This window comes from Panthera pardus, unplaced genomic scaffold, assembly GCF_024362965.1.
Source record: "Panthera pardus isolate Hobbes unplaced genomic scaffold, ASM2436296v1 HiC_scaffold_24, whole genome shotgun sequence".
In the NCBI taxonomy this organism is placed as follows: domain Eukaryota; kingdom Metazoa; phylum Chordata; class Mammalia; order Carnivora; family Felidae; genus Panthera; species Panthera pardus.
In genome coordinates, this window is record NW_026526810.1 from 63,737,872 (window position 1) to 63,798,819 (window position 60,948).

General features: G+C 39.0%; 2 protein-coding genes, 2 long non-coding RNA genes and 2 other non-coding genes across 8 annotated transcripts; 1 reads left to right on the plus strand and 5 right to left on the minus strand.

The window, feature by feature from the left end:
• Window positions 1-2,500: 2,500 nt before the first annotated feature.
• On the minus strand, window positions 2,501-22,844 carry TTC5 (tetratricopeptide repeat domain 5). Its single transcript, XM_019430609.2, has 10 exons — window positions 22,761-22,844; window positions 18,788-18,920; window positions 17,377-17,588; window positions 16,842-16,992; window positions 14,989-15,080; window positions 11,907-11,963; window positions 10,925-11,071; window positions 9,850-10,064; window positions 6,223-6,367; window positions 2,501-3,217 (listed from the first exon to the last, which is right to left on the minus strand). Exons 1-10 carry the CDS (start codon window positions 22,809-22,811, stop codon window positions 3,098-3,100), a joined length of 1,323 nt encoding a protein of 440 aa, XP_019286154.2. The 5' UTR covers window positions 22,812-22,844; the 3' UTR covers window positions 2,501-3,097.
• A 4,684-nt stretch (window positions 22,845-27,528) lies between these two features.
• Window positions 27,529-43,854, minus strand: CCNB1IP1 (cyclin B1 interacting protein 1). 3 transcript variants are annotated; one of them, XM_019430612.2, is made up of 5 exons: window positions 41,975-43,853; window positions 41,676-41,824; window positions 38,407-38,739; window positions 31,010-31,343; window positions 27,529-28,517 (listed from the first exon to the last, which is right to left on the minus strand). In XM_019430612.2, exons 3-5 carry the CDS (start codon window positions 38,701-38,703, stop codon window positions 28,315-28,317), a joined length of 834 nt encoding a protein of 277 aa, XP_019286157.2. In that variant the 5' UTR covers window positions 38,704-38,739; window positions 41,676-41,824; window positions 41,975-43,853; the 3' UTR covers window positions 27,529-28,314. The 3 variants fall into 3 exon arrangements, with proteins under 3 accessions (XP_019286157.2, XP_053745193.1, XP_019286159.2); XM_053889218.1 differs by lacking the exon at window positions 41,676-41,824 and having other exon boundaries at window positions 41,975-43,854; XM_019430614.2 differs by lacking the exons at window positions 41,676-41,824; window positions 41,975-43,853 and adding an exon at window positions 40,276-41,659.
• On the plus strand, window positions 40,395-45,778 carry LOC128772975 (uncharacterized). Its single transcript, XR_008417131.1, has 2 exons — window positions 40,395-40,479; window positions 45,499-45,778. It is a non-coding gene; the product is annotated as an uncharacterized LOC128772975 (long non-coding RNA).
• On the minus strand, window positions 45,536-45,682 carry LOC128773352 (small nucleolar RNA SNORA79). The gene has a single exon (XR_008417618.1). It is a non-coding gene; the product is annotated as a small nucleolar RNA SNORA79 (small nucleolar RNA).
• LOC128772974 (uncharacterized) lies at window positions 45,747-55,213 on the minus strand. The gene is made up of 4 exons (XR_008417130.1): window positions 55,148-55,213; window positions 51,937-52,061; window positions 47,875-47,968; window positions 45,747-46,836 (listed from the first exon to the last, which is right to left on the minus strand). It is a non-coding gene; the product is annotated as an uncharacterized LOC128772974 (long non-coding RNA).
• On the minus strand, window positions 47,613-47,689 carry LOC128773359 (small nucleolar RNA SNORD126). The gene has a single exon (XR_008417623.1). It is a non-coding gene; the product is annotated as a small nucleolar RNA SNORD126 (small nucleolar RNA).
• Window positions 55,214-60,948: the final 5,735 nt, after the last annotated feature.

A 60,948-nucleotide genomic window follows, 5' to 3' on the forward strand; every position in this document is an offset into this window, starting at 1 on the left:
CTTCAGGACAGGAAAGGACTTCTTAAAACACAAACAGCACTGACCATAAAAGACTGCTAAATTCAGTAACACTGAAATTAAGATCTGTTAAACAAAAGATCCAGTGCAGAGATTACAAAACAAAAGCAACCATTAGATGATGTTTGCAGCACATAAAATGACAAAAGATTAGTATGAAGATAAGTCCTACAAATCAATTTGAAACCCAGTAAAGAAGCGGTCAAAGACACAATAGTCCTTTCACTGTGAGAAATATTAGTAGCTCATAAATACACGAAAATATGCTCAAACCCATTTGTAGTGAGAGAAACGCAAGTTAAGGCCACGAGGGATATCTTTCAAACCTCCCAAATCTGTGGTCCCTAAAAAATAAGACAAATACCAAATATAGAAGAGAGTAAGGAGCATTAGGAAGACTCATCCACTGACTGTAGAGACATTAATTGGAACGGCCACTTTGGAAATGTTTGGTATTTCTCAAAAAAGTTGAGCATGTGTATATTCTGAGACCCAGCAATTCTGCCCTCATGCTAATACTCTGAACAGTGCTTCTCACACATTAGTGTGCATCAGAATCCCAGAGAGGGTTTGTTAAACACAGATTACTGGACTCTTCCCTGAGTTTCTAATTCATGGATTGGGGCTTAAGACTTTGCATTAAAAGAAGTTCCAGGTGGTCTTGATGCTGTTGGTCTGGGGACCACTCTTCTGAGAATCATTGCTATAAAAGAAACTCTTGGGGTGCCTGGGTGGCTAAGTCAGTTAAACGTCCATCTGACTTTGGCTCAAGTCATGATCTCACAGTTCCTGAGTTGGAGCCCCATGTCAAGCTCTGTGCCGACGCAGAGACTTCCCTTTCTGCCCCTCCCCCACTCGCACTCTGTCTCTCGTTCAAAATAAAATAAAAACATTAAAAAAAATTTTTTTAAAAGAAACTCTTGCACTTACTTATCAGGACACATGCAGGATATTAATAATGTACTTCCTTGATACAAACAAACCCAAACATCCTTTAACAGAATAACTAAATTATGGTGTGATCAGTGAGATTATATAACTGTGAAAACAAATGAGATCATAGAGAGAACACAAGGGCTTCTAAGATACAAATTAATGTTCTAGTTTTGAAGCCAGGTGGACATTTTCAGATATTCTAATCACTCTTTAAACTGTACATACATGTTTTGCATATTCACTTGTCCATGTATTTCATCATAGAATCTTTTCTGCTTCACTCTACCAACTACTGGCCATTTTTCTACTGCCTGGCCCTACACAAAGTATGTCAAACCATACTCAGGACTTGAGTAAAAGGAAAATGGTTACCTGGTCTCATCTGTCTACTGACTCTAATGCACACACATTGCACCAGCCCCACTTTCTCCCCAGTTGCCCTCAACCACTTCTCAAGATATTTTACACCCTTTCAAGTTCCTGATTGCTCTTCCATGACTATAGGTCTCAAAATCAACACCCAGAACTGAACACAAAGCTCCACATGTGGTCTGACAGACACTGTAACAAGACCTCTTCTCCTTGGCTGCTACAGATTCATTGGTACAGCCAAAAAAGTGTTTTTGCAACCGTATCATATTGATTACTCATATTAACTTTATCTACTAAAATTCTCAGCAATTTTGGAGCAGCTGGGTGGTTCAGTCCACTAGGTGTTCGGCTCTTGATTTTGGCTGAGGTCATAATCTCACAGTTCGTGGGTTTGAGACCCATGTTGGGTTTCATGCTGACAGCACAAAACCTGCTTGGGATTCTCCCTCTCTCTCTCTCTGCCCCTCCCCGACTCCCCCTCAGCCCACCCCCACCACTACTCGTACACGCACACACATGCGCTCAAACAAAAATATACTTTAAAAAAATTCTCGATAATTTTTCATACATAATGCTAAAGATACACCTGGAAAGTTGGCCTCTTCAGACCAAAAGAATGGACTTCAAACTTTTATCTTAGATTCAGCCCTTATAACATTCTTAGATAGATAGATGCTGATTTTATTACCCATTCTCTGAGGATTCCTCTATGCTTTAGATTCTTCATAGAATGAATAAGCCACCAATGATATTCAAGTCACTGATGAAGTTCAAAAGGACTGGACAAGTACAAAGACCTGAGCCAGATCACCAGAAGTCTTCCAAATTTATCTGTATCCATTAATGTACTCTCTGGTTACAGCCATCAGTTAGCTATTAATCCTCCTTCACATTTTCCCATTTTCCTCAAGGGTATTAAGAGAAACTATTACAAAATGTATCACTAGAATCTAAAGAAACGGAGTATCTGGCACTCTCTGGTCTTTCAGCCTAATAACACTATTCGAATAATATTGCTGCCATCTTGCACCACGAGGGCCACCCCCAAGGATGACAGAATGGGAAAATGGTTGGAAGCTGCTTCCCAGTGACTTTTTGTGGAGTTGCCATTCCTGCCTTGGGATACCTGTTCCCAGAAATCTTTTAACTGGAAGAGAAATAAACTATTTAGTGTAAAGAAAAAAAAGGTGGAGGGGGGAGGATTACAACAATGGATTGAAGTGATCCTAAAACCAAAATCTAAGCTTGAAGAGAATGAAGCCAAACTATACAGTATTTTTTCTCCAAACAAATTTAATTCTGTTCCAGCCCCAAAGAAGGGGAAGGACCTAATGTTTAAAAATAAAATAAAAGTTGCAAAAAAAACAAGCCATTAAAAAACCAAGCCCCCTCCCTTAGCAATAAATACTGCAATGATATATACACATGAGGCTCAGGAAGGAGGCAAGAACGAAAGCCGTGGGGACTCCGTCCCACGGCAAGATGCCAACACTTCTACCAACTCCATGCTCTTTGCCTAAAACACAGAAGAGCGATGAAAGAGGCAGGACAGATTACACCAGGGAAGTGTGTGGCCACAGAGAACCTGAACATGTGAACAGGAGAGAAAGACGAGACACAAAGTGTCCTACAGGGCAGGGGAAGGGAAAGTCATCATCTACAACATCCCCCCTTCCTGGCTGAGTCACTGGGTGGAGCTGGCCCAGCTGCTGAGGTTCTTGAGCTTATCCTCTCGCCTCCGCTCCTTCTTCAGCATACAAGTCAAGGACGGTCATTCGCACTGTGGCCGTGACGCCACTGTGGCAGCGGCCTGACTGCTGGAGCCCTGGGGCTTCCCATTCACCACCAGCAGGAGGGGTGTCTCCACACGAATACTGCAAAAGGAATAGTCCTAGAAAAGACAGACAGACAGAGGTTCATTACAGATCCTAAGGTGGAAGCACAGGGATACACATCTGTGACTTTCTCCCTCTTCCTATCCCCTCAGTATATACGCTCCTTCCCTTCGTCTCACGTCAAATAAATAAAGCTGAGTTTATTTTTATATATCCCCTAACAAAGGGGATATAATTTTCCCCAAGTTTTCAATCTTCAGAAGGACAGTCTGGGTAGGTAAGATGCCAGTAGTTTCACCACAAGAATGGAGCAAATCTCTGAAAAATGACAGGTGCCACTGCTGCCTAACTAGAGGGTACCACCAGCCTTCACAGAATCTGCCCGTCCCAGTGTCTTTTGACAATGAAAACCAGACACACACGGCCACCGGCGAGAAGCCTGAGAAACTCTTAGTCCCAGTGTTTGTAAGGCCCTAAATTAACTTGCCAAAGATAAATTCAAGTTAATTCTCCCTTCTTCCTCCCTATCAGGGGGAAGAAACAGAATGTGTTGTTTAGACATTCCAATAATAACAGAAAAGACAGCCCACTTTACCAGTTCAAATGTACTTTAGACCATAAAACATGTTGTTAAAACATCTTCATCCAAAAACTATTGTCCCACTGGGAGTTGTGAAGGAGGCGCTTTTAAGTCAAAGTGAAGACGTGAATTAAACAGTTCTCATAAGTCAATTTTTTAAATATCCTAACAGGAATATGGGCAATGACAAAAAAATGGCAATTTATAAAAGGAATATAAACAGCCAATAAACTTGATAAAATGTCCAACCTCACCAATAATCAAGAAACCAAAGCGAAACAATACTGATGCTGTATTTTTTCATGTAAAATCAGCATTTAATTTTTCAAAGGTTTCTACCCAGACTTGAAAAGAAAACTACAAAGAAGCAATTACATCTGCTGTTGGTATTAACTAGTCCAACATTCCAAAAAATAACTTGACAATATGAATCAAAAGTCTTAGAATTCTGCATACCTTCTGGAACCAGAATTCTACCTTAGAAATTCACTTAAGTAAATAATCATGGATATAGGCAGATATGAAATTTTTTTACTACAGTGTCTTTATAATTGGGAAAAATTAAAAATAATCTAGATCTGAGAGAAGTAAATTTTTTCTGTAGAGGGCCAAATAATAATTAATTTAGGCTTTGTGGGTCATATGGTCTCTGTCACAGAAGAAGTATTCAACTCTGACCCCATAGTGCAAAAAGCAACCACAGACAAGAGTAAACAAATAAGTGTGGCTCTGTTCCCAAACAAATTAACTTTTTGGACACTGAAATTTGAATTCCCTATAATTTTCATGTATCACCAGTTATTATTCTTCTTTCAATTTTTTCATTTAAAAATATAGAAACTGGGGAGCCTGGGTGCATCAGTTAGTTAAGCATCTGACTTTGGCTCAGGTCATGATCTTGCAGTTCATGAGTTCAAGACCCACATCGGGCTCTGTGCTGACAGCTCAGAACCTGGAGCCTGCTTCAAATTTCTGTCTCCCTCTCTCTCTGCCCCTCCCCTGCTTGTGCTCTGTCTCTCACTCTCTCAAAAATAAATAAACATAAAAAAAAACAGATAAATAAAAATATAGAAACTATTCTTATATCACAGACTATACAAAACAGTCAGGGAGTCAGATTTGATCAATAGGCCAGTTTGCCAACCCCTGATCTAAATGGTGAAAAAGTGGTAAAACTGCTACTCTTAGAAGATTTCTGTGTTTATTACATGAGCCAGTATAGGCAATAAACCTCTTAACCCAGCACCTAGCAGTCAGTTAAGGTGTTAAGGAAATGTTAACTGTCATCATCATCTTCATCACCACCTTTGTGTGTCAATTCAAAACAATGCTGTTAGAATATGTTAAACTGCAGGAAATGTTCACAAACATTGCATATAATATTCCACTCATTAAAAATATACATATGAATGTATATATATACGCATACATATATGTATATACTATAAATAATATATATAAATATATAATTATAAATATGTTTATAAATGTATATATGTATATATACATATTTATGAAAAAAGACTGTAGGTATATATAAGAAACTAATATCTGAGTGATAATATTTCAGTCCATTTTTAAAAAAATTTTTTATAGGGGCGCCTGGGTGGCGCAGTCGGTTAAGCGTCCGACTTCAGCCAGGTCACGATCTCGCGGTCCGTGAGTTCGAGCCCCGCGTCAGGCTCTGGGCTGATGGCTCGGAGCCTGGAGCCTATTTCCGATTCTGTGTCTCCCTCTCTCTCTGCCCCTCCCCCGTTCATGCTCTGTCTCTCTCTGTCCCAAAAATAAATAAAAAACGTTGAAAAAAAAAAAAAATTTTTTTATAGAAATAATTGACATCTAACATGTATAAGTTTAAGGTGTAAACATGTTTATTTAATACATTTATATATTGGAATATGACCACCATGGTGTTAGGTAACACCCCATCATGTCATACAGTTACCACTGCTTTTTTGTTGTGGGAACAATTAAGATTTGGTCTCTTAGCAACTTTGAAGTATATAATACCATACTGTTGTCTGTAATCACTGTGCTGTGCATTAGCTCTCCAGGATTTATTTACCTACTAGTTCCAAGTCTGTACCCTTAAACAACATCACCCCAATTTGCCCACCACAACCCCAGCCACTGGTAACCACTATTCTATTGTTTTCATGAGTTCAGTTTTTTAAATTCCATATATAAGTGTTATCATACAGTATTTTTCTCTGTCCAGTCCATTTTTTAAATTCTTGTTTACCAATAGGTTCCCTTTTTAGTAAAAAAAGTATATACATCATATATGGAAATATGTGTGTATATCACATACACACACACACACATATATACATATACATATATATACATATATATATATATATATATATATATATATATATATATATATATATGCATTACCTTACGTATTTATTAAAAGAGATAAACTTGGTCCCACTTTCAGAGCCTATAAGCTGGGAAAAAATCCTGGCCATCACTCACTTTTCCTTTGTGCTGAATTCGGTGAAGCCGAAGATTGGGCTCAGGAATGGCTACGGAGTCCCCAATGAGCACTCCCCAACTCTGTACCATATTATACACCATCACTGCACAGCAAGGTCCATCTGAATCTACCAGGCCAAATGTACTGCCAGGTTAAGACAGGTTAAGGGAAGGGTGGGGAGGAAAGCAGGCAGGAAAGAAGAGCAAAAACAGTGGTTTTAGAATACCAGCAAAATTAACAAATGCTTTCTCAGTTAGTTACTTAGAAAACTTAAGACAGGTACCATCATCTACCATCTGAGTCCTCATTTGTCTTACATATGTAATATCTTTAAAGCATATGCACAGGACTCATCAGTCTGTCACTTGACCAAGAACTTGAGACATCTGCACACTGAGACCATTCAACAAATAATAATGAACCAGCTCAAAATGTTGCAGCTGTGACATTATTCCTGGTCTATCAATTTAACCATCACAACCTTCCAACTCTCTAACCACCATCACTGTCAATTTAATTCAGTTCCACAAACTTTCCCTGAATACCTCTTATGCGTCAAGCTTTGTGCTTAGCAATAAGACACTAATCCAGCTATGAGTGAGTTTACAGTCAAGCAGGAGTCAGACAGTTAAACCATCACTTACGGGACAAATGTGACAGGTGCCAGAATAGTTTTTCCCTTGTGATGAGTTCAGTGAGGCCAAAGATTGGACAGTGGGAACCCAGAGGAGAAATGTTCAAAACTAGAAGGCAGGGAAGATTTCCTTGAGGAGGAGACCCTCAAACTGAATTGTAAAGGATGAAAAATTATCTGGGTTAAAAAAGGAAAACTACTCCTCAGTAGAAATAAAGAACCTCTGAGGGAATGAGAACAGGGACTGACTGGGAGGGAACATGAGAAAACTTTCCGAGGTGCTGGTAATTATTGTTCTCTATCTTGACAGGTGTTTGGGTTACAAAGCTGTACGTGTTAGTCAAAACTCAGCAAATGTACACTAAGATTTGTATACTTCACTCTACGTAAATTTTTACATAAAAAGAAGAAAACTGTAAAAAACAAAACAAAACACCAAACTCTAGTTAATGACTATACGCTGGAGTATTCAGAGGAAAGTATATAGATCTCTACAATTTACTCTAAATGTACCAAAATAAGATGGATCAATGGATAAATAAGCAGATAAATAGACATGTGATACACCAAGTATAGTAAAATAGTAGAAGAATACAGGTGGTTGGGTACACAGATACTCACTGTAAAATTCTTTCAATTTTGCTGTGTTTGAAAATTTTTATAATAAATGTTGGGGGGAAAATGTTATCTATATCAAGAAGCAGTAAAAGGATTACCCAGACAGACACAGAAACAGTGTGTAAAGGCACAGAGGCATAAAAATAGCTGTTCTGAAACCCACAAAATAATCCCATGATAGTAACAAAAGGCACAAGTGGGAAAGTGACAGACAAGGAGTAAATTATGAAGGGTTTTTGCATGCTAAGCCAATCTAAGGAGTTCAAACTTTATCCTAAAAGTACCACAGCAGCAGTAAGGGATTTTAGATAAGAAATGGCGATGGTCGGTTTTGCATCTGGGAAATATTTCTCTGCACTGTGGAACACTGGAGGAAAACAAGGAGTCAGAAGATGTGTCTGGAGAAGCAATAAGGAGCTATATTAAGTCAGTATAGATAGAAAGGTAGGGACCAAAAAACCCAAAACAAATGTATGGACGTGGTGAGCACCACAATGCAGGAGAATGGAGAATTCTAGAACAACTTCTAGAAGTCTTAAGAGACTGAGTAGAAGTGGTACCACAGATTGACAAGGAATGCAGGGAGGAGAAACAGTTTAGAGAGAAAGAGGAAGTGAGTAATTTTGAACCTACTGAGTTAGAGATTTCTGATTGGAGCCCAGAGGCAGTTGGATATACGAATCCAAAACTTGGAAATGAGGCCTGGGCTGGAGATCCACCTGTGAGTATGGTGAAGGCAGCCAAAGCCTTGGGCTTATATGACATCACCAAAAGAGATGATCTATAAATGAGATGGTGAAGAACTGGTACACATGCCATCACTTGACACATCTGAATTCACAGCCAACCTGCAATCAAGCCCAACATTCTCCTGGTGAATCCAATCAAAGCCTCAGAATCCTTCTACACAGTAACTTGGGCAGCTGCTGCCAAGTGATAAAAGTTAGCACCTATTTGCCATCCTGGTAAAGAGAGAAAAGAGAGTCCTCCTGGAACTTAACATTTAGAAGTTAAGAAAAAGAGAAACCAAGGAGTGACAAAATATTTGTTCTCAAGGCCCCCTAAAATCCACCTTTGTCTGAATTTCCTTCTCATTCCTCTTAGCTCTAGGGTCTGCTCTAGTTAACAAAACTTTTCTCATCCATCTTCTTGCTCTTCAACCCATATGTCTCTAGAAAACACCATGGAGAAAACTCGGGCATATTATGGGAAGTGTTTCAGTTTGGATGAAGCAGAAGGGATATGAAAGGGAATAAACAGTGAGAGATAAGACAGTGTTGTGGAACCACATAGTGGAAGCCACTGGACCAGACACTGGTGAGGCTAGAAAAAAACAAATCCAGTAGAAAACAGAAAAAGGAAACCAGTCGACAAGGGATTAGGAAGTGAGTGAAGGACCAAGGACTGATGGCACAGACTAAACCCTAATTTTTCAAGGCTTAAAAATCTTCTAAGTAAAATCTTCGGGGCGCCTGGGTGGCGCAGTCGGTTAAGCGTCCGACTTCAGCCAGGTCACGATCTCGCGGTCCGTGAGTTCGAGCCCCGCGTCAGGCTCTGGGCTGATGGCTCGGAGCCTGGAGCCTGTTTCCGATTCTGTGTCTCCCTCTCTCTCTGCCCCTCCCCCGTTCATGCTCTGTCTCTCTCTGTCCCAAAAATAAATAAAAAACGTTGAAAAAAAAAAAAAATTTTTAAATCTTCTAAGTAAGGGGTGCCTGGCTGGCTCAGTCAGTAGAGCATGCAACTCATGATCTCAGGGTTATGAGTTCGAGCCCTGTGCTGTGTGCAGAGAGAACTTAAAAAAATTAAACCTTAAAGAACATTTTTTTTTCTAGGTGAATGTTCTTAACTCATATCCTCTACTAGACTGTAAGCACCTTCACTTGGATCCTTTACATTTCACTCCCTACCACATGTATACCAGATGCTCAATAAATATTTGTTAAATAATATCTGAGACAATATCCCCATCAGGCCTTAAATTCTAACTCAAAGCTAACCTTTCGGAACTGCCTAGTCATACCTAAGTCCAAACAGGACTGAAAATTTTTCCTCCTTTAACTTCTATGATCATGAAAACACAAAGAGGCAAGAGAATTTCAAGGTTTCCTTCTGTCTTCTAAAAAACACAGCAGTTCAATTTCAGCTATGGATGTAGGAATCCACAGAGCACCAAGCTCAGAGAAAAAAATGGGTGATGACAGAATCTACAGAGAGACTGTTAGATACACCTCAACTATACCTGCTCATGAGACAGTCACAGAGGGAAGCAGAACTCACTAATCTGTGACCACAAACAATGTCCTCAAATGTCAAAGAAAGGCCAAGTGAGACCAATTCAAAAGAATGAAAAAGAGGAAAGGGAAAACAAACTCACAAGGGGACTTTCTCCTCTGTGGTGAGGCTGAATACCACCTTTCCTAGGACCACAGCACCACTGTTCACACCGGGTTGTAGTGCACTCAGGGGCTTGAGCTCCAGGGTCAACTTCTGCCCAGAGGCTGACTGGTAGCGCCCATCACCACAAGGGCCTAGATGGGCTGGGCGCAAGCTTCCCAGCATGCTCTGCAACTTTTTGGTCTTCACCTTTCCCTGCAAAAAAAAAAAAAAAAAAAAATCGAAAAGAATGAAATCTTGCCATTTGCAACAACATAGATGGAACTAGAGTATATTACGCTAAGCAGAATTAGTCCATCAGAGAAAGACCATATGATTTCACTGATATATGGATTTTAAGAAACAAAACAGATGAACACAGGGGAAGGGAACCAAGAATAAGAAAAACAGAGAGGGAGACAAACCATAAGAGACTCTTAAATACAGAGAACAAACTGAAGGTTGATGGCAGGGAGGTGGGTGATGGGCTAAGTAGGTGATGGGCATCAAGGAGGGCACTTGTTAGGATGAGCACTGGTTATTATATGTAAGTGATGAAGCACTAAATCCTATTCCTAAAATCATTATTACACTATATGTTAACTAACTTGGGCTTAAATTAAAAAAAAAAAAAAAAAAAGGATGGGGCACCTGGGTGGCTCAGTCAGTTAAGCATCCACTTCGGCTCAGGTCAGGATCCCACAGGTTTGTGGGTTCAAGCCCCAAGTCAGCTGCGCTGACAGCTCAAAGCCTGGAACCTGCTTCGGATTCTGTGTCTCCCTCTCTCTCTCTGCCTCTCCCCTGTTCACACTCTGTCTCTGTCTCTCTCCCTCAAAAATAAATACTTAAAAAAATATTTTTTTAGAAACTTAAAAAAATTTTTTTTTAATTTACAAAAAAGGAAAAATAGATAAGAAGCTGGAAGCTAGTCTGCTCTCTTTGCAAACCTATTCCTACTCCCACCTACCCACTTCTACAGGTAGCGTCACTACTACTGAAGCCTAGTCTTTTCTTATTTTATTTGATCCACAGGGTCAGGAGGATAAAAGTACGATTTGGCCTTTTGACCACTTTACCTTGCTCTCAAGGAGACTGGTTAATCTATTCAGGAATTCCAGAAGTTGTTGCTCTCGTTGCCGGGGCTCTGGCCATGCAGGATCCAGTGCTGCAGCCCGAGAGAAGCCCTCCAGGGCCTCCCCATAATTCTCTTCGTATTTATGTAACTGCACAAGAGGTAACCAAAAACCTCCCAATTATATGTATATTTAACACAAACTACACCGAGGGGAGTAATGGCACAATGCACTAGCAATCTACGGAAATAAACTGTTTCCGGGGCGCCTGGGTGGCTCAGTTGATTAAGCATCCAAATTTGGCTCAGGTCATGATCTCACAGTTCATGGGTTTGAGCCCCACATCGGGCTCTCTGCTGTCAGTGCAGAGCCTGCTTTGGATCCTTTGTCTCCCTCTCTCACTCTCTGCCCCTCCCTGGCTCTCACTCTCTCAAAAATAAATAAGAAAGAAAGAAAGAAAGAAAGAACGAAAGAAAGAAAGAAAGAACGAAAGAAAGAAAGAAAGAAAGAAAGAAAGAAAGAAAGAAAGAAAGAAACTGTTTCCCTTCTGCCAGTTGTTCTCCTGCTCTACAATGAATAATCTGAATAAACAGCAATGCTTTACGTCCTTTATCCTGGCTAAGGTGATCACGAACCCCAAAGATGGCATCCCTTCAAAGAAGCAAACTTCCAAATTCTAAAACAGCTAAGCTGCAGATAGTGAGTCATTCTATTTGTATACTTATAATGAACATTTCAGAAAAGTCTTCTAAACTGTCCTCCCATCCTCTATGTACCCCTCCCACCGCCTTGGACCCTTCTCCTTTCCCACCAGACACTCCATCAGACACTGAGGTCAAACTGAGCCAGCTCTTCCTGGAAACAATTTGGCTCTCTTCTCAAAGTTTGTACTCAACCTGTCCCTGTGAATATCCAGTTATCTTCCCAGGCTAAGACCCAGATGTCACTGTTTTGACTCAGGTGATCACTACCCCACTCGTCTTACCGTTGCCCTGTTCAGATGAAGATCAGGATTGCTGCAAGCCATCCTGTCAACTTTCTCCTACAGTGAGAGAGAAAGACAATCAGTGGATCCTATCTCACTCTTAAGGATGGTCAACATGCCCTAGACCTCTTCCTTGTCAAAATGTTACCTACACCCACCTTTTTATAGAGTAACTGCTTGAGTGGTATATTACTCAGTCCCTGACACCTCAATGAGGTTTTTATGTGTACATGAAATATTAAAATATGATTATAATTTATCCATGCAGTAGTATACAGATAAAATAAATGTGTAAAAGCATTCTGATAAAAAAAATTTTTAATAGTGAGATAATGGTATAAATGAGGAAAGCCTAGAAAAGAAATTTCACTTATTTAAAGCATTTCCTCTGCCCACAAGCCCAGCTCCAAATACTGGCAGAATCATGTTTCTACATTCAAGCCCCCTTAAAGCATCCATTGAAAGTCAAATTCTGGGGGCGCCTGGGTAGCTCAGTCGGTTGGGCATCCAACTTCAGCTCAGGTCTTAATCTCACAATTCATGGGTTCGAGCCCCTGCACTGGGCTATCTGCTGTCACCACAGAGCTGGTTTTGGATCTTCTGACCCCTCTCTTTGCCCCTCCCCTGCTCACACACTCACTCACTCTCTCTCTCTTTCAAAAATAAACATTTTTTTAAAAATTATTAAGAAAAAAAAGAAAGTCAAATTCTGATTCTCTAATTTAAATAGATGGCCAGAAATTATGGAAAGAGCCCAAATGTCCAAATGATTAAGATGTGGTGTATATATACATAATGGGATACTACTCAGTGATCAAAAAGAATGAAATCTTGCCATTTGCAACAATGTGGATAGAACTAGAGTGTATTATGCTAAGTGAAATAAGTCAAAGAAAGATCTCATATGATTTCACTCATATGTGGAATTTAAGAAACAAAACAGATGAACATAGGGGAAGGGAACCAAAAACAAGATAAAAATAGAGAGGGAGGCAAACCATAAGAGACCTTTAAATACAGAGAACAAACTTAGGGTTGCTGTAAGGGAGGTGAGTATAGGGATGGGCTAAATGGGTGATGGGCATTAAGGAGGGCACTTGTTGGGATGAGTACTGGGTGTTATATGTAAGTGAAGAATCATTGGGCTCTATTCCTGAAACCAATACTACACTGTATGTTAACTAACTTGAATTTAAAAAAATTAAAAGAAAAAAAATGATAAAAAAAAAGAATGAATGAAGAAATGAATACATACAAACATACATACGTTGATGGCCAGAAACCACATGCAAGTGTAAACAGATGTGCTGTGAAGAAACTGCTATGTTCCTGGCTATATTCGTTGTATTTTTCTAATTATGTTCATTGCCTAGCACATTACAAAAGTACAAACACATGAATTAAAATTGTTTAAATGGTTGGGTGTGCCTGGGTGGCTCAGTTGGTTAAGTGTCTGACTTCAGCTCAGGTCATGATCTTGCAGTTCGTGAGTTTAAGCCCCACATGGGCTCTGTGCTGACAGCTCGGAGCCTGGAGCCTGCTTCAGATTCTGTGTCTCCCTCTCTCTCTGCCCCTCTCCCACTCATACTCTGTCTCTCTGTCTCTCTCAAAAATAAATAAACACTAAAAAAAATTTTTTTTTTAATTGTTTAAATGGTTGGCTCAAATATGTCTATGGTTGGGTAACAACATTAAGAGTTAAAAGCAACAATTTAGCAGAAGCCAAATATAAAATTTTTTAAAACTATACTATTATTATTTTTTAAAATGTAAACACTCACCAAAGTAAGAAATAAGACTAAAATATAATTCCTCTGCCTTAAAGCTCCCTGATTGAAAAAAGGCCAGTCCCTAAACTACAAACATGAATATAAGGTAGGTGCATTCTTTATTCTGCCACACAGAACAAAGTAAGTAATGGTAAATTAAAAAGCAAAGGTCTATGTCAAGAGAAGCAAGAAAGCAAAAAAAAAAAAAAAGAAAGAAAAGTGTATAGGAGGCCTAAATCAAAAGTGGTCAGAAGGCCAATGTGAAGCATCTAATAATAAGTGGCCAGACTCTCACGCCTGAAGGAAACCCCCATGTAAGTGGCTATTGATATAAAAACAGCCTGAAAGCCTAAGCAAAGCAGGAACTCCAGTGGATTAATCCCAAGGAAATGACTGCAGAATGGGGTATATGCTGTTTTCTATTGTAGCCTGTGGGAAATCCAGAGCCACAGTATCTCATGGTTAATCTAGGGAGAGCACTTAATTTATACGTAAGTATTAGTGCTTTCATTTTTCTTTAAAAATGTACACAAATATTAATAAGCCTTACTTTAAATTTTTTTAATGTTTGTTTATTTTTGAGATAGAAAGAAACAGAGTGCAAGTGGAGGAGGTGCAGAGAGAGGGAGACACAGAATCTGAAGCAGGCTCCAGGCTCTGAGCTGTCGTTAGGTACAGAGCCCGACACAGGGCTCAAACCCACAAGTGGGGAGATAATGACCTGAGTCAAAGTTGGATGTTTAACCAACTGGGCCCCCCAGGCGCCCCAATAAGCATTATTTTAATATAGACTTTTTCCCCACTACAAAAGATGAACATGTTGGGATGGGCTCTGCGATTGGTTATACATGCCTACAGGAAACCTGGATAGTTCAAAGAGCTGTCTAGCAGTGAGGCACCCTTGCAGGCTGTTGCTAATACTCAAGTTATAAGAAGGTATAGGGGTGCCTGGGTGGCTCAGTCAGTTGAGTGTCTGACTCTTGATTTTGGCTCAGGTCATGATCTTCTGGTTCGTGAATTTGAGCCCCACAATGGGGGGCTCTGTGCTGATAGCATGGAGCTTTGCTTGGGATTCTCTCACTCTCCCTCTCTCTCTGCCCCTCCCCTGTTTGCTCTCTATCTCTCTCTCAAAATAAATAAAAACAAACTTAAAAAAAAATTAAGAAGAAATAAGTCACCCCTGCATACACAGCTTTGCAAAACCACACACACTGAACGCCACTAATGACCACCCATGCTGCTTGCTAAAGAGCCACATGGAAACTGCTGTTCCTACCTTTATTCATCTGGCCGGGGTGACCATAAATACTTACTGCTTGGGCATAGGCACTGAGGGCTTGCTGGGAGATCTTAGGGTTCTGGCCAGTATTGAAGTAAAGAGAAAGATATGCATTCCCCAGAATATCTGAAAGAGAAACAAAGGGTTTCCGGCTCCTTGTGTAAGGGGCTTGGAAGTTACCACTCCATCCTGACAGACTGAAAAATCCTCAACTCTTCTTGGATCCAGAAGACAGGGAATGACACAGGGCAAACCACTGCCCCTAAAACTGGAGAGAGTCAGGCGAACACAGGGAGTGACCAGGGCAGACACTCACGAGCTGCAGGACCCGGTGCTGAGGTAGGCACACCTGAACTGTAACTGACAAAGTGCTGGAGGTTCAGCGTGGACAAGTCTGGGAGCAAGAAACTCCAGGGGTCCCTGTGGGGCAATAAACTTAGAAATTCCCCGGGCTTACACCAATGGGTTAACAAGGCTTAACGAATTACAAAGCCATAGGATGTTCACAGCCAAGTTTGGGTAAACAAGATTAGATAAATAAGTATAGAGAGGGCGGGACGAAGGCCCCAATACAGAACACAGGTATATGAAATAACCAAGATTAGATATTCAGGGCAGAAGCGCCCCCCAATTTAGCACTACAGCAGAAAGCTGCTTTCACAGGAGGGAAGGATCAAGTTAGGTAAACAGGTAACTAGGGCTATAGACTGCTGCCTGCCTGTGGGTGAAGCTGCCCAGAGCGGAGCTGATTAGCAAAAGAAAAAGGTGCCTTGTTAACCCTGAGGTTACTTGCTCTATCTGTCTCATCCCCTAGGCTACCTAAGATAAACAGAGGTGGTGCCCCCTGTCTGCTGTATACAACCTTCCACTTGGTGCCGGGATTTTGTTTTGTATTAACCCAAACCCCTAACCCCGAATATCTTCAAGACCCCCTTTCCCTCACGTCCATGAGTTAATGTTCACACACAGACTGTCTCTTTGTGCACGTCCATCACCATGTTTGTAAGCCTTCTGATCCTAATAAAAAAAACGGGGCAAAGACCCTTATACCAGGTTGTCTTTTCCCAGACATTAGCCATCTCTCACTTTTAATCCTGCGTCCCATTTTCTCGCCAGACAAGAAAGAACTTCAGACTTAAGAGTCTATGACAGGTCCAGGTCATAAGGAGGCCCCCACAATACTGTGAGATTTACCTCCAGAAGCTTCAACCAGCCAGATTCCCACAGCAAGTATCAGAGAAAAATCCCCTCATACTTCCAGCAAGGGGAAGGGGAGAAAGAACTGTTCTGAACTACACCAGAGATCCCTGTTCTTAACAAGGTCTGCCCTTGGCAGAAACTATCTAACCAGAGCCTAACTGATCTGAGGAAGGAAAATATCCACCTGGCTCTATCCTTGTACCTAGGAGAGGCGAAACACCCACTTCCAGCCCACTCCAGCCATCCTGCCCCTCCTAAGCAGAGAAAAAACTGAGATACATAGTGATGAATCATCTCAGAGCCCAGGTTCAAGATATAACTTATTCTGGTCACCCTCAAGGGTCTATTTGAAAGGTCCCACATCTGACAAAATCCAGTGATAACACTATATTTAGTATACCCCAAATTCCACTAGGATAAAGAGGCAAACATAGACCCAAAGGAGAAACTTGAACAGACTGCACAAAAGTCCTGCCTTGCTTATGTGCAAGTAAGTGTCTTCTCTTAGATGAAACGATCCAAGAGTTCCTAGAATAGTGGCTCATTAAAATACCTTTCCGGCTTCTTCAAAACAAAGACACTTAGAACCAGACTCAACGGTTGGGCTCCAGATGATTGTGGAGTGTAGCCATACTGAGAACCACTGCTCTAGAAACTTGGAGACCTTTTTCTTTTGAGAGCACTCACACCAGGAACGGCCATCATGGACATCCATCTGCACGGCCAACTTAGCCTGTCGGACACTGTCCATTACATGACGAGAATGTTCATCTCCAGTGTCAGTCCGCAGCTGGCGAAGCACCATGGACAGGTTTTGAAGGGAGACTTTGTTCTTGCACTGCAAATGGAGAAGACACATACTCACCCTTCCTGATTCTATTTCCCCTTTCTTATGCATCTTAATCTTCTAAATCTAATTTTTCATCTTAATTCTTACTGCCATCTATATCTTAGACCCCTATCTACAAGGATCAACTTGGTTGTTAATCTTTCTTCACCTCTCATCTATCCCTGAACCTGATCCCATCATCTTCTTCCTTTCTCAGTCCCCTGGCCCTATTTTCCTCATCCAGGTCTGCTCCGACTCTCCCTCCCCTCTGATTTCATTCTCCTAGTTCCAGTATAGTTCTATTCTGGTATTCATATCCTAGGGAAATTCATAGAACCAAAAGAATCTCATCTTTCCCATCTGTGTTTTCCAAGAGTATAACAGAAGGCTCACATGGGTGAGGGCTCCAGAGAAGCAGGTGTGGGCAGACGCAATATCCCCTTTTTTCCAGTACACCTCACCCAGCTGGTTCCAGGCTTCCACCAGCTTGGGCTCCAGCTTCACAGCCTTGGACAGAAGTTCCTCAGCCTTAGGGCTATAGTCAGGAGTCACATTCAGTGCCTTCCCAGTCAGCATCAGAACCTGGGCCTTGCCCTGGGCAGAACCTAGGTGGAAGGGGAAAAAGATAAAGGCAATTGGAAAAACTGAGGCAATCTTACAGATAAGACGAGGACACTTTCTCTCAAGAAATAACCTCAGGTCAGCCCTAGGAATGAAACAGTTGAAGAAAATCTGTATGAACAAACCACTTATTGAAAGCCTACCATATGCAGAGTACTGTATTAGGTAATGGGGTAACAAAGAAAGCATTATCCCTACCCTGGAGGGGCTTATTGCCCCTCTGGTAGAGAGCCGATAGAGAGAACAAAGCATATACGTGGAAAATTAAAACAACAATGAAAAGGGGCATATGGCATATCCCAATGAATGAGCTTTAAAAAGTGAAAAGGAGAAAACTATGTCAACCAAGACAGAGAGGCAGAAACCCCTGTAGCATGTTCAAGGAAGAATTGATAGTCCAACCCAAAAGAAACAGAAAGTTCCTCTGTAAGTAAGTAGGCAGAGAGAAGAGTAGAAGAAAACAAACAACAGAACTGGTCAGACAATAGAGACTTGAATACCATTTTAATTCATACCAAATTAAGGTGCTGAGACTTTAACCAGTCAGCAGCAGGAATCTTTGAATACACTTGAGCAAAGAGGCAAACAAAAGGATAAGACTAAATGCAGGAAGAAATATTTAGAAAGATAATGGCATGATCATTATATAAAAAATTTGGAAGTAAAAAAAATTAGAAGCAGAAAGGTCAATTAAGAAGAACAGTCTCAGAAAAAAATATGTTCTTTTATTTCATGGCATTCGCTATAATCAAACTTTGGAAAACACTGTCTAGAGGACCGGTAGGCTGCCATCCTACACAGTGGCCCTTAGAAGAAATATTCCGTTGGGGCGCCTGGGTGGCTCAGTCGGTTAAGCATCCAACTTCGGCTCAGGTCATGATCTCATAGTTCATGGGTTTGAGCCCCGCGTTGGGCTCTGTGCTGACAGCTCAGAGCCTGGAGCCTGCTTCAGATTCTGTGTCTCCCCCTCTCTCTGCCCCTCACCTGCTTGCTCGCTTGCTCTTTCTCTCAAAAAAAAAAAAATTTTTGAAAAAAAATTTTTTTTAAAAAAGAAGAAATATTCTGTTGTACCATCCTGCAACAGCCACAAACAATATAGCAGAGTTTACAGAGAGGGAGCAAAACTCTGCCGCACGTTAGTTAGCCTCCCGCCGGGGGCTCCATGCTCTTTTGCAACTCGTACCCACTACTTCCTCCATCTGCTGCAGGGTCTTCTCCATCTCTTCCCGCACATCCTGTTGCTTCCTTCCAGCATCCTCCACACCATGTGTCTCGAAATAGCACTCTCGAAACAAATAGAGCTGATCCACCAGTTCCTAGGAAGTGTAAAAAGGGTACCATTAAGAGGAGAGAACACCATGCTCTGGTTTCTCTTTAGATCGTGTAAATCTTTCACCTTTTACTCAAGATTTCTGTGGAAAAGAAGAGCGAACGGCAGACAAGGAAATTTGAGACTGGCTGGCCATACCAGTTGGGGGCTAGAATTATTGATTCTCTATCTCACTAGGAATGACACAAGAGGCAGGCGGACAGGTCCACCAAAATGCACAGGTCATGAAGAAAAGTAGCCACTGTCCCAGGACCACTCTGGTGAAGTTCCGTGCCAGTCTGTGCACCATGATGACAGCTGTCTCTCTCCCAGCCCCAGCAGGGCTTCCAGTATGGCTAAGCACTTCATATACCATAGTCAAGAGGAGGGAAACACTTTGCAACTTGAGATAAAACAAAAAGTTAATAACATAATCCAATATGGGACTGGCCTCCAGAGTATAAAACTTTGAAATTTCCCCTGAAAACTGGGCTTCCTGACAAAAATAACCTGATCTCTGATTTTTCCTATGCTGGTATCTGAAAATATATGACCTTTGTGAATATGATAAACATGTGAGAGCCACTGTTTTCCACAACAAACAGACCAATTTGAGAACCTTGGTGTTTTTCCAGGATTTTGTTTCTTCAAATACTCCTATTTTTGTTTGTTTGTTTTGTTCTGTTTTGTTTTTGTCAAGTCACCTTCTGGCTCTCTTGTATTCTTCCCAAGTAAATGTTCCCTTTCCTATTTTAAATACCTCTGTCTCTGAGTCTTCCTGGGACACCAAAGCTTTTCCATTACCTGTTCTTTCCTGAAAATGAACAGCAGCAGAAATATATAACACAATTCACAACACATCTGTCACATCGTAACTACCTCCACAACTAAATCCATCTACCTATCTCCATCCCACTAGTAATATCCTGGGCTAAATCAGCACCATTACTTGCCTGAACTATTGCAATAGTTTCTTACCTGGTCATCTTGTTTCTATTATCTCCTATTCTCCTCATTATAGTTGAAATGACTTTACAAATATATACATCATCTCACAAACTCTCAATTTTCCACTGTACAATAAAATCGAACTCCTAACCACAGCTGAGAAGACTGTACGATCTGACCTCAGACTACTCACCCTGCTACAAACTTCACTTCTCACTCTCCCCTCTACAATACTCAAGCCACATTGGCTTTCATGGAGTTCTTCAGATTCAGCAAGCTCAGTCCCACCTTGGGAGCCTTATACATGTTGTTCCCCCTGCCTGGACATTCTTCCACCAGATCTCTGCATGCCTCATTCTTCATCATCATTTAGATCTCAGTTCAATATCAACTTCTCAGAGAGGCTTTCCATGACTCCCCAAACTAAAGTAACCACTTCCACTTTTGCCCACTGTTAAATCACACTCTTATTTTTCCCCATTGTACTTATCAGTTGAAATTAAGTGGCCTATGTCTGTCTCCACCACTAGAATGTAAGCTCCATGATGGGAGGGTCTTAATCTCCTGTCTCCCATGTTCAGAACTATACATAAGCACTACAACAGGATTTGGGACATGATAGGCCCTCATTAAAAATGTTGACTGAGGTGCGCCTGGGTGGCTCAGTTGGTTAAGTGTCTGATTTTGGCTCAGGTCATGATCTCATGGTTCATGAGTTCAAGCCCCATATTGGATTCTCTGCTGTCAGCACAGAGCGTGCTTCGAATCCTCTGTCCCCTTCTGTCTGCCCCTCTCCCACTTGTGCTCTCTCTCAAAAATAAATAAACACTTTAAAAAAAAATGTTGACTTAATGGTTTAATGAATCATCCCTGTCTCTAACCAACAGGTTATGTGCTGTACTTAATTTAAAACCCCACCCAGAGCAAAGAGAATGGACAGTATCCTCTGTAGTAGCGATATTTTTCAAATTTTATTGTGTGCACTATTTTCAGGACACAGCCCACAGATTCTGGTTTTAGAAGTTTTCGCAGAACTCAAATCACCTATTAACAAGCACTTTAGATGGCTGAAATGAAAATGGTCTATAAAACACACTTTGAAAAATATCCTTTTATTACATTCCTTTTTCCCTTTTTAGGCAGAAATCAAAATGTACCACCATTCCCATAAATAGTAACATCACTATCTTTTTCCTCTCCTCTACTCCATTCCCCCCCATTCCATTCCTGCACCACTCCTGCCCACCTACCCCAAGGTACTCCCAGCATACATGCTTAGTCCATCTACGACAAATGAGCCCAGGAAAAGACAGTTCTCAGCAAAACTTACAATACAATTCCTTTTGTCCTGCAATCAGCATGGCTGCCAATTAGGAATTTTAATTAGAGAGGGTCTCATTGTCTCATTCTAGCTGTGAAAGCAAATATGCATGAGATTGTTTAGTTTTGTTTTGCTGCAGTAAACACTTTTTTAATATTTATTTATTCATTTTGAGAGAGAGAGAGAGAGAGAGAGAGAGAGCGAGCACATGCAAGCAGGGGAGGGGCACAGAGAGGGAGACAGAGAGAATCCCAAGCAGGATGTGTGCTGTCAGCCCAGAGCTCAACGCCGGGCTCGATCTCACCAACTGTGAGATCACGACCTGAGCCAAAATCAAGAGTCAGTCACTAAACCAACTAAGCCACTCAGGTGCCCCACTGCAGTGAACATTTTTAATAACTTTTTGTCTCATGGAAAAATCAATATATGTAAGGTGCTAAAATTCAAGTATGTACATGTAAAAAATACAAAGTAAGAAATTCCTCATAATCACCCCGAACAACCTCAGGGATAGCTACTGTTTAGTATACCTCTTCAGACTTTTTTCTATTTGTATGCAAATACATATATACAACGTCTCTAATATGGAGCCAGGATTGATAATCTCTGATTTCAGTGAGTCACGGCAGGGAATGAAAATAAATTAATCCAAGTCAACTGGAAGTAAAATAAAGCTCACACTCTAAAAAATGTTATTTTAATAGGCTCAAGAAACAAATAAATGCCACCAATGTTTAAACTTTTTTTGCATTACAAGACTTTAGTCAGGGTATAACCTGTCACAGGTCTAATGTTTAAATTTCAGGCTGTCTTAGAACACAAAGAACTGAGTTTCTGAGTTTTAAGGAAAATACTGGGTCATGGAAATAAGGTAAAGAGCAAGTAACCAGTTAGCTCATACCTACCAAGTACAAAAGACTAGCCCTCCTCACAACTGCAGTCAACTGTGAACTGGGTGGAGTATGGACCCTCTGCATCAGACCCCAAACTGGAATAGCAAGTGTGCAAAAGAATCAAAACCGTGCAGTCCTGAGAGGAGTAACCAGGATACAAGGGGTGCAAGCTATTACTGTGCTTGTTGCCAATTTCAAAGCAGGTAAGTAGTAAAGAAATGGCCAATTTCAAAGCAGAGAAGTAGTAAAGAAATGGCCTTTGTGGGAATGAAAACAATACATGATAATAGCTCCTGCAGATCTGCTACATACATGTGTATACTATCTGTTATGGGTGAATCGGAAAAACAAAACAAAACAAAACAAAACTCCGTAAGAACGCTGAAGAATAAATTTAGAAGCGCAAGAATAAACTTAGGAGCAACAAATCCTCTTCCAAACAGGAGTGAAGTTGAGTGCACGCAGGTCAGCAGCAGAAGGTCCCAACACCCCGCTGCGCCCCTTCCGTAACAGGGGAGGCTCCCCTCTCCGCCAGCGGGCGAACCCTCAGGAGTTGTTATAGTAACCTCACTAACACATGCAGCGTCCTGCATGCGCCAAGTAATTCGCTGGTAATATATAAACTGGACTCCCCCTTCTTCCCGAGTAACAAAAGCACATATAGATTTTAACCTATGACTCCCACCTGCAATTTCTGCAAGATCTGCTTGACTTCCTCGTCTTCATCAGCCATCATTTCCCAGCCAGCCTCGGCTTCTCCGCCCCCAACTTTGTAACCACAGAGACTCAGGCCCACCCTCATCGTGGAGCCAGAGCGACATCTAGGGCACTGGAGGCTTACCTGCACCTGAGTAGAGGAGCTGGTTGGTTTGGGTTTTACATGTATCCAAACGTTATTTTTAATTTAAAAAAAAATGGACAAATTATAAATTTGGCAAATCACAATGGTAATTTATGATTTCAGGGAAAAAAACAAAAATTCTCCAGTTTTATTATGAGAATCACTATAAAGTTATAATGTAAACACATTTCTCAATGTGAAAAGGCATAAAATTTCCTTTATAGATAACGTGTCACTTATCTATCATGTAATATCAAATGCACCTGTAATGCCTTAAAGTAAATATGATTCTTTTGAGCAAAAAGAGCCAAATCAAAGACATCATTAAGGAAAAACATGCATACGAGACTGAATTCTATGGAGGACAGAGGCCATTATTTTACTTATTTTTAATTTTTTTATGTTTATTTATCTTTGAGAGAGAGGTGGGGGAGGGGCAGAGAGACAGACAGAATCTGAAGCAGGCTCCAGGCTCTGAGCTGTGAGCACAGGGCCCCATGCGGGGCTGGAACTCACAAACCGCAAGATCATGCCCTGAGCCACCCAGGTGCCCCTATTTTACATATTTTTAAACTCAATAGTTCTGACAGAGCTCTCAGAACATAGTTTCTCAGTTAATGGGCAGCAAACTGACTTACTGGTTAAATTAGCAACCATGCAGCTGCCTGACAACAATTGGATAATTTAGGAGTAACTGGCTTCTGGACATTAATTTTAATTACTTTGAAAAACCATAATTTAGTACCAAATGTTTAAACACCCACTATAATTGCTAAGCTGTAAAGTCAGCTTTATAACAGATCAGCTATACAAAAGTCATCAATTTTCTTCAAAAAAAAAAGCTAGTAGAAATCCCAAAGAATAAAGAAAAAATTACTAAAGGTCACATTTACTAATCTAGTACCATAAGTCCAGTCTTAGGCCATCCCAAGTGGCTGCAAGGAGGAATGGCAGAGGTGATGATGTTGGAAAAGGGTACTTCGTTTATTTATTTATTTATTTATTTATTTATTTATTTATTAGCTTTGGGGCGCCTGGGTGGCTTAGTAGGTTAAGGGTCCGACTTCAGCTTAGGGCATGATCTCACCTCTTCTGAGTTCGAGCCCTGCGCAGGGACTCTGTGCTGACACACTGTGTCTCCCTCTCTCTCTGCCCCTCTCCCACTAACTCTCTCTCTGCCTCAAAAGTAAATAAACGTTAAAATTTTTTTTAACGTTTATTTACTTTTGAGGCAGAGAGAGACAGAGCGTGAGTGGGGGAGGGTCCGAGACGAAGGGAGACACAATCCAAACCGAGCTCCAGGCTCCGAGCTGTCAACACAGAACCCAACGCAGGGCTCATACCCACAGGCCAAGAGATCAAGACCTGAGTCGAAGTCCGATGGTTAACAGACTGAGCCACCCAGGTGCCCCACCCAGAAAAGGGTACTTCTTAACCTGTGGGCCCTTTTGTGCTGTAAAGCAACACAGGATCTAGCAGAGAGGAAAATCGATGAGGCGGGAATTTAAAACAAAAGTTTTTGGTTCGGATGGTAAGGAGGCCCTCAAGAACAGCAGAAATCAGTATATCCAGGAGGCAGGGCTGGAGTCTACTTCGTGAACTAGAGGGTTTCTTCTTGGTATCCAAGTCCCTTTTAAATTTCTTCAAGTTTTTTAGCCAGGTTTGATATGTCATAATTCTGAGCCAGATACATTCCAAACACGTTGCCAAAAGTAAATCCAAGCAGGATCTGGAGCATGGGGTCTGCGAGGAGGGGGAGGAGGGTGCAAAGGGTGGCTAAGAGCTGGTTTTCAAGGAAGGGCACCACGGCAAACCAACTTAACCCAATACCTGTAGCTCAAGAGAGGCTCTATAAATCACTTTGAGTTCATAAACTTGTTTCTTTCCCAAATCCTGGAAACATACTAGTCTCAACTTAATTGCATGTATATTTTTGTTCTGTATCTTTTTATTTTGGGGGGACAGGGGGGAGAGCACAAGCAGGGAAAGAGCAGAGAGTGGGAACAGAGGATCTGAAGCAGGCTCTGCGCTGACAGGCTGATAGCAGCAGATGACGTGGGGCTCCAACTCACAAACCACAAAACCATGACCTTAGTTGATGTATGCCATTCAACCAACTGAGCCACCCAGCAACCTCTGCTCCGTATCTTTCTACTTATACCAAGATTGTATTACCACCTCCCCCTGCCAAAAAAGGACAGGTTAAGACAGTGTATGCCTGTGTTGTAAGTTTAAAATTTTGAAGGAAATTGGTTGAATATTTTCCAAACACTCAGGATGGTATCATGAAAGCCATAACTAATACACTGACATATATTGACACACTCTTAATGCCAATATATTGACTACATCTAGAATATACAAGAAACAATGACACTGTCTCTGTAAAGGGAAATGGGGACCAAGAGTTGTCAGTGGGCAAACAAAATTCTTTTGCTGTGTACACTTTTGAATTTATTATGTACATGTACTATTCAAAAACAATTTAAGTTTTTTTTTTTAATGTTTATTTTTGAGGGAGGGGAGGGGCAGCAAGAGAGGGAGAGAGAATCCCAACCTATCAGCGCAGAGCCCAACATGGAGCCCGAACTGATGAACCACGAGATCGTGACCTGAGCCAAAATCAAGGGTCAGATGCTTAATCGACTGAACCACCCAGGCACCCCAGAAATAAATGTAATTTTTAAATAAAATATTAGTTGCTTCTACATAGCCTATCTCGGAGAGAGACACAAGACACAACAGTTGCTTTCAGAAAAGTGAGGTGACTGGGGGACAGGGGTGAAAGGGATTTCACTCTATGCCTTTTTTTGTACCCTTGTGCCATGTGAATATATTAAACTCTTCAATAAGAAACTTTTTTAAAGTGGCATATAATAATCCTAATAAAGGCTCTCTTTACTTTTTTTTTTTAACGTTTATTTATTTTTGAGACAGAGAGAGACAGAGCATGAACGGGGGAGGGTCAGAGAGAGCGGGAGACACAGAATCGGAAGCAGGCTCCAGGCTCTGAGCCATCAGCCCAGAGCCCGACGCGGGGCTCGAACTCACAGACCGCGAGATCGTGACCTGAGCCGAAGTCGGCCGCTTAACCGACTGAGCCACCCAGGCGCCCCTCTCTTTACTTTTTAATTATAGCTTATTTGTATTTCAAACTGATCCTGTGGGGTCTGGGGAAGAAAAAGAAAAAAGAAAGAAAAACTGATCCTGTGAACCTAACAAAAGAAGCAAAGGTCCAAGGCAGATATCATGAATATACATAAAATTATTTCCCCAAACCATTTTCCAGCAAAATTTAAAACTGCTTAAGGAAGAAAAATACTTTGTAACATAACCTATGAAATCTGTGTTAACAGCTATGAAATGGGGAGAGGGGTTTTAAAAGATTTTAACCTTTTTCTCAGACACCATTTTAACTTTGGAATACAGAAAAAAATAATTTTTTTAAGTGAAGTTATATTCTATACTACTAACAAAGAAAACATTACTTCCTTTCTATCCAATTATATAAAGCAAGGGTATTTACTTGCCTTTCTACAACTAAATATAAAACCTCTTCAAATGCTTTCAGTATGACTTTATTACCCAAATGGGATTTGACATTTAGGATAATCCCATTGTATTTCCTCCCAAACCAACAAAAATAATAAAACCCAAGAGGTAGAGAAGGGTTAAGATAATTTAATTCAGTCCTTCATTTTACAGATGTAGAAGCAAATTCCCAGAAAGTTTAAATTCAAACTCACAACCAATAGGAAAAAAACATAATTGGAACCCAGGTGTCCTGCCTCTGCAATCAGTATGCTTTCAAGTCACGCCCCTAAAAGGATGTAAGGTAACTGAAAGTGTCATTCAAATTTCTTTCCTGGCTCCACATTTTTCAAAAATTTTTTTAATGTTTATTTATTTATTTTTAATTTTTTTTAACGTTTTTTATTTATTTTTGAGACAGAGAGAGACAGAGCATGAACGGGGGAGGGGCACAGAGAGAGGGAGACACAGAATTGGAAGCAGGCTCCAGGCTCCGAGCCATCAGCCCAGAGCCCGACGCGGGGCTCGAACTCACGGACCGCGAGATCGTGACCTGAGCTGAAGTCGGACGCTTAACCGACTGAGCCACCCAGGAGCCCCAATGTTTATTTATTTTTGAGAGACAGAGCGTGAGCAGAGGAAGGACAGAGAGAGAGGAAGACACAGAATCCGAAAGAGGCTCCAGGCTGAGCTGTCAGCACAAAGCCCCACGCAGGGCTCCAACCCACGAACCGTGAGATCGTGACCTGAGCCAAATGAAGTCGGATGTTTAACCAACTGAGCCACCCAGGGCACCCCTTAGCTCCACATTTTAATGTTTATTTATTTTGGGGACAGACAGAGACAGAGCGCGAGTAGGGGAGGGGCAGAGAGAGAGGGAGACACAGAATCTGAAGCAAGCTCCAGGTTCTGAGCTGTTAACACAGAGTCCGATGTGGGGCTCCAACCCACGAACCATGAGATCATGACCCAAGCAGAAGTCGGTCACTTAACCGACTGAGCCACCCAGGTGCCCCCACATTTTAAATAAGTAATCTGTGATAGTAGTCAGAAATGCTATTTAATAAAGGAAAACAAGGAATAAATCTTTAAAAGTATTTTAATTAATATAATCTCTTGAGATCAATAATATATTGTTTAAATTTTCTGCGTAAGTAGGCCCAAGGCAACGGCTGGCAAAAGGGTAAAGAAAAAGTAATTTCATTTTAAAATAAATGCCAAAAATCAACTTTACAAAATAACTTTATCAATATGAATCATTTTAAAAAAGAAATATGACTTCATATACATGCATCAAATTGTACTCTCATTCACTGACATGAACACACCTCCACAAACTAACACAAGGGCAAATAAATAAATATATACAAATAGATATACATGGCCAAATAACGAGCTACAGATTCACCTGCCATTTCCAGAGACCAAAATCTTCTTATAAATACACTGGCAAACACAGCAAAATACCAATATAAAGGAACACATATATACATATATGCATAAATACCAGAACCCAAAGTGACATGTAGACATATACCACAGTGCTTATATACACATACATCATAAATAAGCATGTAGTCCAGAAAGAAAACAAATGGTGATCCACAAAACAGTCAAAAATATTATACCCTTTTCATTGCTGGTGAAAACTTAACAGTTCACAATAAAATTGAGTTTAATATAATGCTCATGTCTTAAATAATGGAAACAGAAAAAGAAACTAGACTCTAAAGCCATTCCTACAGACACTGAGTCTCTCATAAAAATATAACAGCACAATGATGGGGACTCCTACCCTAACTAGAATAAAGGTAATTTGCTAAATGAGACCACTGAAAGTGATAAGAGAAACATTGTGTAAAATGAGCTAAATTCTTTTCACTTTAAAGGCCCTGCTAGAGATTTGCTGCTGCTCTACTTCACGACCTGGGGAGGCAAAACTAAAAAAGCTGTTGCTGGGTTCAGGTGCTGTGGGAGAAGCCACAAAAAATGGTCTGAACTGAAAATCTCCATCTCCACCACCCCGATTTCGAACTGGTGTACTGTCCAAAGGAAACTTGGAGTTGTTCCCTAGGAAAAAAATAAGGGGAAAACTTAAGCATCCATTTGCTTACAGATCTTTAGGTACAAAAAAACAAAATTCATTTAATAAATATTTTAACAGAATCAATTCCTATGAGACAGTAAAATATAAACTTAATATTGGATAGAGAAAAGGGTTATGATGGCTCCTACTCCCTCCCCCAACCACAGTATATACTATACCTTCTGCTGTGATGCACTTTCCAGTAGCTATGAACTCATCACCAAAAGTAATTTTACAGTGAAATGTTTTTAGCATAGCCAGAATTTACAATTCATAATTTCATTCATTATCTATGTAATCTACTTCAAAGGAATAGTGTGTGTGTGTGTGTGTGTGTGTGTGTGTGCGCGCGCATGCATGCACGCGTGTGTATAAAGCCTTTTGTCCCAGGTTCTTTAAGAATAATTTTATTTATTTACTTACTTTTATTTTATTTTTGAGAGAGAGAGAGTGCACCTAGCAAGGGGGGTACATACAGAGGGAGTGAGAGAATCTTCAGCATGCTCATCTGGTGAGGAGCCCAATGCAGGGCTCAGTCTCACAACCATAAGATCATGACCTGACCCAAAATCAAGAGTCTGACGCTTAACTGACTGAGCCACCAGGAGCCTCTAGAATAAAATTTTTTTAAAATACTGCCATAAACAGGAAATATATATCAACTATGAAAAACTGGCACATACTCACAGTCCAAGATTAGAGTAACATTAAAAAAAAAAAATCAGGGGCGCCTGGGTGGCGCAGTTGGTTAAGCGTCCGACTTCAGCCAGGTCACGATCTCGCGGTCTGTGAGTTCGAGCCCCGCGTCAGGCTCTGGGCTGATGGCTCGGAGCCTGGAGCCTGTTTCCGATTCTGTGTCTCCCTCTCTCTCTGCCCCTCCCCTGTTCATGCTCTGTCTCTCTCTGTCCCAAAAATAAATAAAAAAAAAAAAAAAAAAAACGTTGAAAAAAAAAAAAAATCAGACAATAGATCTGATTAAATAAACATTTAACAACTTCCACTAAACCATTCTTTGGCTTCTACAAGTTTTAAATGGAGTATGTAACTAAAAGAGAATGCTGACTATAAACATGCTTCAAGCCAACAGCTGTAACAAGAGATAAATGTAGAAAGGTTAAGGGGCACCTGGGTGGCTCAGTCAGTGAAGCGTCCAACTTCGGCTCAGGTCATGATCTCACGGCTTGTGAGTTCAAGCCCCACATCGGGCTCTGTGCTGACAGCTCAGAGCCTGGAGCCTGCTTCAGACTGTGTGTCCCTCTCTCTGCCCCTCCCCTGCTTGCACTCTGTCTCTCACTCTCTCTCTCTCTCTCTCTCAAAAATAAATTAAAAAAAAAAAAGTTAAAAAAAAAAAGGTTAAGTGTGCATATAAAGTGAAACAGGAAAGAACTGATGAATATAAAGAAATCAACATAAATATGGATTGTAACAAGGAAAAAATATCTATAATGTTAATATACAATAACACTGACTAAATTATAATTATGATTAACTGAAATTTAAGCAAAAACTTGTTTTTGCTTCAATTCTTATATCTGATATTCTTCACCTTATTACTTCCTGCCTTTTCTAGGACATCTCTTCCCCTACTAAATGTTTTTCCTCAGGCTGTAATTCAAAAAACATGTATTTAGGAAATTAAGCACATGAAACTTCACTTTTTTACATTCCAAAACTAATTTATACTAATAGCATAGCAAAAATCACTTGGATTCTATTATATCAAGAATAGTATAAAGAGAACTCAGGAAGAGACAGGAGTTTCATTGTATCTGTCAAGGCACCTAACAAGCAGAAAAGAACTGGTAACTTCCTAGATTGTGCACTTCCAGAAAGCAGGAATCCTATCTGCATAATCCTTATATTTTCATTGCCTAGGATTATGTCTAGCAGACTAGTACATGAAGTATGTTTGATAAATACTTGATGAATGAACAAAAGCAAACCAACAATAACTTAAGTACTGTGCAATCAGTATTGCCATGTGAAAGAAAATGAAACATGGACTTCTTGAGGATAGGAAATGGTTGAGTGTGGGCTCTGAAGATAGTTCTGTAACTTAACTAATTTACTGAAACTTTCTGTGCCTCAGTTTTCTCATCTGTAAAATAAGGGTAATAACTACTTCACGAAGTTTTAAAAATAAAATGAATATATGTAATATTATAACAGTATCTAGTCCTTAGTAAGGAATCAAAAACTGGCAACTAATATTACTGCAAGGAAACAGCTTTTCACTTAAAGTATCAATTTGCAAACTATTTTGAAGAGATTTACTGTTTACAATGAAGATGTAACTTAACCACAAGCAAATAAAAATAAATAAAAGCAAAGATGTACATGTTTAGACCTGGATAAGGAATCTGGAACCTATCACCACTCTAGGCCTTTGGAGTCTCCACTGACTTTCTAGAACTGTGCAGAACACAATGTGAAAGATTTAAAGAACAGTTATTGGATATTATATGTCCTTTCTTACCTAATGGAAAGCCAAAAACACCAGATTGTGCAACCATGGATGGTTCCAGCATACTTTCTTGGTTAGCAATCGTGATGTTTCGCAGCCTAAGGCTATCATACAGGCCTTGGAGCTTTTGATACTGACGATTTCGCTCCATAAGTTTCTCAGAGATGTCACTGAACTTTTTCTTATATTCTTCTAGCACTTTCTTCATGGAGGTGACTTCCCCCTTCATAGAGGTCAATTCTACATCCTTACTCTGTATTTGCTGAGTGTATATCTTCTCCATCTGTTTCAGATGGCCCTCAGCCTTGCTGAAATTGTATTCTTGATAGAGACGCTCCTGATGTACCTGCCCCGAGAGAAAAGGAGATTTTTAAGGTAATAAGTACAAAGTTATATATCATAAAACTTTACACAAAAAGATTTACACCAGGACATTACTAATTTAACATTTAGAACCAGATTAAGAAGCAAACTAGATGTACAATTGGATGGTTACTATAGAAAATAATACACCATGTCACTAAACGCATAAGAAAAAACTCTGGAGGAATATTCTCAAACTGCTACCATTATACCAACAAAAGTATCTATCTAACCCTGAAAAGTGACATGTAGTCTTAGTATTTTTAAAAAATATGAATGTCATATTTCAAGTAATCCATAATATGGAGAACAGATAAGATAGTCTCCAATTATCCCTGTCTCCTTGTACTTAGATTGTCTCCTACAATGTGGGCAGAAGCTGTGACAAGAATACAGGTAAAATGAAAAGATGCTGCTTGACATTACATAAGACTATAAAGTCGGCCTTAGCACACTCTCTTGCTGGCTTTGTAAAAGCAAGTAGCCATGTTGCAAAGGCCAAGGCAAGTAATTGAGTACAGCCTTTGAGCAACAGCCAGCACAATACTGAGGTCATAATGAATCTAAACATAAGACTGTACACAACCTTCACAAAAATTAACTCAAAATGGATCACAGAACTAATGTAAACACAAAACTATAAGATTCCTATAAGATAACAGAGGAGAAAATCTAAATGATCTTGGGTTTAATGGTGACTTTTTAGATGCAACACAAAAAGGCACAATCTGTGAAAGAAAGAACTGATGAGCTAGATTTCATTAAAGTTGAAAATTTCTGCTCTGCAAAAGACAATGTCAAGAGAATGAAAAGACAAGCCATAGACTGAGAGAAAATATCTGGGGGCACCTAGGTGGCTTGGTCAGTTAAGCATCCAACTTCGGCTCAGGTCATGATCTCATGGTTTATAAGTTCGAGCCCCCTTCGGATCCTGTCTCCCTCTCTCTCTGCCCCCCCACGCTTTCTCTCTCAAAGAAAAAGAAAAAAAAAAAAAAAGACATGATAAGTCTGTTATCCAAAACATACAAAGAACTCTTAGAACTCAACAATAAATAATCCAACTTAAAAAATCAGTCACAGGGGCGGGCACCTGTGTGGCTCAGTCAGTTGAGCAGCTGACTTAAGTTCATGTCATGATCTTGCAGTTTGTGAGTTCAAGCTCCGCATCAGGCTTTGTGCTGACAGCTCGGAGCCTGGAGCCTGTTTCTGATTCTTGTCTCCCTCTGCCCCTCACCTGCTCACACTCTGTCTCTCTCTGTCTCAAAAATGCATAAACATTAAAAACTTTGGGGCGCCTGGGTGGCGCAGTCGGTTAAGCGTCCGACTTCAGCCAGGTCACGATCTCGCGGTCCGTGAGTTCGAGCCCCGCATCAGGCTCTGGGCTGATGGCTCGGAGCCTGGAGCCTGTTTCCGATTCTGTGTCTCCCTCTCTCTCTGCCCTTCCCCCGTTCATGCTCTGTCTCTCTCTGTCCCAAAAATAAATAAAAAACGTTGAAAAAAAAAAATTTAAAAAAAAAAAAAAAAAAAAAAAACTTAAAAAAAAAAGTCACAAACCTTAATAGACATTTCACCAAAGAAAATAAACAGATGTGAAGTAGGCATATGAAAAGATATCCCGACAAAGCTGTAATCATCAAGACAGTGTGGTACTGGCACAAGAACAGACACTCAGATCAATGTTACAGAACAGAGAACCCAGAAATGGACCCACAAACATATGGCCAACTCATCTTTGACAAAGCAGGAAAGAATATCCAATGGAATAAAGACAGTCTCTTCAGCAAGTGGTGCTGGGAAACTGGACAGTGACGTGCAGAAGAATGAACCTGGATGGACCACTTTCTTACACTATACACAAAAATAAACTCAAAATGGATGAAAGACCTCAATGTAAGACAGGAAGCCATCAAAATCCTTGAGGAGAAAGAAGACACAAACCTCTTTGATCTTGGCCGCAGCAACTTCTTACTCAACACGTCTCCAGAAGCAAGGGAAACAAAAGCAAAAATGAACTACTAGGACCTCATCAAAATAAAAAGCTTCTGCACAGTGAAGGAAACAATCAGCAAAACTAAATGGCAACCGACAGAATGGGAGAAGCTTTTTCCAAATGACATACCAGATAAAGGGTTAATATCCAAAATCTATAAAGAACTGATCAAACTCAACACTCAAAAATCAAATAATCCAGTGAAGAAATAAGCAAAAGACATGAATAGACACTTCTCCAAGGAAGATATCCAGATGGCCAACCGACACATGAAAAAATGCTCAACATCACTCATCATCAGGGAAATACAAATCAAAACCACAATGAGATACCACCTTACACCTGTCAGAATGGCTAACATGAACAACTCAGGCAACAACAGATGTTGGCGAGGATGTGGAGAAAGAGGATCTCTTTTGCATTGTTGGTGGCAATGCAAGCTGGTGCAGCCACTCTGGAAAACAGTATGGAGGTGCCTCAAAAAACTAAAGATAGAAATACCTACAACCCAGCAATTGCACTACTAGTCATGTATCCAAGGGATACAGGTGTGCTGTTTCAAAGGGACACATGCACCCCCATGTTTATAGCAGCACTATCAACAATAGCCAAAGTATGGAAAGAGCCCAAATGTCCATCGATGGATGAATGGATAAAGATGTGGTATACATATATATACAATGGAGTATTACTCAGCAATCAAAAAGAATGAAATCTTACCATTTGCAACTACGTGAATGGAACTGGAGGGTATTATGCTAAGTGAAATTAGTCAGGCAGAGAAAGACAAATATATGACTTCACTCACATGAGGACGTTAAGACACAAAACAGATGAACAGAAGGAAAGGGAAACAAAAATAATATAAAAACAGGGAGGGGGACAAAGCAGAAGAGACTCATAAATATGGAGAACAAACTGAGGGTTACTGGAGGGGTTGTGGGAGGGGGGATGGGCTAAATGGGTAACGGGCATTAAGGAATCTGCTCCTGAAATCATTGTTGCACTATATGCTAATTTGGATGTAAATTTTAAAAAATAAAATTAAAAAAAAGAAAAGATATCCCATATCATGTTATCAGGTAAATGCAAATTAAAACGAGATACTACTACACACCTATTAGAATGGCCCAAATCCAGAACACTGATAACTAGCAAGGATGTGGAGCAAAAGGAACTCTCCTTCATTGATGGTAGGAATGCAAAGTTACAGCCATTTTGGAAGACAGATTTCTTATAAGACAGCAGTTTCTTATAAAACCAAACATACTCTTACTATACAATCCAGAAATCATGCTCTCTGGTATTTATCCAAAGGAACTGAAAACATGTCTTGCACACAAATGTTTATAGCAGCTTTATTCATTATTACCAACACTTGTAAGCAACCAAATTGTCCTTCAGAGGTGAGTGGATAAATAAACTGTGTAAAATCTAACAACAGAATAGTATTAACATTAAAAGGATATGAACTATCAAGACATGAAAAAACAGAGAAAATTTAAATGACTATTACTAAGTTAAAGAAGCCAATGGAGCGCCTGGGTGGCTCAGTCGGTTAAGCGTCAGACTTCAGCTCAGGTCATGATCTCACGGTCTGTGAGTTCGAGCCCTGCGTCGGGCTCTGTGCCAACAGCTCAAAGCCCTGAGCCTGCTTCAGCTTCTGTGTCTCCCTCTCTGCCTCTCCCCGCCTCACACTCTGCCTCTGTCGATCTATGAAAAATGAATAAACCTTAAAAAATTTAAAAAAAAAAAAGAAGCCAATGAAAAAGACTACAAACTGTAGGATTCCAACTGTGTGACAGTCTGAAAAAGGCAAAACTATGGAAATAGTAAAAAGATCAGTGGTTGCCAGGGGTTAGGGGAAAGGAGGGATAAAGTTGGTGCACAGATTTTTAGAGCAGTGAAACTACTTTGGATATTATCATGGTGCATATAAGTCATTATACATTTGTCCAAATTCACAGCATATATATAGCACAGAGAGAACCCTAATGTAAACTATGGACTTTGGATGATAGTGACATGTCAATGTAGGTCCATCATTTAAAACAAATGTACCATCGCGGTGGCAGATGTTGATAATGGAGGACTATACATGTATCGAAGACAACAAATATATGGGAAATCTCTCCATCTTCCTCTTAATTGTGCTATAAACCTAAAACTGCTTTAAAAATAAAGTCCCTTCGGGGCATCTGGAGGATTCAGTCAGGTAAGCGCCCGAGTTCAGCTCAGGTCATGATCTCATGGTCTGTGAGTTCGAGCCCCATATCAGGCTCTGTGCTGACAGCTCAGAGCCTGGGGCCTGCTTTAGATTCTGTGTCTCCCTCTCTTTGCCCCTCCCCGACTCACACCTCTGTCTCTCTTTCTCTCAAAAGCAAATAAACATTAAAAAATTTAAAAAATAAAATAAAGAATAAAATCCTTTTAAAAAACAAAAAATATGGCCCTCAGTTTCACATGCCACTAGGAAGTGAATGCTGCCAGAGCATGAGCTTGGAAGCAGATCTTTCCTCAGTTGGCCATACTGTAGCCCCTGTCAACACCTTGATTATACTTTTGAGAATCTGAGCAGAGTCTATGCTTGAACTCTTGACCTATACAAACTGAGATAATAAACATGTTGTTTTAAGCCACTAAATTTGTTGATTAAGCCATTAAGTTTGTTACACATATACAACTACTATATACAGACACAAATTTTAGCTTATCTTTGGACTCACTATCCTTTATATATTGACAAGAATGAAATATGACCACTCACCTCTAAATTTTTTTTTAATTTGCCCATTCAATATAGCGTGATGTAACTCCACCAAGTCTGGGTTACCAGTCCCTTCTATGTAGTCCCACAGCACTCTGTACTTTCCTTATAATGTACACATTACAATTATAAATGTCTGGGGTTTTTTAATCTTTATCACCACTAAACCGTAGCCTTCTTGAAACTCATACATTTTGTTCATTACTGTATACTCAGTACCTAAGAAGGTGCATGAAATATAAATGTTTCCAGAAAATATTTGTTGAATAACTAAATAGGAAAAAAAAAAATTTATTTCTGACTACCTTACTCATTCACTGCTTTCTACCATATTTGAAAAGATGAAAACAGTAACACATTCATGTTCAATCAGTACTATCCCCCAAATAGGAATCCACTTTAAGATATAGTGTCTATTCATTCAGTCAATAAATATTTACTGAGACTTAAGACCAGTAACTATGATGGTCACTCAGGACCCAGAGATAAAGTATCAAAACTTGACATAAAGAACTCTCCCAACTAGAAGACATGAACAAGTATGCAGATAATTATAATACCATATAAATAATACAATAAAAGTACACATAAGATACAGGAGCATATAAGAGGGATGCCTTACCCAGAAAAATATAATGAAAGGATTAACTTGTTGACAAGCAAAATCTTTAAAAAGCATTATAAATGTATATGCAAGATATACAATATACTCAAGGACACGATTAAAGTTCTCCACAGGAAAGTCTTTCTAAGAAGGTACCAGAAATCATGAGTTAAGGATGTGAACTTGGTAATAAGGATGCTCATCACAGTGGTTTTAATAAACTAGAAAAAAATTATGAGACATTTCTATTATATCAAAAAAAAGACTAATAAAAGATAAATAAAAAAAGAGATAATATCTTGCAATATCTGAATTACATACATATAAAGAATTCTTGTAGTACCTGGGTGGTTCAGTCAGTTGGGCATCTGACTTCAGCTCAGGTCATGATCTCACAGTTTGTGAGTTCAAGCCCCACGTTGGGCTCTGTGCTGACAGCCCAGAGACTGGAGCCTGCTTCAGATTCTATGTCTCCCTCTCTCTGCTCCTCCCCGACTCATGCTATGTCTCTCTTTCAAAAATGCATAAACATTAAAAAAGAGAGAGAGAATTCTTACAAATCAATAGGGAAAAAACCTACAGCAAGTGAAATAAGCAAACTAAAACAGGCAATTGATAAAAATACATGAAAACATACAAGAAAATGTTTTCAGCTAACCATCATCTAAGAAGTGCATATTTAAACAAGATTTTACTCTACTCATTATCTAATTGGTGAGTAGAAATATGAACAATCAGGCACCCTCATACATTTAAGGGACACAAAATGTCCTAACTGGAGGACAATTTTAAAATACTGCAATTTGGGGAGCACTTGGCTGGTTCGGTCGGTAAAGCATGCAACTCTTGATCTCAGGGTTGTGAGTTTAAGCCTCACATTGAGCAGAGAGATTACTTAAAAATAAAATCTTTTAAAAGTTAAATTAATTAACTGCAATTTTTAGAACTTTGAAATATGTATTCATCCACTTTCAGGAATTTAATATTAGCAAATAATTAAATACGTGAATTTGATAAGAATGCTCATCACATTTTTTTATAACTTGGAAGTAATTTATGACACAACTATTAAAATTATGATTATAAAATAACTAATTTAAAAATACTAAAATATTCTAGTAATCATAATATATTGTCAGCTTTAACTGATATTATCCTACTTTGGGACAAAAAATATATATATGTAAAACATATTTATGCACAAAAAAAAGTCCAGTAATACACAAAAATATCAACAATGATCTCCAAGTTATGGAATTATGGGTGATTTTTTAATTTTCTTCCCTTTGGATTTCCAAAAGTAAACATATGACCTTTTTAAATTTTTTTTAGTGTTTATTTATTTTTGGGAGAGAGACAGAGACAGAGCATGAGCAGGGGTGGGGCAGAGAGAGAGGGAGACACAGAAACCCAAGCGGGCTCCAGGCTCCCAGCAGTCAGCACAGAGCTGACGTGAGACTCAAACCAACAAACCACAAAATCATGACCTGTGCCAAAGCTGGATGCTTAACCAACTGAGCCACTCAGGGACCCCTAAACATATTACTTTTGAAAAAAAAAATTATTAAAAAGAAAGTTTTCTATATATTCACAAAAAATAAATACAAACACAGTGAAGGAAAAACATTAGAAGATTTCACATGCCTCCAATCATACTGTCCAGAAAAACTAGCCTAAGCACTAACCTGATACGTCCAGAAGGCCAGTGCACGGGAGCTGATGTCCAACACAATCTCTGGTCGAAGTCCTGCCAATACCATGGCTTTATATTCCTCTGATGGACTGAGTTCTGTGCGGACAATGTCTAGCTTTCCAGAAAGGGTACTGTTGCAGGCAGGGCAGATAGCTGGTGAACGACTAAACTCACCACTGCCATGCTGATCACAGAAGATGTGAGAGCAGGCAGTGACCCACGCATAACCAGAGAGTTTGAGACGACACTTGCGATAATTACAAAGCAGCATGTCTTCACACAAAGACATAATAGAAAGTGAGGTCTCCAGATGCTGAAAAGAATCCTAATAAGGGGTAAATGAAAAGGCCAAATAAGTCAACTTTTAGTGAAAATGAAATAAATAGTAAATAAACAGACCATGTTTTCATTTAATTATGATAAAATAATGTATTTTATTGTTTTTGTAATTATTATCAATGTTACATTGATTTCACTCAATATTAACTGTGTTCTTTTGTGTAAACCGCTAGAAAGTCCATGAAAAAGAATTTTAAAGAAACAAATTAAAGACACTAGTGGTCCAAATCTTACTAAAGCCAAAAATAGTATGTACGTAGAAAATAAAGTTTAGGAACATTTTGCAAAGTACAAACAAATAAAAGTTAATTACGCCCTTCGCCATTCCTCAATACCTAAATAAAAAAGCCAAATTTATGACCGTCCATAGTTTGCTAGCATATTTTAGTATCACTTCTCACACTTGGCAGACTTAAGTCCAGGCACTGATTTCAACCATTCTTTAGTGCAAAGTGTCTTTTAAGTTACATTTTTAGGTTTTTCATAATACATGGACTTCTCAGATTCTTTACCTGCATTGCCTTAACTAAAAAGCCGGTAGTAATCTGCTAGTATTAAAATAATTTAATTCGTCCAAGCAAATGACTATTATGAAACCTGAACAACTGTATAAAAGCTGCTTTAGGGGCGCCTGGGTGGCGCAGTCGGTTAAGCGTCCGACTTCAGCCAGGTCACGATCTCGCGGTCCGTGAGTTCGAGCCCCGCGTCAGGCTCTGGGCTGATGGCTCGGAGCCTGGAGCCTGTTTCCGATTCTGTGTCTCCCTCTCTCTCTGCCCCTCCCCCGTTCATGCTCTGTCTCTCTCTGTCCCAAAAATAAATAAAAAACGTTGAAAAAAAAAAAAAAAAAAGCTGCTTTATCATCAAACAATTCCTTGCAAACAAATTGCAAGGATAGCATTCAATATTAATACAAATACTATTGAATGCTATCCTTGCAATTTTTTTTTAAATGTAAAACTAAATAAATACTTTTAGGTTACTTTTCAATATAGCATCCACTCTCACTGGAGTTTTACTAACCGAGACTGGACAGCAATATTGTGGATATATCAAAATCATATACTGTAAGAAATAATTGTGACACGTCAGTTATACACCAAGGAAAAATGTTCACATTTATCAACCGATAAATTCTGTCAAGAATGTTGCCTCAGTCACAGGGGTCGACGAGGACGCTCTGACACCTTTATCCCCAAAGTACCCGCTGAGGTAGGCTCCAAAGGTAAATGGCACCTTGCAGCCGGAGTTATAAGGCTTATTTTACCTTCAGCAGGGTTAATAGGCATGGGGCGAGCAGAAAAGCTGGGACGTTTGGAACCAGAGCCTTCTCGGGCAAAGCGAGGGGAGCGGCTAATTCCCAATTTTCCCTGACTGAGGGAATAAAGCCAATTTAGTGAGCTGTCCAAGTTACCGAGGGCCAAGTTTTTGAGAATTAGACTCACAGAAACTTCACTCTGGAGTTGTTGGCCTGCTTCCTGCGGTCTACGGAGAAAATAATAATAATACAAATAAAATATCTAACCTGAGGCGCCCAGATAAAGCGCGGGAAAACACCGTTGCCGCCACAATTCCACAACTACTGTAGGGAGAGCTCGCCCTGCGGCTCTTACTACATCTGAGAGCGCACGCGCGGGGTTGCCCCGGAGCCTGCCGGGTACTGGGCACAGGGCTTCGTACGGCTCGGGATCCTGGGACCGGTCAGGCTGTGGCACCCAGACTTGGTTGGGTACGTATTCCCGGCGCAGGCGCATATCAGGCGCTGTGAGGGTGCGAGTCTCACGTAGTGTGGTCTAGGTTTCCCGCTTGGGAGCCCAATGGATACAGCCATTGAGTTCCCTTCACTGCCCTCGAATGGCAGAAGAGTTAACATCCTAGCCCTCCTGGGTGTAACAGCTGAGGTCAGTCTCCCCAGGTAACAGCAGGCAGGGGGGCCAGAGGCAGTTGAGAAGCTAACAGAACCTCTGAGTACACAGGCGTGTTTGTCCTAGAAACACTTGGGGATGACAGGCTGGGCAGCACATACTTCCTAAGTAGGAAAAAGTCCCGGAAATGTGATGCCCGTAATTGGATAGCTATCACCTCCACATTCTAGTTCTGCCATTTTACTTTTTATCCATCTTGGTACAGGGATCTTTATAGCTTTCACATATCTTCTAGATACATTTAAAAATAGAACTTTTCCTTAGTTTATGATGTTACCAACATTTATTACAGGGCCTGAAATGAAGGGAGAGGATCAGGGGTCACAGCTTTTTTGAGGTGATCTACCTGTGTGCTCTCCTGGACCTACTTTTAATTATTTAAATGTTTGTGCCTGTTTTACCCTAATGCTGTCACCTGCCAATTTCTTTTCTGTTCTGTGTAACCTGCGTGGTCTTCTGCTCAATCTATAGAAGCCTATTGGAATTCATATTAGAAACTAAGCTGAAGAGGGCTTGAGGGGTCCTCAGAATACAAGCCTTAATGCTGTCTTTTGCAGCCACCTGTCCGCATAATGTGTAGTAACAGATACTACACAATGGACACCAAAGCCCTGTAAACCCCTTTATGGGTTGTAAATCTCTAATACTAACCCTTTCTTCTTCAAACAAAACCTATCCTAATTACACAACTTTTGGCTAGTTTTCTGTCTACTTCCAACTTGTTCACAGTAATTAGAAAGGGTCCTCTTGGCCTTTATATACATTTCCTAAAATGTCGTCTGAGAGTTTACAGTGGTAACTTAATTCTGGTGTACAAACCGGATTCAAACAAAAGTGGGTGTTCATGTGTAAACCCCTAACATCTCTTTTGCATATCTGAGCAGTTTATGCATTTCCTGATTTTAATTATGCCAAATATACTACAAAAGTGTAGAATCTAAAGTTAGAAAACACAAAGCATTCAAATTCAACCAATACCTAACTTTGTGATCTAACTTACCTTTGTACTGCAACATGATCTCTTCCTGCTTCTTCATCAAGACCATTGATTCCCCAAACCTTAGGGTTTCAAAACTAAGTCAGTTTCAAAGTCAGTCTCAAGTTTCCTCTAGAGTCAGTTTCACATTTCCAACCCATTTGGCTAAAAGCCTGTAAGAATAATATACATATTATGTGGGTGTGTATGTGTGTGTATGTATACTTTTTTTTGCCAAAATTTTGCCGGATAGAATAAAAAGGGGCAGGGGGCTACAAAGACTTAGTATCCCAGTTATCTGGAACACCAGGAACTGAACTAACCTCCTTCTTAGTGGCATTGTGTCCTCTTGTTATGGCAAACCTTTCACTGCCTTCACTGGCTGTTTTCTGGAGGGCTCCTGGGGATGAGATTACTAAAATCAATCAAGGCTGAGATACAGAGACCCATCCACCAAACAGAACTTTTTAAAATACTGGTTTTTGGGGTACCTGGATGGCTCAATTAAGCATCAGACTTCAGCTCAGGTCATCATCTCCCGGTTTGTGAGTTTGAGCCCCAGATCAGGCTCTCTGCTGACCTCTCAGAGCGTGGCGCCTGCTTTGGATTCTGTGTCTGCCTCTCCCCCACTCATACTCTGTCCCTCTCTCTCAAAAATAAACATTAAATTTTTTTTTAAATATTGGTTTTTATTATTAAATATCAAGCATACAAAAAATGTGACAAATGACCATCATGCAGCTTTAATAAACTGAAATCTTTCTCACATTTGATTTTCTTTTAAATGAAGTAACATATTATAAATATAACTGAAGCCTCCCCATTTTCTTCTACCTCTCCAGAGGTAAACAAGCCAGATTTTGGTATTTATCATTCTCATGCATGCTTTTATACTTTTAGTATATATGTATATATCAATCTTGTTTTGCATGTCCTTAAACTACTAAAATCTTATTTTGCATGTCCTAAAACTACTTATCATAGTATGCATCACTTTGCTATTTTATTAACTGTTTTTGACATGTAGTCATGTTAATACACATACCTTTCACTAATTCATTTTAACAGCCAAATTCTAAAAATTTACCACAATTTATCCATTCTTCTAATGGACATTTCTTCCAGGTTTTTAAAATTAAAAACAATACTTCAATAAACTTTCTATACATGTTTTCTTGAATACACATGACAAGAATTCCTATAGAACATAATACCCAGAGACTGGATTTGTGTATAATCAACTTCAAATAAATTTCACTACCACCAGCAAAAACGAGAGCACACTGCTTCAGACTTAGCAACATATGCAAGTGTCATTTTTATGGTTTTGTTTTCATTTTTGCCCTTATGATGGCAGTAAAATGGCATCTCAATGTTTTAACATGCCAATTCTTTGATTATTAGTGAGATTAAGCATCTTTTCAGGTGACTGACTACTCAGAGACCCTCATCTGTGAATTACTCATTCATATCCTTTGATCATTTCTATATTTCTTTGGAGTCCTTTGTTGATTACATGGTATGTAAACCTAAGTTTTAATTTTACTATATACGAATTTATCAATCTTTCCTTTTGGTGCTTAAGTCTATTCCAATGTCATCATATTCCTTGTTTTTCTATAGGTTTAAAGTTTTGCTTTTCATTTATAGATGTTTGATCCATTCTTCCTAATATAAGGATCTGGATAAACTCTATAATTTGTGCTTACGCATTATTTATACCATTTAATTACAGATTATCTTCACGTTTCAAAAATGATTTTTTTATCATAAAGTTTGATATTGATCTTGGGTAGATATTAAGTATCTATCAGCTATACGGAGTATATACCACATTGCTCTAAAAATTTCAAAATAGTAATCTCTCCTGTTATCATTGAATCTTAGAATGTTAGCATGATCTACTCTAAACTAATTTGATACTTATATTCATTTTAATGGAAGAATCCTAATCTAAAAATTAGATTTCAAATTCTAACAAGTTATTATAGTGACATACCATTTCTATAATTCTAGTATGAGTATTAAATCCCATTTCAAATCACAGGGATAAGTACTAGACTTCCAATACCTGAATTTGTATGTTATATCCCTTGCAAGTAAAATATATCCTCAGGGATATAAATATACTATGTAGGGCAAAAAATTCTTTACAGTATAATTTAGCCAAAACAATTATAAGTATTTCAACATTAACTATAAAGCAGAAATAATGACTTTTTAACCATACCTGAGTGCTCTGTAAAACTTAAATCAATGATAAATGTCCAATTAAGGCTATAAATAAAATGCTCATAATAAAAGATATCCTATTAAATATCAGTAAGCTTTTGGGGTGCCTGGGTGGCTCAGTCGGTTAAGACTTCAATCGACTTCAGCTCAGGTCATAATCTCATGGTTCATGAGTTCAAGCCCTGCACTGGACTCTATACTGTCAGCAAAGAGCCCACTTTGGACCTTCTGTCCCCCTCTCTCTCCCCCTTTGCTGCTGGTTCTCTCTCAGAAAAATAAATAAACATACATACATACATAAATATAAGCTTTTATATAATTATTCCTCAAACCCAGTTTGTTTTGGCAGCCATTCTTCATTGACCCTTAAAGGATCAAGCATCATAATCAAAGTAATCTCTACACCCAGCTTGGGTCTTGAACTCACAACACTAAGATCAAGAGCAGCATGCTCTACCAATAAGCCAGCCAGGCACCCCAAGTATTAAGACTTTTAGGTAGACTCACTGGTACCCAGATGTACCTATATATACAATGTACCTATATATACATTTTTCATCAGAGGCAAAATTTAAGTCCCAATTATTACATGTAAATGTCTTGCCAAAATGCCATTAAAAAGGGTGCCATTTTCCAGGAACTTAAAAAAATATCTAATGGAGGTTTCACTTCACATATTTTTGCGTATCTACTCTAAGCCAGGCATTACAGATAAGGAAGTTTTCCTGCTTTCATGGAGTTTACAATCTAGCAAAGAATCTAAGAATGATGAAAGAAAATATTTTACTCTTCCTGCCTCTTACATTTTTGCAAGGTTTTTTTAACTAATTTTCTTGCATTTCTTTTAAAAAATTTTTGTTAATGTTTATTTTTGAGAGAGAGACAGAGCATGAGTCGGGGAGGGGCAGAGAGCGAGGGAGACACATAATCCGAAGCAGGTCTCAGGTTCTGAGCTGTTGGCACAGAGCCCAATGCAGGTCTCGAACTCACGGACCTCGAGCTCATGACCTGAGCTGAAATCGGATGCTTAACCAACTGAGCCACCAGACACCCTGCAAGTTGATTCTATAAACCCTTTCTGAGGAGAAAAGTCTGTTTCCATCTTTAATTTCCATCTACTTTCATGCTGTGAAGAAAAATACATTTTTTAAAAATGTTTATTTATTCTTTGAGAGAGAGAGAGCACAAGCAGGGGAGGAGCAGAGAAAAACACACAGAATCCAAAGCAGGCTCCAGCCTCTGAGCTATCAGCACAGAGCCCAATGCAGGGCTCATAAACCGTGAGATCATGACCTGAGGTGAAGTCGGACGCTTAACTGACTGAGCCACCCAGGTACCCCGAAAAATACATTTTTAATACTAACCTAAAATGTGTAAGCAACCACTCGGTAGAAAATTGATCAGTAGAAACTCATCAGTACAAAATGATTAAACAACTTAAAATGTAAACATGAATGACTTCAGTTATTGTTTCAGAAATTCTCAATTTACTAAACCACTTTCTTTCATAGCCCTAGGTCAGTGCTATTCAAATACTATTGCAGTCAAAGGATTGTCAATAAACTTACACATCCTTATGTTTTAATGTTAGTTTTGTTTTATTTTTCAATCACAGGTACATTGTCTTAACCTAGAATCACCACCTGCTTTGTAATTGTTTGACTCCGCAAAAATCAGAAGACACTAACGGACGGCCAACCCATCCCCATGGTGCCCTGAGTGAAAACAAGTCAGCTTGGATATATGATGGACTAAAATCTCACTACCTAAGCTCTAAGCAGTGAGAGGAACAGCCATCAAAATTTATCTCCAACCACTTTAATAAATGTTTTAAGAATGTTTTAATGTTTAAGAATGTTTTAATAAATGTTTTAAGAAACATTTATAAAAATAAAGATATTAAGTCATTCTTTTTTTTTCAAGTCAGTCTTAATAGGAATCACTACATCTAAATTTTTAAAAAGTCAATTAAGAGCTAAATGAACCATCAAGTATCATCTGCTCCAGCTAAGACAAAATGAGGAATAGGATGATAAATAACTCTGTGCCAAAACAAGATCAATCAACTAAAGAAATGTTATTGGAACAGTCACATAGAGATACACACTAGTCCTGATTATCATACTTACTACCATAATTCTAGAACTTTAAATTAGGTTTTGTGTGCTGGAGGTAAAGATGTCAGAAACCACCAGGTAGAATAGTTTAAGATAAATATGCACATGGACTTTGATGATAAAACAGCTAATATCTAGGGGCACCTGGGTGGCTCAGTCGGTTAAGTGCCCAGCTTCGGCTCAGGTCATGATCTCATGGTTCATGGGTTGGAGCCCCATATCGGGCTCTATGCTGACAACTCAGAGCCTAGAGCCTGCTTCAGATTATGTGTCTCCCTCCTTCTCTGCCCCTCCCCCATTTGCACTGTCTCTATCTGAATCATAAACATCAATAAAAAAAAAAAAAAAACAGATAATATCTATTGAACAATCACGATATGCTTAAGCAGTGTTCTAAGCCCACAAATTTATTATCTAATCTTCAAAGTGACATACTATTCTTTTGAATCTGGCACTATTATTCTCATAAGATATTAAGACACTGAGATGTTAAGAAACTTGCCAAGGTTACATAGCTGTTAAGTGACAAAGGATTGGTTTGAACTCAGTCTCACTCCAGAATCTATGCATAATATACTATGCTACCTCAACATCTTTGACCTTTTAAAAAATTAAATCTGTAGCAACTTAGCAGCTGGCCACGAAGCCACAAAGTTGAATTTTCAAAGATTCATATGTCTGTCAAAGCTTCTCAGCTTCAACATAAGCCTTACCACAAAAAAAAAAAAAAATGTTGTCATCATCTGTTGTATATCCAGGACTTAGAACACCCAAGAATTCCAAGCTGGGAAAGAAGTCAGACTCAGATCTAGTTTTGGTCTCCTGAAACGTCATTGCTGCAAAAAGACATAGCCAAAGCTGAAAGCTATTTCAAGTACTAATGTTACTTTGGATTATTTGCATTTCCTGTATTTCTCCCTCAGATGTACCCCATTCTCTGAAGCATGCAGGCACAGATAAAAAGAATAGAAGCCTGTTCTGTGTAGGTTCAATTAATACAATACATGAATATAATAAAGTCAGAAAACACAGGGTAACAGGATCACCCTTAGAATCCAATTCTAGAAACAATAATCCCTAGTATTGAGTATATCCTTTCAAAAAATTTCTGAAGTAAACATAAATATATGAAAATATTTAAGCATAAAAGGGATTAGGCACACTGCTCTATAACTTGTTTTTAACTCAATGTATCTTGAATATCCTTCCATTTCAAAAAAGGTAAACCTGTATCAGAACTTTTAAGTGACTATTTAGTGTTGCATTTTATGATCCTGACAAAATTGACTGAACCAACTCTGAAATCCTCTTAATCTTATATATAAATTAATAAAATAGTGATTAGTTAAAAACCGCCAAGTAAAGTGGGTGATAGAATTATACCAGTTATCAGTGCTTTTTCTGTAGTGTTTGAATGTTTACACTGAGGAAGATTCTTGACCCTGGTTCTATCTATCTCAAAAAGATATCACAAAAGGTCAAAGCACACAACAAAGTATTGTAGTGTCAGATCTGTAATTCAAAGATTTAAGATTTACCTGGGACTGGGGGGCTAGATCCCAGTAAGAATTCCAAGAAGCAGAATTCAACTCCAGGTGTTTGCCCTAGCTTTAGTCTGCTCAGAGCATGTGTTTAATCAGGGTGATCAGCTGAAACACGGACTTAACATGCATTTCATCATGGCAAACTGTAGGTGACTGATGAAGGGCAAACCACCACAGGCTCCCCGTCTCTAAACTAGGAGGACACTCTTAAGGTTAGAACTAAGGTTTTTTCAAACTACCAAATTCCAGCCACTAAGGACACTGAGCCCCAAAACTTAGTAGATGATTAGAAATCCAAATCAAGTAAAAAGACTTTTCTTTTACACTTACCTCTGGTATCAAATCCATCAGCTTCTATCTAGAAATTAGTTGAACCACACGATCTACCAACTACCTGCATATCATCTTTCCAAATGCATCATCTCTGAAAAATAAAGAGTAAATAATAAAGGTTATGATTACAGGACTTGAATGCATACCAGCCTACTCCCAAGCCACATCTCTATAGCCTCAAGGAAAATTAACCTCAAGGGAAACCATTCTTTGTATCAATCTCCAACCAGTAATATAAATTGACCCATCTATTTGGAGAATGAATGGCATGAAATGCCCAAATGCCCAAACTCAGTATCACATTAGGACAGGACTTCTTACACAAGCTCAGATTCTTGTATAAATTTAAAAGTTTGGGTAAAACTGTACAATAAGTTTAACCAAACTCCAAAAGTTACATGTCCAGAGTCTCACAATAAGAGAACAGTATGGAAAAGGAAGGAGCCATGTGCTGGCTGCAACCAGAGCTTTGCAGTTATGAGAACAAATTCAGTGAGATGGGGCATAAATGACATGGGTTACTGCCAACCTTTCCAAGTCCACAGGGTGTTCAACTACAGAAAATACTTGTAACCAGTCATTAGATTCACAAAATCCTTTAAAAAAAAAAAAAAGAAAGAAAGAAAGAAAAAATAAGGAAAGGAAAAAAGGGCGCCTGAGTGGCTCAGTTAGTTAAGTATCTGACTTCAGTTCAGGTCATGATCTCACGGTTTGTGAGTTCAAGTCCCGTGTCAGGCTCTGTGCTGACAGCTCGGAGCCTAGAGCCTGCTTCAGATTCTGTGTCTCCCTCTTTCTCTGCCCTTACCCTGCTCATGCTCTGTCTGTCTCTCTCTCTATCTCTCTCTCTCTCAAAAATGAACAAATTTTTTTTAATAAAAAGAAAAAAGAAGGAAAGAGCCAGGAACTCATAAAATAAATAAGGTAATCTCGGGCCCATGGCTTACTCAGTCAGTAGAACATGGAACTTGATCTCAAGGTTTGAGTTCAAGCCCCACATTGGGCATGGAGCACACTTAAAAAAAGAGAGAGAGAGAGAAGGTAATCCAAAATAGTTAACTTTTTTTTCAAAGCATGTTTCAATTTCATGAGACAATGCTGATTGTATTTAACGTTTACTTTTGGTAAAAATTTATCACAACAAACTAAAGAAAACTTTCCTGACATAGCAAAATTGAATTAGCATCATTTAGAACCCAAGGCAGCCACAAGATGGCAATATAAGAAAGCATAATTTCCTCTTCCAAGGCTCCAGTGTAATCTAACTTTCAGGTGAAAGCCTAGACACAAAGCTCATCACTGCAGGCAATCTTCAGACTATTCCCTATTATTAACTAGAAAGTTTCTTGTATTATTATATTTAATGATAATCTAAAACTTACTAAAACTATTATATTTTTATTATGTTCCTTTTCATACAACAATGTGAAGATTTTAAAATCCATAACCTCAGATACAATCTAGTTAGAAATACAAGACTGATGCAGATTAATGCCCATGGGAAGTACCAAAAAGTGGTATAGCAAGGATTCTTAAAAATAAGAATCATTGGTCAGGGTGCCTGGGTGGCTCAGTCGATTGAACGTCTGGCTTCAGCTCAGGTCATGATCTTGCGGTCTGTGAGTTTGAGCCCCGCGTCGGGCTCTGTGCTGATAGCGCAGAGCCTGGAGTCTACTTTGGATTCTGTGTCTCCCTCTCTCTCTGCCCCTCCCCCACTCATGCTCTGTCTCTCTCTGGGTCAAAAATAAACATTTAAAAAAGTTAAAAAAAAATAAATAAGAATCATTGGTCATAGTAGTCTTCATGAAGAAAAAAGTTATGTATCTTGAATGAGCCTTAAAATAATACCATATTGTATATTTGGAAGTTGCTAAGAGAGATCTTAAAAGTTCTCATCATAGGGTGCCTGGGTGCCTCAGTTAATTAAGTGTCCAACTCTTGATTTGAGCTCAGGTCATGATCACAGTTTGTTGAGTTCGAGCCTAGCATTGGGCTCTGCATTGACAGCACAGAGCCTTGCTTGTGAGTCTCCATCTCTCTGCCCCTCCCCCACTCACACTCTGCCTCTCTCAAAATAGATAAACTTAAAAGGGGCGCCTGGGTGGCTTAGTTGGTTAAGTACCTGACTTCAGCTCAGGTCATGATACCAAGGTTGGTGAGCTCAAGCCCCACATCAGGGCTCTGTGTTGACAGCTCAGAGCCTGGAGCCTGCTTCAGATTCTGTGTATCCCTCTCTCTCTCTGACCCTCCCCACGCTCATGTTCTGTCTCTCTCTCTCTCTCTGTCTCCCAAAAATAAAATAACATTAAAAAAAATTAAATAATTCTCATCACAAGAAAAAAATTGCACTACCCAACAGGTAACACCACATACAGCTGTTAAATTTTAAATTAAATTCCTCAGTCACATTTTAATTGCTCAATAAACACGTGTGGCTAATGGTTACCATGCAGAATACAAATATAGAACACTTCCATCACAGAAAATTCTGTTGGATAGCAGTGCCTTAAAGGATGGGTATGACTAAAATAAGGTGACAGAAAGGTAAGTAGTATCTAACATTCTTAAAAATTCCTATTATCTGGGGTCACCTGGGTGGCTCAATAGGTTAAGCATCCAACTCTTGATTTCAGCTCAGGTCTTGATCTGATGGTTCCTGGGTTCAAGACCCATGTGAGGTTCCACACTGATAGTGCGAAGCATGCTTGGCATTCTCACTCTCTACCTACCCATCCCCTTCCCCTCTTGTGCATACACAGGTACACTCTCTCTCTAAATAAATTTTTTTAATGTCTATTCATTTATTTTAAGAGAGTGAGAGAGCATGAGTGGGGGAGGGGCAGATCGTGAAAGGAGAGAGAAAATCCCAAGCAAGCTCCCCAATGTCAGCACAGACCCCAACAATGGGCTCGATCCCAAGAACCATGAGTGCATGACCTGAGCCGAAATCAAGAGCCAGAGGCTTAACCCAGGCACCCCACAAAATAAATAAGCTTAAAACAAATTCCTATTCTGTCAGAAACTTTAAAAATCATTTCACTCAAACTTTATTATCCCATATTTATTGTTAAATTTGAGGCTTAGAGAAATTAAATTAACTAGCTACTAAGAGCTATTAAGACCTAAGATTTAGGGACACCTGGGTAGCTGTCAGTTAAGCCTCCAGACATTTGATTTCAGCTCCAGTCATGATCTCAAGAGTTCTGAGATCGAGCCCCACATCAGGCTCTGCAAGATGATGTGGAGCCTGCTTGCGATTCTCTCTCTGACCCTCCCCCCCTAAAATAAGTACATAAACATTTTTTTTTAAAGAGGATTTAAATTCAGTTCTGTCCACTTCACCATGCTTCTTCCTACAAGAAATAGGAAGCAGAGTTACAGAAGATGGTTGGTTTTAGCATATAATGAGAATGACATACTGGCTCAGTAGGTCAGAAAGAAACTGAGGTGGTTTAAGTACCTGAGAGATACAATCAAAGTGTTATTTTACTCCCATCTGACAGTTGAATAACACTTTAATTATTTAAGGCTGTTTTCAGATGACCAGCATATTAGATTAACTAAGGGAACATAAGTAATAAGACATGAAGTGCAAGGTTTCTACAGTTCTACCAATGGCATTCTACCAATGAAGGCCATTTCATAATTACTAAGCATTTAGGGAACTCAAGTAAATATTTTATAAATACCCCATAAACTACCAATGACCCACTCATTTTGTCCCCTGTGAGAAGTAAAAGCTTCTAAGTACTGGTATTCATGGCCAAAACATACATTTTATGTATGGGAACAGATGCTTCATGAAAACCTGATATAAACTACAAACTGATAATACCAAATCTGAGGCTTCTAAGATGACAATTGCCTATTCAGTTCCATGCCAATTACTCAATGCCCACTGTGTGCCTAGGATTATGGGATACAACAGTAATTTAAAGAACCTATCTTTCTGAGATAGAAAAGACACATATTCATGGGACACAGAGAATACTTTAAGGCATTATCTTAGTCAAAGTTCCAAGTACTTGCTTTATGGTCCCATCAGCCTTTAACCATTCCTACCGAGAATGTCCAAATCCAAGCCCACTTGATTGATGTTACAGATGATTTCACAGTGCTACTTCTGGGCTGGCACATAGGCTTTTGAAGACCCAGGCCTGCATTCCTCCATGGATTCCATCTTCAACCTGAAGCAAAAGGAAAACACAAAATTCTGCATAGGAATTAAATGCTACACTGTCACTTGGCATAGTTCTCTTTTAGAGATAGCTCTATAAGGCACTACTATCAGAAAAGATTCCAAGTTTTGTTTCTCACTCACTGTCAGCTATTTTAGCCCAAAATACCAATGGTTTTAACCTCAGTGCAAGCAGAATCCACTCAGAGCATATATAAAAGTGAGGAGCTCAGAAACACAGACGGGCCATGCAGCTCATACCAAAAGACAACTATTTCACCAGGGTCACAAATGAAATACTACCTGAGGGCTTTGGATCACAACATCAGGAAAGAATAACTTGAAATCAGAATACAACAGGCAGTAAAAGTCTACTCTGTTAACTTGATGTTTTATCTATTTCATTAATACTTTGCCTATCTCAGAATTTACAAAGCCCTTTCTATATATTACCTCATTTTGCAAATATAGGTCATCTCCATCTTATAGGTCTGTAAGCATGGTTTGGAGACTAATGGCAGGCACCTTTGTGGTTAACATAATGGATTTTTTTTTTTTAATTTTGAGACTCTTCATATTTTATTTTTTTTACGTTTATTTATTTTTGAGAGAAGGAGAAAGACAGAGCATGAGTTGGGGAGGGACAGAGAAAGAGGGAGACACAGAATCGGAAGCAGGCTCCAGGCTCTGAGCGCTCAGCTCAGAGACCAACGCGGGGCTTGAACTCACAGACTGTGAGATCATGACCTGAGCCGAAGTCGGATGCTTAACTGACGGAGCCACCCAGGCGCCCCCATAATGGATTTTGAAGTCAGACAAAACTGGAGCTTGACTCCCCCACCTATTTGCAACTTTTCTAAGCCTTGGTTTCCCTTTCTGTAAAATGAGGACAAATACCACCCACCTCTTAGGGCTGTTGTGAAGATTAAATGAGGTAAAATAAACATAAAATACTTTGCACAGTAGCTGACATGCAACTAAATTGTTTAATATGTTGTTTCTATTAAGTGTCCAAGCTCAACCAGCTAATGAGTAGGAATGGGGATATTCTGCCTAAAAATTTCACTTTCACAATATCTTGAAGCCCAGAAAGTCACTCCCTAATGGGAGTGACACATCCCTAATAAGTCCACTTTCAAATCCAAGATATTCCTAACTGGAAAACTAGAGGTTTCACAAGACATGATCTTAGCCTTTTAGGACTTAAAAATAAATAAATAAAAAAGCTTTGGTGGAATTCCCAGAAGCTTTTGTTTTGCATATTTTCATCCCAAAAAAACATTTGTTTTCCCTAACTTAATGCTAAAATATGAGTTTACTCACTCAACACTGTTATTTCAGGAAGATATCCAGCATGCATTCTGCTAAGTAAACACTGGAAACATGCTCCTTCTGCCCATGTGGTTTCTCTGGTTCATGTTGCCATTCCTTCTCAACATTAAATGTGTTCACAGCAAAATAAACCATCCCTTAAACTGAAGTGGGCAAAGATCCATTCACATAAAAGCCATCAGCGTGGTTTTGCTTTTGATAAAAAATCCTTTATTGCTCAATCAGGACATTTATGGTGTTGGTTGGTTTCCAGTTATCACCGTGTACAAAATAAATATAAGTAACAGGAAGCAGTGCATGTTTAGAGTCCTTATAAACTATATCAAACCCAACTGAACTGTGGCATGTGACAACTGACTTATATACAAGGTTATTCATTTTGGGGTTAACAACAAGACTGTAAACTACCTAAATGTTCACCAATAAAGCTTAAATTATGGTATGCACATACATTAGATTACTGTGTAACCATCATAAAGAATATGGATGTTCTTTATTCATTTGGAAATCTCAAGTGGGAAAAGATACATGGTAGAGTATGTAAGAGGGGAGGGTAAAATACATATATTTGCCTATACTTATATAAAATATCTCAGAAAGTATACATAAGAAACTGTTAATGCTGTTACTGGGTAGAGAAATTAGGCGACGTAGGAGACTTCATGATACACGCTTTGATCCCTTTTTAATTTAACCATGTAACTATTACTTTCCAAAAAAATAACATTAATTTAACAATAAAGTGTAAGAATTATAAGGATTTTGAGAAGTCTACAACATTCTATTACTACATTCCATCCACTAGTTTATTTCTTTCACATCTTCTGCCTGGAAGAATGAACACATACATTGTATTCAAACTAATGTATATCAAGGAGGAAAAAAAAAAAAGGGAATCCATTTACACTCAAAGTCACCAGGCAAGACTTTTTATAAGAAAAAATATATCCAAAATAAATTTACTGCTTACTTCTAGAAGGTATATAACATTTATTATAATGCCTGGCCTTCGTATATTTTGATTTTCAACAGCGGGACCTCATAGTGGTCCACTGAGTTACCCAAGGTCACTGGAGGAGTAAACTGTAATGCTAGAATTTGATTTGGGCTTGTCCCGAGCTAAGGCCCCTGATTTTTTCTTTAGTAATTCTTAGGCTTTTTAGGGCACCCTCACTACAGTGGCGACATTAAAATTGGGAGCTCCTCTGAGGGCTCACTAAAATCATCTAACTTCAGAGTTTGCTGCCTAGGCTCACTAAGAAAGCTATAATGAATGCTCTGAGCAAAGACCAGGGAAAAAACAACGTTCGCTACAGCTCCCACAAACCCAGTGAGGGCCTGGGCTCTACAGACACGAGAGAAAATGTACTAGTCTGAACCTCTTCCCAAGGTCTACCCTCCGGCCAGGGAGATCTAAGTCAAAACAGCATCAGAATAGTAACAATACCTTCCCCTCCAAGCAAAAGGAATCCAGGTATTTTCCAGGAACACGGGGACTCTGTACATGAAGCAGAGTCCGTTGTTTCTGGGTCACCAGGTCTCGGGGAAGGAAGGCAGACCCAGTGCTGCAGAGGCCCACGTGGAAATAAGCCAGGCAGAGCATTTCACTGCCTTCTCCCAATCTCCACACAGCCGAAATTAATCGCCTTGTGACTCACACACACTCTAATGTTTGCTTGAAAAAAAGGCCTGCCATCAGGATACAGGGCTCAAATGGAAAAGAAATTCAGAACAATCAGGGAGCAAAATTAAGTGCATACTCACCAGCCCACCACCAAAACGGAGAGACTAAGTGGAGAGACAGGAAGTGGCTTTGAGAAGTGGCCTCAGAGTCTGATTGGCTAATGAGTTAAAAGCAGGGTCCCTCCTCCTTTACCTTAAAAGGTACCGAAATGATACAACCCCCCCCCTTCACCTACTTGTGTCTTTATAGAACAGTGATGCTACTTGCACTATTTTTAGAATGACCTTTTTAAACCAAGTTTCCTTTTGAGTTCAAGTACTTAACACAAGCAAACATAGGCTAATTCAAGCTATTTATACACATTCTTGTTTAGATGGCCCTACTGTAAACAATTTTGTTCCTTTAGGATAATTTCCTAACCTTTGGACTTCAATAGGGTTAATTTATGCAAAGTAACAGGTTTCATTATAAACAGTCTAGATCCATTCAAATTAGAACTTACCTTCAGGGTAATATTCCAGTTAACAAGCCGAGTGACTAAAAGATGGGTGTGGTTAAGCATTTAGGCTTTGAAAATTTAGTTGCATAAACCAACCTTATTAAACTAACCCTTATCTTTGTAGCTCTTTCTTCACCGGTTTCTACTAGTAGTTCAAAGCCCTTTGTCTTTTGTCAATTCTTCACAAATTTATTGTCTCTTTGTCTAAAAGTTTAAAAGTTTCCTACTCTGGTCACTTCTTCAGGTCTTCATTCTGTGAAGGTTCCCACGTACATACATGTGAAAATTCAATAAAACTTGTATGTTTTCCTCCTGTTAATTTTTGTCAGTTCAATTTTCAGATCGTGCCAGGGACTCTAAGAAGGTTAAGGAAAACTTTTTCCTCCTTTAGAGTATCAAATGAAAATCTCTATTTCAAGGTGCGGGACAGGGATATTCTGAGACATTTCACATAAATTGTGATAGTTTCCAAGACATTTTCTAGCTGCACAATCTGGAATAAATTTCTTAAACTCTCTGAGACTCAATTTTCTCCTCTGTACCATGGGGAAAGTAATACCTACCTCCCTAATATATATACAAATATATGAAAGAGTCTAACAAAATGACTGGTCATAGTACATGGTCAATTCATGTTCTCCTTCCTTCCTTGCTCATCCTTCATTCTTATATAGAGAGGAAATGAAAAAGTAAGTAACTGCTTGCATGACTTTACTTATAAACTTCTATTTGTTTACACATCATACAATTCTTTCAAGATATAAGAAATCAATGGAAATTAGTTTTTGCTCCTAAATTCTGTGATTACAGACCTACACTCACTCATAATTTCCTGCTTCTTAAAGTAACAAGATTACATTGCAGATTTTCTTCTTCTCCAGTGAGCGATATTAGCAGATCATTTTGGAACCCCAGAAAGATGAGTATAAGGCTCTCTGAAATCACTGTGGAAAAAAAAACTACTTTAGTAAAGAACTTTAGAATACCAAGATGACATATAAAGGCAGAGGTGCACGGACCCTACGTGTTTCAAGGGTGGATAGGAAAGGCTGCCCAGTCTCTAAAGTGAATTCAGGAGAAGGGAATGCTCCTCCCTGAAGCCCTAAGTATTTTTACAGAATTCTGGGGAAGAGAGAGGCTTGTTGTTCTTAGTAAGGCACTGGGAAACAACAATCTCCCCATCCTCCACACACACTCTAAATTTGTGGAAGAGTTCATGTCAGTTACATATCTATAGTTACCAAATGATATAAAGAATATACAGTATCACAGATTTAGCCTATTATCCCAATTCCTGCTGTACCATTATAAACAAAAACAAAAGCAAAAGAAAGCAAACAAGTTTCCCCCCAAATCACCCTTTTTCAGAAACCTCCTTTCTCAGCTCCCTCTGTAGTCACCTCTGTGGTAGCTACTCTGTTCATCTCTTTTGCTCCACTTAATATTTCTCTTCATCTCTTCCCCACTTCCATTCTTCCATAGGATATATTTTACAAGAAGTCCTTGACCTTGAGACACTCCTGGGTCCCTTTGCTGTAATCACAATCCTTCACCAGGCTTTTCAGCTGGTTCCTTCCTTCTTCTCTGGACCTATAATTCCTTCCCCTTCCCACTTTATCCCATCAGTAGCCCTGCTGATACGTCTTCTCTTTCTTCCCCATTGGTCAGGCTCTGCGGGTCTTCTGAAACCTTGCTACTATTTCATTTCCCAAAAGTTGAACAAATTTATGATGCCACAGCAATATGAATATTGCTGGCATGTCCATGGAAAGCATACAAAAAATATCTTAACGATTACAAGTCCGAGCAGTAAACTCACACTTACATTGTGCAAATACGACTGTTAAAATTTTTTATCCTTCTTTTTCCACTTTCTTTTCCTCCTTCTCTCTCTTCCTCTTCACTTTTCTTCTGCTCCTGCTATTTCTCCCTATATATTTTATAGATTCTGGGATTTCAGAAATTTTTTTAGATACCACTTCTATACCTTCTCAGAACCCAAATAAAGAAAATAAAATCATACTTATTTCTACATTGTTTCAGCCATTTGAGGTTTGCATGATCCTATGTACGAACTAAAAGATTCTTATCTGGACATGGGAACTAGTTACCCAGTCCAGTGGGATACAAACCTAAACTTGTCATTAGGAAGAGTCCTTTTCTATTTTAAAGAAGTATCTGTTTAATCTTGGGTATCATAAATCCATTTTTCACGCACTTTACTTTTTGAAATATGTAGACTTCCCCCGAAATTATGTATCTTTTATGTCTAGCTTGATTAATCAAAGTTTTCCTGTCATTATGACATGATAAAAAATGTAAATACATCTTAGGAATATCACATTATAATCAGTAATACTACCTAAAATATTCACTTACCAGGATATGAAGTCTTGATTTGCAGTTGGCCCTTCTCTTTAATTACAGTTGTCTTGACTAATTCATCCTTTTTTTCCATCATTTTTTCCTTAATGTATCTTCAATGTAATATGACAATTTTAAGTGCACAGAAAACTAGAGAAAAGAATATGATGGACATCTCTACATAGATTACGTACATTTAACAATTGTCTGTATTGTACAATATTTGCTTCATTTGATTATTTTGGTTGAAGTATTTCAAAGCAAATTCCAGGTATCATGACATTTCACCCCTAATTCATTTTTTAAAGGAACTTTTTAAAAATCATAGCTACAATACCATTACCACATCTATATAAATAATCCCCTAAAATCATCTAATATTCAGTTCATATCTGCATACCCTCTTGCTCCCAAAAGGATTTTTATTGTTGGCTTGTTTGAACCAGCATCCAAATACCAAACACTGCCTTTGGTTGTTATGCCTGAAAAGTCTCTTTTAATTTAGAACAGTGCCAATCTTATTCTTTTTTTCTTATAACAATAACTTGAAGAGAACAGGACGATTGTCCTGTAGAATACTAATACCAATACTTTGCATTTTTATGCCATATGAGCCTGAAAAATTTTTCCATGTCCTTGCTTTTCATATTTGCAGTTTATTCATATCTTTTGTTCAGTTATCCACAGAAAATTTTGTTTCTCTTATGACTATTAGATAGCTCTTTATGTGTTAAGTACATTGAATTCAAATTTTAAACACTGTAGCTTTCCATTAGGCATTTTCTAAAATTCTTTCATTTTCTTTTTTAAGAATCAATAGGCAAATGTATTATTTTCCTCTGTTTTCTTGTTTTGTTTAAGACCTAAGAAAATTTTCATTCACCACACATTTGTTAAATAGTTTCTTCTAGTTATCAATGATATGTTTTAATACTGTTTTGGTTATGTTTACTTTGTGTCTGACTATAAAAAGTTATATCTTCAGGACATCTGGGTGGCTCGTTCTGTTGGGCTTCTGACTTCGGCTCCGGGCATGATCTCATGGTTCATGGGTTCAAGCCCCGCATTGGGCTCTGTGCTGACAGCTTGGAGCCTGGAGCCTGCTTGGGATTCTGTGTCTCTTTCTCTCTCTGTCCTTCTCCTATTCGTGCTCTGTTTCTCTCTGTCTCTTAAAAATAAATAAACATTAAAAAATTTTTTAAAAAGTTATATCTTCAAAATATATCTCAGTAATTCTCACTCTGACTACCATAAAAAATAACAACTAAGAGAAGAAAAACTAAAAATAAAAATAAATTTTTTAAAATGTGGGGGGTATGGTAATTACTACCAAGAAACTTGACCAATACAATAGTCTAGTAGATAAAAATAAATTTTGGAGTTACGTAGTAGAGCTGACCTGCCTCTTATGAACTGGGTGTTACGAGCTAAATTGTGATCCTGCCTCCCAAATGCATATGTTTTAAACCCTCCCACGAGCTCAGAATGTGACTGTATTTGGAGATAGGACCTTTAAAGAAGTAATTAAGGTAAAACAGGTCATATGAGTGGGCCTTCATCCAGCATCACCAGTGTCCTTTTAAGAAGATGAGATTAGCACATAGACACAGAGGGAGGATAGTGATTGGGAAGACAGGGAAGAAGACAGCCATCTACAATCCAAGGAGAAAAGCCTTAGAAGAAACCTACACTGTAGACACCTTTATCTTGGATTTCTAGCTTCCAGAATTCAGAAAATAAACGTCTGTTGTTTGAGCCACCCAGTGTGTGAGCTAGCTATGGCAGCCCCAGCAAACAAATAGACTGTGTGAGCTTGAATAAATTACTTAAAATGTTCTAAAGCTCAAATTCTTTAGCCATAAAATGGGGACAAAAACAATACCTACCCTGTAGGGTTGTTGTGAGAATTAATGTATGTAAAGCTCATAGCATAGTAAGCACCAAATAAATTCTAGCTTTTATTATTTTGAAGATTAAATGAGATTATGCACGTTAAAGCACTTTACTCAGTGTCTAGTACACAAAGAAAGCTCTGCTGAGTATTAGCTAGTTTTAATAAATTTTCTATTTTTAGTACATTTTCCTATCTCCAAACTAATGCCTTTTAGACCAGTCTAGCTTATTTGTGCTATAATTAAGTTAGATGCAACAGATTTTGACCTACCAACGAAAGAAATTAACCAAACCAATCCCATCCAACAAGTATTTGTTGAGCATCTACATTTTGTTAGATTTATTCCCAAATACTTAATACTTTGATGTTATATTAAATACTATCATTTCTTAAAAATTTTATTTCTATTTGTTTGAAGTTCTGTTATAAAAATGCAATTTATTCTTACAGGTTATTTTCTATCAGCCTTGTTAAACTTTCCTATTGAGTTAAAAATTTTATCCTGTAGTTTCTTCTGGATTGTTTATATTCACAATCAAACCACATGCAAACAATGAGAATTTTGTTTTCTTTTTTCTAAATTTTATGTGTTTTGATGAACAAAATTCTTTAATTTTAATATAATTAAATGCATTAATATTTTCTCTTATACTCAGTGACTTTTGTCTTAAGAAACCCCTTCCTTACCTCAAGATCTAAAAGATATTTGTGTGTATTTTCTGCCTAAGAGTTTTCAAGTTTTATTTTTGAATATTAGTCCTTAACCCATCTGTCGTTCATACACAGACACGCAGTAGGACAAAATATAATTTCTAGCCTAGCTTGCTGTGGAAACTAGCTGCCTCTCCGGCTGATCTCATACCACGCTTCCTTTTGCACTCATTGTTTCAGCCATTTTTCTCCCCTGTTCACTTTGTGATTCTCCAATACAGCTCAACTCCTGTCATGGCCTCAGTGATGAGTTCCGCAGTTTACTCTCCCATTAGAACTTCCTTCCATTGTAGCTGTACTTTTGCTTCTGCTTGTGTGATTACTTGATTAATATCTGCCCGCAGCTACACTGTGAACTCCATGAAGACACGAGTTCTATCTTGGCCAAACTATTCTCTATCTTGACCAAACTA

Bases quoted from the DNA above. Each gene is read 5' to 3' on its own strand.
- TTC5 (XM_019430609.2), bottom strand. From the start codon at position 22,811: ATGATGGCTGATGAAGACGAGGAAGTCAAGCAGATCTTGCAGAAATTG. The intron at 11,964-14,988 runs GTAAGTATTTAT...CTCTCACTGTAG, and splicing joins TCAGTGCCTATGCCCAAGCA to GAGAAAGTTGACAGGATGGC. The intron at 11,072-11,906 runs GTAAGACGAGTG...CCTCTTGTGCAG, and splicing joins TTCATCTGAACAGGGCAACG to TTACATAAATACGAAGAGAA.
- CCNB1IP1 (XM_053889218.1), bottom strand. From the start codon at position 38,703: ATGTCTTTGTGTGAAGACATGCTGCTTTGTAATTATCGCAAGTGTCGT. The intron at 31,344-38,406 runs GTTAGTGCTTAG...CTCTCGGGGCAG, and splicing joins TGGCCTTCTGGACGTATCAG to GTACATCAGGAGCGTCTCTA. The intron at 28,518-31,009 runs GTAAGAAAGGAC...TTTTTTTCCTAG, and splicing joins TGTTTTTGGCTTTCCATTAG to GGAACAACTCCAAGTTTCCT.